Below are 72,089 nucleotides of genomic sequence, written 5' to 3'. Positions count from 1 at the left end.
GTGCCTTTGTCAAAAATCGAGCGGCTACACTTATTTGGTCCAATTTCTGACTCCTGTTCTGTTCCTTTCTAATACCATGTCATCCTGTCATTTTAGCTTGATGGCAAATCTTAAAATCAGGGACTGTGATTCCTTCAACTTTAATCCTGCTTTTAAACTTTGCTCTAAATTTTTTTTTCATCTCATATAAATCAGAATTAACTTGTCTGTATCACCAAAAATGTGGCTGAGATTTTTACTGGATTTGCATTAAATCAATGATTGTATTTGGTTTGAATCAGCATCTTTCCCATGTTGAGTCTTCAAATTCACACAAATATATGCGCATTATTTTGCGGATGTACTTAATTCTAGTGATTTGTATAGTTCAAAATTGTTATGATGGTAAATTTATATGTTATGTGTATTTTACCACAATAGAAATAAACTCAGTCTATCAAGGAAAATGTTAGTTCATCACTGTGGTGTATGCCAATAATAAAATGATTGGTTTTCAAAAAAGCTTATAACAGCATGTACCAAAATTATTGTAATGCGCAAGTATTTCAGACTCTCTCCTCCATCACATGATAAATCTTTGCATAGAGAGACCTGATTCTTAACCCTGTAAACAATATTTGATTGCACAAAAAACTAAAATGAGATTTCATTTATAAGAAGAATCAATTCTGTGTGTACAGAAACAATGAAATCGTAATTATTCATTAGGGAAAAAATCCCAAAAGCTTCTTTCCCTCCAGTTTCACTCTCCTGATGCATCATCACCCTCAGGGTCCCTCCTGAAGGCTCCAGGGGATAAGATGAATGTCTTGGGGCTGTAAGGGTTGTTTGACTCACTGGTCCTTTGAGGTCGGCATATATTCTCATTCTGGAAACACTGTGAGCTGATCTCACTCCTTCTGCTAACAGTTTTCTTAGGAAAAAGCAAGTGCTGCTTCCTAATTTAAACCTCCTGCTTTTAAACTTGAGAATGTGTCCTTCAGACATGCGTTTAAACAGGATCTAGCAGGTGGGCACTGATGACTTGGTGATCGCCAATATTTTTAGTGCTTTCCAAATCCCGTGTCTACTCTCCTACTTTTTAATGCCACATGCATTGCATTCATGGATTGCATCAATCCTTGAAATGAAATGGTGCCCAACATACAACATTTTCCCCTGCCGACAGGGAGATGATGCTGCTAGCTTGCCATCAGTAAGTGACATTCTTGGTTTATTTGTTTTTCGTGGTATTTAAGTAAACTGGGATCCCAGTGTTTCTGGTAATTCCAGTTCAGGTTGATGAGCACTGATCCATTTCAATAATCTGATTTTCACTGTGACAGATTTGGTGAATCGCAGTGTATGAGCAAACCTCTTCCTTTACTGAGAATGTTATTTTGTTCTAAGAATCTGGTTGTCTTGAGTGTAGTACATTTCCTGAGCAGCTCTGGGACTTTGGGTAAATCACTGACCATTTCTAGAAAGAGATCAGACCAACACAAAGGGTTCATTCCCTCAAGAACTCAAGAATTCTACTAAAGTACCACCTCATGTCTGAACTGATGGTTCTCATCTCTTGGTGACGTGCATGTGTTTTCTTCATGTGTGAGTAACACAGTTCCCATCTCTCCACAGAGGGGACACATGTACCCACAGGGGACAATGCAGCTTCCGGTCAGCCTTTCCCTTTTCTACATCCTCATCAGCTCATCTGAGTTGACCCTCAGTGTGGGGCAGTCACTGCAGTGTGTCATGACTCAGTTGCACAGAACTATCCCCGTTCACTTCTCCTCTCCCACAGCCACGTTCTGAACCACCCATGTTCTGTCATCTCTCGATGCTCCCCAATTTGGATACCCAGCATCCATCCCCTGTGCTTTCTCAGAGCATCAGTGCCTTTGTGGTCGGCTACATGCAAATCAGACGACTGTCTCAGCATTCTGGCTCAGTAAAGCCAATACCGGTACAACTTCTGTGCATGAATTTTGTCAAATGTCTGATGCTCTTGGAGCCCCATTCCTACATATGCATAATGGAAACTCTACATGTATTTTAAAACACTGCGAATGTACATGTATTCAAGTTTGTTTTGTCTGATGAACTTCCAGCTGTAGAAACGGGTAAGTTTCACTCCCTGGGATTTTAAAAGGGTTCACAGTTGACTTTATAGCTGCTCTGCTCCTCACCCCTGCATAGACTCTGATTATAATGAATCTATCCTTCCTTTTAAAAGACAGAGAAGAAAAAAATTAATGTTTTTCACAGAAAGGCTCCAGAACTTTTCAGGAACGTCTGAAGCAGACTGAGATTGTGCATTTTCCTCTACGGGAGCTTCTGGCTTCACTCCCGGTCCTGCTGGGTCACAGTTGCTTTCTTCCACCTGTACAGGAGAAGGGGATAGTCTGGTCACCTATGCAGGACTCTGACGGTTCCGAGAGTTCTTTCCTGATGACACACTGCGAGATCGCCCTGCGTGTCCCTCAGAAAGGCCTTCATATTACTCTAGTCCTCACTCCCCCGGGACCACATAACATTATACAAATTTCAGGTGTACATCATTATATTTCCATTCCTCTGTAGATAAATCATGCTCACCACCCAAAGACTAATTACAATCCATCACCACACACATGCGCCTAATCATGCCTTTCACCTCCCCCCTCCCCGCTTCCCCTCTGGGAAGCACCAGTCCAATCTCTGTCTCTATCACAAACTATTCTAATGATCTGTTTCACAATGTGCTCGTTCAATGATATCGATGAAGGACTTTCTGTGTATCCAGCACTGGGCTGGGTGCTGGGGACCAGAGGTGGACAAAGTAGACTGAAGGCCATAGCTCCATGGAACTTCTACTCCAGTGGGTGAGACAGGAAACAGACACGATAAATTAGAACAGCACGTGTGTTCTTTGGAGATAAGTTCTATGAATACCCGTAAAGCTTGGAAAGGGGAGGAGGGAGCTAGAGGGTTCTCAAGATTACATGACACCGTGAGGGAGGGCTCACTGAAAGTTGGCTTTTATAAATGCCCTGAAGGAGGTGGGAAAGTGAGCATGTGCATGTCTTGGGGGAAAGCCCTGCAAGCCTTGTTCCAGGACATAGGGGTGTGGAGCTGTGGAGCAAGATGGTCACATCATGTCTAATGTGACCTGGCTGCTGTGTTGAGAATACCGTGAAGGGATGTAACAGGGATGCAGGGAGACGAGTTAGGATATTAGCTCAATAATTCGGGTGATAGATGATGGTGCCATGGGCCAGGGGGAGGAGCAGAGCTGGTGAGCAGTGATGCGATCTGGACGTATGTAATGAGAAAGTAACAATTTGTGATGACCGTGGGATCTGAGAGAAAGAGGAATACCAAGGTGGTGTTCACGTGGCCATTGACTGAGAGGAAAAGAAGCACAATCTCAATGATGTGCAGTGTTTCATCATATGAAGAGCCATCTTCTACCCAACAAATCCTCAGCACTAAACACCTAGGTTGACTGCAGATGTTGCTCCCAAAGTAATAGTTCAGTAACAATCGATGCCAGGGATTTTGCATGAATGTCCATTTTCCCCAGGCTACGCATGCTCCCTGCCCTTTAGCAACAGTACACATTGGCCTTCAGGAGGTGCTGCAACATCACTCATGAAGCAGCTGGGAGGATGCATTCGAGAACACTGGGCACAAATTCACTTGGAAAATGTGCTAACTCATATAATCACTTGATTCTTCTTATTCTGTGCCCCCACTCACCCATAGGTGGTCTTTTTGTCCCACCCCCGACTGCATATGGTCATGGAAATAGCCAATGCAAGTTCTCCAGAAGTCTTCATACTCCTGGGCTTCTCTTCACAACCCTTGCTAGAACCTATCCTCTTCGTCCTTGTCTTGGGGTTTTATGTGGTGTCTCTCTTGGGCAATGGCACCATCATTCTGGTCTCCTGTGTGGATGTGCACCTCCACACTCCTATGTACTTCTTTCTTGCCAATCTCTCCTTCCTGGACATTGGCTTCACCACAAGCATCATCCCACAACTCCTGGTCAACCTCTGGGGACCACAGAAAACCATAAGCTATGGAGGCTGCATGGTCCAGTTCTATATCTCACACTGGCTGGGGGCTACTGAGTGTGTCCTCCTGGCAGTTATGTCCTATGACCGCTATGCTGCCATCTGCAGGCCACTCCAGTACACCATCATCATGCATCCACAGCTTTGCCTCAGCCTGGCCCTCGCCTCATGGCTCGGGGGTTTGACCACCAGCATGGTGGCCTCCACGCTCACCATGCTCCTGCCGCTGTGTGGGAACAATCGCATTGACCACTTTCTCTGTGAGATGCCCCTCATTATACACCTGGCTTGTGTGGACACCAGCTTCAATGAGATGGAGATGTATGTGGCCTGCTTTATCTTTGCTGTCTTGCCTCTGGGTCTCATCCTGGTCTCATATGGCCATATTGCCTGTGCTGTGTTGAAGATCAAGTCAGCACAAGGGCGGAGAAAGGCCTTCAACACCTGCTCTTCCCACGTGGCAGTCGTGGCTCTGTTTTACGGGAGCATCATCTTCATGTACCTCCAGCCGGCCAAGAGCAACTCTCACGAACGGGGCAAGTTCCTGGCCCTCTTCTACACTGTGGTCACCCCGATGCTGAACCCCCTGATTTACACGCTGAGGAACAAGGACGTGAAGAAGGCATTCAGGCGCCTTGTGTTAGAGAAGAGCTGTGGCTTTGTGGGGACACGGGGGCACATTTAGAGACTGTAGTCACTAGTGAGGAGGAACAAGTTTAAAGTATCAAAATAGATTTTGGGGCAGGATATTGAAATGTTATTTCTGTTCCATATTCCTTGATTTTATGATATGTGACAATCTGAAATGAATGTGCTCTGGCACCATTTTAAGGCCCAGATGATAAGAAAGTATTTGCTGTTTTTATTTTATTAATAATCATAGCCTTGTTTTAGTTGTTTATATTGTTTTATATGTAATATATACGTTGTCATATTGTTAATTGTTTATATAGTTATATATGTAAATTGTTACATAATTTTGCTGACTGTTTGTAGTAATGTCTGTCATTGAAGGTGACTGTGAGAAGTCCTTTACATTTTAGTCCAATATTTGTAATGGCTCAGTGAAGTAGATATTATTAACCTCACAAAGATTAGGTAATTACAAACCTATTAAGGTTTTATGTTGAATTTAAGTCTCAACCTATCTATCCATCCACATGCTTGCTATTTTGCCTTTAACCCCTTGTGATGTAATAAGAAACATATCTTTTACCTTTGTGCCTGCTTCCTGGCACAGAGCTTCTAGGACCCTTGGAGTTTCCTCAGTGACATGGGGGAGAGGAGCTTCTTTTGTCATTCATAACAAGCCCATTTCAACCCTACCTGATTTATGCAATGAGGTGACTCCAGGTGGGGCCCCTGGATGGCTTCAGGATGGGGACCGGTGGCCAGGGGATCCAACCATGTGATCAGAGGGTTGGAACTTTCAGCCCCACCCCAGACCTTCAGGGAGGGAGAGGGGCTGAAGGTTGAGTTCATACACCCATGGCCAGTGATTTAGTTGTTCATGTCTAAGAATGGAACCTCCATAAAACCCCTAAATGATGGGGTTTGGAGAGCCTCCTTATTGGGTGGGTGTCACACCCCAGACCCCACAGGGACAGAAGCTCCTACACTAGGGACCGTTCCAGACCTCGCCTCATGTACCTCTTCATCTGACTGTTCATGTGTATCCTTTACAATAAACCAGTAAACTTAAGTGTTTTCCTGGGTTCTGTGATACATTCTAGCAAATCACGGAAGCTGAGGGAGGGGTCATGGGGACCCCTGATTTAGAGCCAGTTGGTCATAAGTCTGGGTGGCAACCTGGGACTCAGGACTGCCCTCTGAACTGAGGGCTGCTGTGGGATTGAGCCCTTTGACCTGTGGGGTCTGTGCTGACTCTGGGCGTTAGTGTCAGAGGCACAAATGCGTATCTATGGTAGGTCTCCACATCGGCTTTCTTCCTTTATTTGTTCCATCAGCTTTTTTCATTTTTAGCATAGATCCCTTATATTTATTTATTTTATATTCATTTCATTTTTTGGCTAATCTGCCATTTTTTAAAAAGTTTTCATTGCAAACATGTAGAAGTATGATCTATTTTCACGTGTTGACATTGTAGACTTTGGGCTGCTTTAGGTCACTTAATAGTTCTCTGAATTCTTTTTGTAGATTCTTTGGGATTTTCTACGAGGATAATCATGTTGTTTATGAGTAGGTTCAGTTGTATTTTTTTGCTTTCAATTCATGTGCCATTTATTTATTTTTGCCTTATTTGCCCTGGCTAGGACTTCCAGTAAGACGCTGAATTGGATGATAAGAGTGGACATCTTGTCCTCATTTCTGATCACAGAGAGAAACCATTCAGTGTTGAGTACGATGTTAGCTGGTAGCTTTTCCAAGATGCTGTTTATCAAGGTGAGCAAGTTCCTTTCTCTTCCTAGTCTACCGAATGTGCGTGTCATGAAGGGCGCTGGATTGAGTCAAATGCTTTTTCCGCATCTATTGGGTTGACCATGTTGTCATTCATCCCATACTTGGGCATATGGCATTCATTGGTTTTCAGATGTTAAAGGAGCCTTGCTGTCCAGAGGTATGTCCCACTTGGTCATGGTGTGCAATCCTTTCATCTGTTGCTGGGTATGACTTGATCCTATTCTGCTGAGGATTTTGAATCTGTATTAGTGAGGGATATTTGCTTGTCCTTTTCCTTTCTGTTCTGTCTCTGGTTTTTATATCAGGCTAATCCTGATCTCATAATTTGACTTGCAATTGTATTCATTCTTCTACTGCTTTCCACAAAAAACTGTGTGAAATTGGTATTACTTCTTTAAACATTTGGTGGAATTTGTCAGTCAACTCTGCTAGGCTGGCAGGTTTTATTGGAAAGTTTTTAACTAAGAATTGAATTTTGTTAATATTAATAGGAAAATTCAGGTATGTATTTCATCTTGCGTAAGTTTTAATAGTTTGTGGGTTTTGAGAAATTGGCCCATTTATCTGTTAGAATTGATGTGTGTAGTGCAGTTATTTTTAGTAATGTCTTTTTATCTTTTTAAGATATTTGTGATCTGAACTGATACCTTCACTTTTCATTCCTGATAGTGAGAATTTCAGTCTTCTGTCTTCTTTTCATTGTCAATCTTACTAGATGTTTATCAGTTTTACTGACAACCAGCTCTTCTCTATAATTTTCTATAGATTTTCTTCTATTTTTTCTCTAGTCAACTTTACTGATTTCTGCTCTTACATGTCTTATTTTTTTGCTTGCTCCATTGTTTGCAGAACTGCATATTTTTCTGATTTCCTAATGGGGTAGTTTATATTGTTAATTTGGGATTTCTTTTCTATTTTAATAGGTTTTATATATGTATATGTGTATATATATATATATATATACTTTCAAATGTGCATATATATTTCCTCTAAACCCTGCTTTATCTGCATCCCATGAATTTTAACATATTGTATTTTCATTTTTGTTTAATTCAAAATATTTTCTGATTTCTCTTTAAACCTTATTTCTGATCTTTGGATTATTACAAAATGTGATCTTTGCATTATTACAAAATGCGTCGTTTAATTTATAAGTGTTTGAATAATATTTTTTCATTATCTTTCTTTTATTGATTCCTAGTTGGATTCCATCATTCTTGTAGAACATACTTGGTATGATTTCAAGTACTTTAAACTTGTTCCGTTTGTTTACTATCTGTCCTAGGTCTATTATTGTGAATGTTGCACGTGTACCGGAAAGGAATGTGTATTGTGCTTTCATTGGGTGAAATTTCAAAAACAGCAGTTAGATCCAGGTGCTTGACAACGTTCAGTTCTTTTCTACCCTGTCGATTTTCTCTAGACCGCTTACTACAGAGTAAGAGAAGAGAGTTAAATTCTCCAACTGTAACTGTGGAATTGTCTGTTTCTCCTTTCAGTCCCCCAATTTTTGCTTTATGTTTTTTGAAGCTCTGTTGATGGGTGCCTTGTTGTTCTTCCTTCTTTCCTGATATCTCAAGTTTTCTTCTGCTATCAGTTCTGTTCTGTCTGAAGAACTTCCTTTAGCAGTTCTCATACAGCAGGCTTACTGTCAATGAATCATCTTAATTTCCTTCATCTGAGAATGTTTTATTTTACCTCTGCCCCTAAAGGTTATTTCTGCTGGGTTTAGAAATTTGTTTTGAATTTCTTTCTTTCAACGCGCTAAAAATTTTGTGTCACTTTCTTCTGTCCTCTGTGGCTCTAAGGAGAAATCCAGTTACTTGAATGGTTGTTCCCCTGTAGGCACTGTGTCGCTCTTCTTTAGTTGTTTTCCAGTTCTTTCTCTTTGTCTTCAGCTTTCAGCAGTTTGATCTTGATTTGTCTGGGTATGGGTTTCTTTGGGTTTTCCTGTTTCAGTTTCATTAAGCTTCTCGAATCTATATGTCTTTTGTCACGTTGAGTAAGTTTGGGGCCCTTATTTCTTATATATGTTTTTCAGCACTATGCTTTTTCCCTTGTCTTTCTAGGATTCCAGTGGCATGAATGTTAGACTTTCTATATTGTGCCAAAGGTCTTTGAGGCTCTGTTCATATTTCCTTCATTTTTCTCTCCTTTTCAAATAATTTTTAGTGGACACATGTTCATCTTTACTGATGCCTTCCTTTGTCATTTCCCTTCTGCTTTTGAGCCTATGCAGTTCGATATTTCTTTTGGATATTATATATTTTACTTCTAAAATTTACATTTGGTTCCCCTTTAGGTGTCTTTTTTTTAATGGATCTTTCCATGTTTCCATTTATTTCAATTGCTTGTTGGCACATATTTATTATTAGGTGCCTTAAATTCTCATCAGATCATTCCATCATACCATCTTGGCATTGGCATCTATCCAGTGTCTTATACCCATGCAAATCGATATTTCTGTGGTTCTTCAAACATCAAGCAATTCTTGAATGTATCCAGGACATTATGTGTATCATGTCACGAGTCTCTAGGGTTGTAAGTTCCAACCTAGCTCCCATGGGCTGTGCCTCCAACGTCAGTTCAGTTTTCGTAAGCTTTGCAGTGCTATTTGGATCTATCCATGTGTGTGGTACCCAGTGGCCATTCTGGGATCTGGACTGAGTTCTGTCTGGTAGGTCAGTTTTCAAAGTCTGTAGTAAGGTAATTACACCAGATTCACGTATTCACTGGCTGGGAGTGACTCCAAGAGTTATAAACAAGTTTATGGAGCTTTCCTCAGTTCTTCCCTCTCTGTCACCTGCTTTGTACTTTCCACGTTTTGGAGTGGTCCCCATGCATTTTGGTCTTCTGGCCAGAAATCTGTCACTTTAGCTATCACACTTTGCTGTCCACTTCTGTAATTGCACCTACGTCTCAGAAGATTGGAAGGAAAAGGTAACGTGGTAAGCTCATCTCCTGTGTGTTGTTTTTTTTTCATTCTGGTTGTCACCAACCTGCCTGCCACTATTTACATTGTAGAGTCTTCATGAACCTCCTCTGGGCTTTCCATCCTGATTTTATAGTTGCGTTCAGTGAAAACCACAGACTAGAGTGTGCTCACTCCATCTTACCCAGGACCAGAACTTTTCCTTCAGATTCTGAGGTTAAGCATTAATTCAGCCTTGTTGAATGAACAGAACTCATGGACTAGATATAAGCGTGCTTGGTGTCTTATAAAATCATATTTTGCCACTGTTGGCTTCTGGATATGAGTGTGGAACGATTATTTGTTACACACGCTGAGCTCCTTCTATTTCTCCATCTGGTTTAATAAATAGCGGAAAAAAACAGACACTGACATGCCTCCGGACTGTTGTCATTGAGAGAGGGACTGGAAAGTAAAAATGTGGGTTATTGATAACATAAATGTGCCCCAGGGGGGCTTCCATTTTAGCACCAGTAGATGGAGGCCTTTCTCTTTAACAGGATGAGTAAATTTGCTCAGGAAACATCACCTGCTAGACCGTGCTCCAAAGTGGTTGTCCTTCACTAGTTTTAGATCTTCAGGGACATTATGGAACCCACGTCGTCACTCTACAAATGAGCTAGAGGTATAGAAATGTTGAGAGATGTATCCAAGTTCACATTCCTGTTAGAGTCCGGAGTAGAATCCAGACCTCTGGGTGCCTGGTCTTGCTGCCTTTCCAGTGAAGACATTGTTGACTCCCACTGCCCCATGATGCTACTGGTTCAGGCAGTCAGTAGAATGGGTCACACTTGGGATCAAAGAGAAGGACTCATGTGACTCCTGCCATTGAGTGAGTCTGGGTCTTGTGTGGACTTTCTCCTAACTTTTTAAAGTCAGGAATACATGCAGAACCTGTCTCAAAGTTTCGTTCATTGGGTGAGAAAAGGGCTTCAGCTGCATAGCTTCTCTCTAAATTTCAAAGTAATTGCCCCTTTTCACCATAGACTGTTCACATAATTTAAAAATAATTGAATTTAACAATCTGACCAAGTTTTTCTTTATTGTTATTACACTTAATTCTCAGGAGTGACTTTTACCATACTGTTGATTCTCTGATACAAATATTCCTCTGGAATTTTTTGGACATTTTCCCTTATTTGGTAACCTAAGAGCTCTATTAATTCATTTTCATTGAGCAGGGGCCAAATTAGAGCTTTGGTTTAAATAAATGATTTTACATTCTCCAAAGGAATTTGTGAACGAGGAGGGACGCTACAGAGGCCTTATCCGATCCTGGGATTCACTGCAGTTTGAATCCCAAAAGAAGTTGGGAGCAGAGATTGAAGGATGGGACCTGAATATCACAGGAAGCCCAATTTGCCCTTAATCAAGAGCTTGCGAGTGGTAGAGTCTGGAATTGAAGAGATGTAATGCCTGGTCCTTTTCTGTTCTACCACTGGATGAGGATAGAATATGTTCTTTTGATTAAATAGTAAATGAATAGATTAAACAGTGCCTAGGACATGGAAAATGCGGCGCAACTGTTAGTTACATACACAAAACGAATCCTGCATTGTTTTCTCATGAAAGACAGAAAATTAAGTTTGTTTACCTTGCTTGCTAATTAGTGTTTTTTTCTTTTTACAGGCACAACTTTCTCATTCCTATTTAATTACCTTCTTTAAGATCTAAAGATCTTAAAGATCTCATCTTAAGAGGACAAGAGACTATGTCTTCTCATCATTGCTCTATTCAGACTGTGATTATGTTCTCTTTATTATTTCAGCCCCATGGACCAAGTTTATAAACCGTAATTTGCTTCTTTTGACAATCTTTCGTTGTTGATGTCAGTGATTGGGTAATTATGTGTGTGAGTGTTCCAGACAGCATGAATTTTTGTATGCCAAGCGGTAATCAAAGTGTTGATCCTGGGTCGGGATTAAAGCTCGCTAATTTAAAGAGTTTGTCCTTTTCATCTTCCCCCTGTAAATGCCAAGTAACATTCCTAAATACAATGGAAATCTTAGTCAAATTATTTTGTGACTGCAGGGAAATAAGTGCTCAATCAGTCTTTTGTAATTAACCAGTCAACACTTAGGAGGACTTATTTCTCTTCTCTCTCATCTCCAAATTGGAGTCATTTTAACGATTAGTCAGAAGTGAAATTATTGCTTATACCATTGGCCTTCTTCTACACCCTCCACAAAAATCTCTTGAGAGCTGTTCCCCTTGAAGATGTCTTTGTATCTCTAGGGAACAGAAGGAGACCTAAGGACTCAGGCAATTCAACAGCTAAACAGCTTAAGCCTTTACTAAGCTGCCATCCCTTTACCACCAAATATCTTTCTTAATACCTTGCCCTGAACTTCCAGGCCATTAGCCGACAAGATGTCCCAGTTAAATAGTGTGGGCGGCACAACGAAATGCAGCCCCTATTTGTTCCACTCTTGGGACAAAACAATTTACACCATTTTCCACGTGAAAAATAACATACATCTTAACCTCTCTAAACAGGTTTATCAAGCCAAGGGTGATGGAGAGAAGCAATAAGAGCTCTGAAGGAGACTTCGTTCTGCTCTGGTTCTTTGCCCGGCCAAAGCTGGAGACGGCCCTGTTTTTCATCAGCGTTGTTTTTTACCTTCTGGCTGTCATGGACAACTCAACCATTGTCTTCCTCTTCCTGGTGGACCCTCAACTGCACATGCCCATATACTTCTTCCTCAGCAATCTGTCCTTCCCGGATCTCTGCTCCAGGACCAGCAGCATTATCCAGATGCTGGTCGACATCTGGGGCCCATGCAAAACCACCACCCACGTAGGTTAAGTCATCCAACCCTTCCCTCCCTGTCTGTGGGGGGCATCTCTTCTTGGTCATGGCCCACGACCACTTTGTGGCTGTTTGCAAACCGCTTCACTGTATGACCGTCGTGCACCCGTAGCTGTTCCTGCAGCTGGCAGCCCTCACCTGGGTCAGCAAGATTGCCAACTGCCTTCCGGTGTCCCCACTGGTGATGTCCCTGGGGCAGTGTGGTCACCACCACTCCAACCACTTTGTGTGTGAGATGCCAGCCATCATCCACATCTTCTGCTGACAGCATGAAGAGGGCCTGGCTTGCTTCCTGGCCATACCCACTGTCCTTATGCCTCTCACATGATACTCGTCTCCTACAGCTGTATTGTAGCTGCGGTGCTGTGGATCCAGTCTGCAGCCAGGAAGCACAAGGCCTTCAACACTTGCTCCTCCCGTGGCCACGGTGTCCCTTTTGTACAGCATGTACATGCAGCCTAGGAGCATGGGAAGCAGGGCCGGGGTAAGTTCCTCACCCTCTTCTGCGTCCTGGTGACCCCCACTCCGAATCGCTTCATTTACACGCTGAGAAACAGAGACATGAAGGGGGCTGTGTGGGAGGTTCTTGGAAAAGACCACACCCTGTTGGACACAGGAGGGCACTGATGCAGGCAGGCAGTACTCATTCTGAGGTTCTTATGGTCCATGAAGACAGTTCTCTTCTAGGGCAATAACCGTGCACAATGGCATATAAAATGCTAGAATGTGAATGGAGCAGCGTCTTCTCTCTTTCAGGGTCCTGGACTCAAGAGCTTGTATCTCTGCGGGCAGGTAGACGGACCCTCTGTGTCCTTCGAAGTGACAGAGTTAATCACAAAGATAATGTGCTGGTGGAAAGACAGACGCTGCTTCCTCTTTGCTCAGTGGGGTTTTACAGGGAGACGATGATTTCTGTGCAGCTAACTTGTGACTCTGATTCCAGGAAGCTGTAATGTCAATAGTAGGTCAGAACGTGGGAAAGGAGATACCATGGCATAAAAACGTGTGTGTGAGGAGGTGACTGGTATTTTGGGGTACACTTCTTCCATCCCATATACCCTTTTGTTCTGAATTTTTCAGACCCCCATGGAGATGACACTATTACTCGTTCAGGCCGTTCCAGCCTCCTTCTGCCCTGGGCAAGTAACTTGTAACTACTTCTCTCAGAGGAGCGTTTCTTTTAAATTTCAGGTAGTATGCCACTTATTCATCATGATATCAATTTAATGAATGCAACAAGCATTTAAAAGTGAGTTAGGCTAGCGTAAAATGGAATGGAAAATTTCAGAGAGGATCCTACACTGCAGGGTGAGTCAGTTGTGTGAGTGTATGTCTGTGTGTGTGTCAAAATGTGCTTTTTACTGTGAACCGTGGACACAACTGTTTGATAGTGACTGCCTTTGAGAGTCGATGTTGGGACAAGATCCCAAGTAGGCAGTACATCTGCACTGGGAAATAATTTAGGGATTCAATTCTTCATAATTCAAGAACAGAGGGTCATACAAGGAGAGTAGTGCTGTGGCAGCAGGTCGACTGGAGAATGTGAGAGGCCAAGAACTTTCAGCGGAGGGAGTTTCGTATAGAGGAGGGGTTAGCCAGGAAAAATGATAATGACGATGGCAATGAGGCTAATAATGATGGAAATGGAACCGTATTTCATCAACTCATGTCTTTTCACCTTTTGACAATTTTGAAGTAGGAATGATTCAAGATTTAATGGCAAGTCAGAGTTTACTTCACATCACTGTTTTTCTTAGAATTTACAGTGGGAAGTGAAAGCAAGAATCTTTGATTAGGTTGTAAACATGAATGAAATTTCAACTCTTTCCAGGAACTAGTTAGACTCTGTGATGGTGAATTTTATGTCTCAACGTGACTAGGCCACAACACCCGGGTATTTGGTCAAACACCAAGCTCTATGCTGCTGTGAAGGTGTTCTTCAGATGAGACCGGGGTTTAAACCAGTAGACTTTGAGGAAAGCAGGTTGCCCTCCACAGTTGGGTGGGCTCATCCAGTCAACCGAAAGTCCCAAGAGAAACAGGCTGCAGCCCCCCAGGAAGACAGGATTCTGCCTCCAGACTTCTTTAGGGCTCCAGCCGCAGCCCCAACTCTTCCTGGGTGTCCAGGTCGCCCTGCAGATTCAAACTTGCCAGCCCCCAGAATCACATTGGCCAGTTCCTTAAAATCTCTCATTGTCTGCCTGCCTATCATCTGTCTATCAATATCTCTATCTATAGATAAATACCTCCATGTCAATATGTCTCTATCTGTTTTGATGTATCTATATTTATCCTAATAGCTACATTAATATCTCGGCATCTAATTACCTCTATCTCTATCTATCTATATCTACACATCCCTGGTGAATACTACCAAACATCCGAAGAAGATTTAACACCTACCCTTCTCAAACTTTTCCAAACAATTGAAGAGAAGGGGATACTTCCTAACTCATTCTACAAGGCCAAAATTTCCCTGATACCAAAATCAGACAAGGACAACACACACACACACAAATTATAGGCCATTATCACTGATGAGCATAGATGCAAAAATCCTCAACAAAATATTAGCAAATCAAATACGACAATACAATAAAAAGATCATACACCATGATCAAGTGGGGTTTATTCCAGGGATGCAAGGATGGTTCAGCATGCACAAATCCATCAACATGATACACCACGTTAACAAAATGAAGAATAAAAATCACATGATCCTCTCAATAGATGCAGAGAAAGCATTTGACAAGATACAGCATCCATTTATGATAAAAACTCTGAATAAAATGGGTATAGGGGGAAAGTACCTCAGCATAATAAAGCCCATATATGACAAACCTACAGCTAACATCATACTCAATGGTGAAAAACTGAAAGTCACCCCCCTGAGAACAGGAACAAGACAAGGATGCCTGCCTACTTTCACCACTCCTCTGTAACATTGGAAGTCCTAGCCAGAGCAATTAGGCAAGAAAAGGAAACAAAAGGGATCAAAATTGGAAAAGAAAACTGAAAATTGTCACTATTTGCTAGTGACATGATTTTACATAAGAAAACCCTCAAGAACTCACCAAAAAACTATTAAAAATATTAAACAAATACAGTAAAGTTGCAGTGTACCAAATCAACATAAAAATCCGTTGCATTTCTGTATGCTAACAATAAAATAGCAGAAAGAGAAATCAAGAATACAGTCCTATTTACAACTGCAACAAAAACAATAAAATATCTAGTAATAAATTTAACCAAGTACAGAGCCAGCCCTGATGGCCTAGTGGTTAAAATTCAGCGTGCCCACTTCAGTGGCCTGGGTTCAGTTCCCAGCCACAGAACTAGACTGCTCGTCTGTCAGTAGCCATGCTGTGGTGGCAGCTCAAGTAGAAGAGCCAGAAGAACTTACAACTATATACAACTATGTACTGGGCTTTGGGGCAGGGGGAAGGAAGTAAAAGGGAGAAAGATCGGCAGATGTTAGCTTGCGGCAAATCTTACCCTGCCAAAAAACAAACAAACAAAAAAGACGTGGTACTAAATTAGTAGTTCAAAAAAATTAACCAAGGATGTGAAAGGCCCATAGACTGAAAACTATAAAGCATTATCGAAAGAAATGAAAGAAAACACAAAGAAATGGAAAGATTTCCTGTGCTCACTGATTAGAAGAATTAACATAGTTAAAAATGTCCATACTTCTTGCAGCAATCTACTGATTCAATGCAATCCCTATTAAAGTTCCAAAGGCATTTTTCATAGAAATAGAACAAAGCACCCTAAAATCTATATGGAATAACAAAAGACCCTGAATAGCCAAAGGAATCTTGAGAAAATGAACAAAGCTGGAATATTACACTCCCTGGTTTCAAAGTATACTACAAAGCTATAGTAATCAAAACAGCATGGCACTTGTACAAAACAGACAGATCAATGGAACAGAACCGAGAGCCCAGAAATAAATCCACACATCTATGAACTGCTAGTTATCTATGAAGGAGCCAAGAGCATACAATGGAGGAAAGAAAGTCTCTTCAATAAATGGTGATGGGAAAACTGAACAGGCACATGCAAGAGAACGAAAGTACACCATCATCTCACACCATGCACAAAAATTAACCCAAAATGGATCAAAGACTTGAATATAAGACGTGAAATCATAAAAATCTTAGAAGTAAACAGAAGCAGTATGTTCTTTGACATTGGCCTCAGCAGTATCTTTTTGAGTATCATGTCTCCTCGGGCAAGGGAAACAAAGGAAAAAAATAAATAAATGGGACCACACCAAACTTAAAAGCTTCTGCACAGCAAAGCAAGCTATCAACAAAATAAAAAGACAACCTGAAAGTTGAGAAAAGATATTTGCAAATCACATGTCTAATAAGCGGTTAATATCAAAAACATATAAAGAACACATAGCACTCAACAACCCACTAAAAAAATAGGCAGAGGATCTGCATGGGCATTTTTCCAGAGAAGATATAGAGACGGCCAACAAGCACATGAAAGGATGTTCAACATCACTAATTATAAGGGAAGTGCAAATCAAAACTACAATGCGATATCACCCTGTGCCCATCAGAATGGCTGCAATTAAAAAGACAAGAAATAACAGGTGTTGGAGAGGATGCGGAGAAAAAGCAAACCTCGTACACTGCAGGTGGAGATGGAAACTGGTGCAGCCACTAGGGAAAACAGTGTGGAGAGTCCTCAGAATGTTAAGACTAGAACTACCAGACGATCCATCTATTCCACTTCTGTGTATTTATCCAAAGAACACAAAAACATTAATTCAAAGAGATATATGCACCCCGATGTTCATTGCAGCATTACTCACAATAGCCAAGACTTGGAAACAACCTAAATGCCCATCAGTGGGTGAATGGATAATGAACATGTGGTAAAAATACACAATGAAATACTACTCAGCCCCAAACAAAGATGAGATAACATCAATGGACCTGGAGAGAATTATGTCACGTGAAACAAGTCAGATGGAGAAAGCCAAATACCATATGATTTCACTAACATGTGGAAGATAAAAACAACAACAAACAAATGCATAGACACAGAGAATAGACTGGTGGTTACCAGAGGGGAAGGGAGGAGGGGGCAGCATGAAAGGGGTACATGTGTACGGTGATGGATGGTGATTAGACTTTGGGTGGTGAACAGGATGTAGTCTTCACAGAAATCAAAATATATAGATGTACCTTTGAAATTTATATAATGTTATAAACCAATGTTACCTCAATAAAAAATTAACTTAAAAAATCTCTATACCTAACTACCTCTATCTCTATCTTTATTTATCTATCTGTATCTTTACATCCTATTTGTTCTATTTCTTTGGAGAACGCTGACTAATACAGTCGCTATTAACACTTCTCAAAAAGTAATAAAAATGTAAGTATGTCTCCATTAGCTTTTGCGTAAGTTTACTATTTTTTAATCCTAAATTCTTTAGGTTCATACTCAATTTTCATGTCTCGTTTCTTATATTCAAACAGTCATTCTCTCGAACAAGATAAGCTTTACCTTTATTTTCAGTTCAGACCTTCTCATTGCATTATTAGATGTTAAAAAAAATTGTGGATATTGCATAAAATGCAGAGTGCACCTTTCTCAAAAGAAAGGAAATCTCTATGCCAGTCCTTTTCCATCACTAAGTCTTTCATGTCAAGAGTCTTCTCAAGTTCACCATTCAATGTGATTCCACTTTGGAGACGTGGCTCCAAATAAAATTTTAACTAACACATCATCATCACAGTAACAACTTTATTCCCTATAACTGCATCACTCTTTATCTGTTTCCTTTTTCTTAATATCAGGAACCTGACCTAAATAGTGTCTAATTTAGTGTTAATGATAATTATGATAAAGATGCAAAAGAAGATGATGATGTTGATGATGATGAAGATGTGTTGACAGTGTTTAACAGTCTTTCTATATGTAGAGACCACGTTTTCTTCTTTTAGACCAAATCTCATCATATTTTGGTCCTGCAATAAGGAATCCCACAATCAGTGCTAGTGTGAACTCTAGAGTGGATGAGATATTGGGGTGTGTGCTCTGAGCAAGGACCAGGCGATCTCTCCCAGAGACTAAGAGGAAGCTGTTGTTGGTCATGTCTGAGTTGGTATTCAGATAACTGCCAGTCGATGAGCCCACGTCTACTGTCTGTCAGTAGTCCTTGCTCTGCAGTTGGTGGTTGTCAGTCTCCTGCAGCACAGATGCCCCTTCCACCTGTGTGACTTTGTCTCCTTTGAGCCACTGTATGGTTGGTCTCTGCTGCATCAGTGCAGCTGATACTCTCAACAGTAATCAAAGCCAATTTTTCTGAAGAAATAAAAGAACTTCATGCACATACAGAGAGGAATAATCTCTGCTGTGTGTTGAGGTTTTACTGTGTTATGCAGTATGTATTTCCCACTCTCTCACTACTTAATTCTCCACAGCAACTCTGTGAGGCTGCTGCTATTGCCCCACTTTACAGATGAAGAGAGTGGGGATCAGAGAGATGTGTTTATTGAGCAAGGACACATAGTCACTATGGAAGGAGCCAGGCCGCACAGCAAGGACGACCTGACCTAACGCCACACTCCCAAACCCTGTGCTCCATGTCCCTCCCTCATTATCCACACAGAAGTCTTGGTCTTGTAAAAATATGAGTTCTCCTGACCTTAAATACCAATCAAAGTCCGAATAAGACATTGTTTTGGGTCGGTAGGAAGGGAACTTGTTGTGACATTTAATCTGGTAAAGAAAAACAAGGTTACATCCACAAAAAATCTAAATTTGAAAAATACAAAGAATAATGACCAAGGCCTCGTTCTACCAGATGACAAAATATCCTATAAATTAATAGGTTTACAAGTTACTGACAGTGCATTACTCACATAGACATGAATAAATATCCAAGGAACAGAAGGGATATTCCCCAAATAAACATATATACATAGGAAATTTAGCATCTGGCAGAGAGATAATTTCAAGGCAATGGTGAAAATATAGTTAAGGGAAATAAATTGGGAACTAAGTATTGGAAAATATTAAATGTAACTCTGTCACACACACATTCACTCTCACACACATGCACGTTCCTGATGGAATGGACTGGAAAGCTAAGCATAAATAGAAAATCATAAAACAACAAGATAGACATAATCTTGGGGTTAGGAGGCCATTTCTAAGTATAACTTCAGACATCAAGGCATAAAATCATCCCCTCCCGAATGCAAACTGGTGCTGCCACTATGGAAAACAGTATGGAGATTTCTCAAAAAGTTAAAAATAGAAATACCTTATGACCCAGTCATCCCACTACTGGGTATCCATCCTAAGAACTTGAAATCAGCAATTCCAAAAGTCCCATACACCCCTATGTTCATCGCAGCATTATTCACAATAGCCAAGTCATGGAACCAACCTAAGTGCCCAGCAACTGATGATTGGATAAAGAAGATATGGTATATATATATACAATGGAATACTACTCAGCCATAAAAAGGACAAAGTCGTCCCATTCGCAACAACATGGATGGACCTTGAGTGTATTATGTTGAGTGAAATAAGCCAGACAGAGAAAGATGAACTCTGTATGACTCCACTCATAGGTGGTAGTTAACATATAGACAAAGAGAACTGATCGGTGTTTACCAGGGGAAAGGGGGGCTGAGGGGAGGGCACTAGGGGTGAAGTGGTGCACCTACAACATGACTAATAATAATATACAACTGTAATTTCACAAGGTTGTTAACTATCATAATCTTAATTAAAAAAACATCATGCCCTCCCCCCTTCTCAAAATAAACTGAAAACATAAACTCCTCCAGGGTCCCTCACACCCTCATCACCTGGACCTCAGGGATCTCTCAGACCTCACTTCCCACCACCCAGACCTTTCCGCATGTGACGCTCTTCCTCCTCCACAGCTGTTGCCCTGGCTCTTCCTTCCCCTGGGAATGTCCTCCACACTCACATTGTGTGTCTCCCTCCCTCACTCATCAGGGAGAGCTCCAGCATCAGCTCCCATACCTCCTGTTCCTTCTCTAGGCTCACCCCACTGTATTGTTGGTCCCGTCTTTTGTCGACATACATCCTCCATTGGCTTGCTTACTTAGTGAACTTGTACATCTCATGAAAGCAGTGACATCATTTCCCTGTTTTTGCATCCCCTGCTCCAGAACAAGATGCATATAAAATGTATTTAAATAATTCATTTTATTGAATGAAATAAGGAACACAAGAAGGCATAAATATGTGATTGAAGGGGTTTAATATATAAAATTTTAAACTTTGTACCACAGAGGAAACAAAAATTATAGGAAAAAGATAAACATCCACTGGAAAAATGATTCACTGCTTATATGATGACAAAGGGACTAGATTCATAGATAAAATGCTCCTTTAAATCAATAAGCAAAAGCAAAAAAAAGAGAAAAAAAACGACAATGAAAATAAGAGGAAACAAGTAATTTAGTGAAGACACAAATAGCCCTAAAACATTTCAGAAAGTGTTAAACTCACTCTTGATGAAGTAAATTGATAATTTGGTAAGACTGATAAGCAAAGACTAAGATAATCTACAGAATCAATGTTAGTGAAATTGTGAAACCATTCTACATGTTGTTGATAAAAGTATGTTTATAGTTTTTGAAGGAAAATTTAAAGATGTCTATAAAATATAAATATGGGCACGTCATTTGCTTCAGAATCTTAGGATCCATGTTCTAGAAATAGTAGTCAAGTTTGCAAGGATTTCAGTACACATGGATCCAATGTAGCTTTGTTTGTGACAGTGAGAGTGGGACCCTGCCCCGGTCATTAGGTTTGCAGTAAACACGTGCACAGCATATACTGATATGTAAATATATCCATGATGTATTCAGTGAACAGACTTGCCAGGATTCCCAAGCCTGCTCTTCTCAGGGCTGGTTTCTCAATTCTCGCATCCCTCTCTTAGAGTGAGGAGCTTGCCACACTAAGTGTGTTTATAGTTTTTAACCTCCATGTTTTTGATACCATCTGGCTCCTAACGCTTCACCCACTGTTCTGTCTCAAGCTGGAAGAAAACTGGCCTGTGCTGAGCTTAAAGAAATCGCCTGAGTCTGGGACTCCCCTAGGTGGGGGCTGTGCCCAGTGCAGCTGGTTTCTGATCCCAAAGAACAGGAGACCAGCATTAGCAAGGATGGATTTGGCCTTGACCAAGGGTGTAGATCTAAGACTGAGAAATACTTGCAGAAGAGCTTTTGGCCATGCGAGAGCAAATGCTTCTGAAAGTTTTGCCGATTGAGTTTTGATGGTGCCGTTAGTTCTTTCCACTAATCCCGAGGGCTGGGGATGATATGCACTGTGAAAGTGCTGCACAATAGGCTGAATGTCATAGATAGATTTAGTTACTTGTCTGGTGAAATGAGTTCCCTGGTCGCTGTGAACCTCGGCAGGAATTCCTCAGACAGGAATTACCCTTTCCAGTGACAGTCTGCCTACTGGTAAAGTCATTGCTCTTCTGCAGGGAAAGGCCTCAACTCAATGTGAAAACATACGAATCATTACCAAGATGTGTCTGTATCCTGGAGATGGTGGCATCTGAACAAAGTCTAATCGCCATACTTCAAAGGGCCCCTTAGGAAGGGGAAAGTGACCTTGAAAAACATGATGTGTCTTCCTGGGATTACATTTAGGGCATAGAGGACAAAGAGCATGTGCTTTAGGAGCCGCTGTGGGAGAAACTTTCCAAAATTATTGTTTTCCTCATAAAATCATCTTTTCAAATGCCCAGTGACTTACATGATGTACACGTTGGAGTAACGGCAATTGTGCTCCAACAAGTACTATATGTCTTTTGTCAGGTCGAAACCACATTTGTGTGGCCGGGTCAAAAGTTCCCCCTTTTTGTTGCCATGTTTGTTCCTCTCCCTCCGTGGCTATTTCTTGAGCCTGTAGAAGGAAATCTTCCCCTGGGTCAGCAGCGTTAACAGAGAGCAGTGGGCATTCTCAAGGCTGGACAGAATAGGTATTTAAAGCTGCTTGCTCAGCAGTAGCATCAACAAGTTGGTTACCCTTGGCTTCCCTACTATCGGATTTGAAATGCCCTGGTATTTTAATAATTGATGATTATTTGCATAGTTGTATAGCATTTAGCAATTTGCAACATGTTCCATTTTTTACAGGTTTTCCTGAAGAGGTCAAGAACCTCCGTTATTTCCGCAGCATTCCAAAGCTGTGTGCCACTCCAAAGGCACAAGAATTGTCAGTACAAACATTACCTATCTGATCCTTAGGTAGTTGATAACTTTGAGTTAAGGCAGTTAATTCAGCCTGATGTGCTGATTTTACTCCTGGTAAATAAAAGGTTTCCATTATGTCCACTGAGGATGTTATTGCATATCCAGCCTGGTAATATGCCTGCTCATCTTTTGAACAGGATCTATCTGTAAACCAAATTAGATCAGCATTGTTAATGGGATCTCTTGTAGGTCATTCCTAAGAGTAAGAAGGTAATCTGTTAATAATATGCAGTCATGGTCATTTTCCTCCTGTCATGCTGAAGCAAATAGCAGGGTAAATGTCATTGCAGTGAGCCAGGGTAATATTACATGCAGAAAGCACCGGTACTTCCTTAGAGGCTCATTGGCTTACAGAATAATGCAGAGAATTTAGAAGAGACTCAACTGAGCATGGGACATAAACAGTTAAAGGAGATTCCATTACCATTTATTCACTAGCCTCACACAAGAGAGCCGTTGCTGAAATAGCCCTCATACACAGTGGAAGTCTTTTTTGCTACCAAGTCTACTTGCCAACTATTATATCCTATAGGTCAGTGTTGATCACCATGTTTTTGAGTTGATACACCTAAAGCATTTTCTTTATCTTTGTATACAAAGAGGAAAACTGGCAAGCTGAAATTAGTGTGACCTAAAGCCAGGGCCTGAGCCAAGATGGACTTTAAGCTGTTTGTGACTTTTTCTCCTTCTGGTGTCCCTTGAATCAAATCAGATTGGTCAGACTTAAGTAATATATATGAAGGTTGAGCAATGAGTGCCAAGTTAGGCCCCCAATTCCTGCAGTATCCAGTCAGTCCTAGAATCCCCTCAACTGTTCCTGTGTGAGCAGTTTTACAAAGCCACCACTTCCTCCGTTAGAGTTCTGTAGTTTCTTATCCAGTTCAGTTTTAGGATCTGAAAGTTCATCAGAAACCTCTATTCTTGAGTAAATGTCACAGTCCTTGCCACGAATCTCTCTGAAGCTGAAGCATATTTGTAAAAGCATCAGAGAAAAACAATACCTATGTGTAAATGACAAAAGACAACATTATAATGCAGTTAGCTTGGAAATTAGGTTACAACATTTTAAGGTGATGACTAAAGTTATACCAGGACATATTAATAACGTTTACCCACACAATATAACCTAAGAAAGTTTCTCATCATTTATTTGGCATTGCTTCCTGTGCAATTTAACATATCAAATAAACCTAAGTAGTTTAATATCTCCCTCTCTATAGGAAGAGAGAACAAATTCTTCAGAAGTCCCACGGGCCCACTGGAAATTCTCAAAGTTACTTTCAGATCAAAAGAAAGCTTTTATTTAAGTTTTGTATTTTTGGGTAGTTGGTCAAAAAACACTTAGTCAGATAGGATTATAGCTCACTGTGAAGCAATGCTTAGTTATCCATTTAACCAAACAGACAACAGAAGATGTTAAAGGCAATCATAGGGAGTTTAAAAGTTTCAAAAACCCTAGCTCTCTTATTAGAGTGGTTTTAGCTTTTTGAACACAGGAAATTATTTTGATAAAATATAGACTCCTTGTCTTTTAGGTAGACTTGCTTAAAGGTGAAGAAAAATCTTTCATCATCTCTTTATCAAGAGCAGACTAAGAGTCCAAGAAAATTATCCCTGTAAGACAAAGAAAAGCAAATTCTAATTTTTGTACCAGCTTACTTTTGACATTGAAACTTATTTACTTAATTAAATTCATTTTAATCTCAGCCATGCACAAAACTCTTTCCTCAGGGTTCTTCTTCAACAAACCTTCCATTACTTTCTCTTTTACATTCAGAATTTGTCCCATGTCTTCCCTCCTTCCTAGAACTTTAGTGCAAACTTACCCTTTTTTTTTAAGATTGGGACCTGAGCCAACAACTGTTGCCAATCTTCTTTTTTTTTTCCCCCTGCTTTTTCTCCCCCAATTCCCCCAGTACGTAGTTGTATATTTTTAGTTGTGGGTCCCCCTAGTTGTGGCTTGTGGGACACAGCCTCAACGTGGCCTGATGAGTGGTACCATGTCTGCACCGAGGATCCGAACCGGTGAAACCCCTGGCCGCTGAAGGCAGAGCATGCGAACCTAACCACTCAGCCACAGGGCCGGCCCCCAAACTTACCTTTCTTAACAAAACAAATAAAATATCTCCATTCCCTGTACCTTCTTTCCTGAAAATATGCATCTTACTTTCCTTGTATACAAAGATGTTTTCCTTATTCTTTTACATTAGCATCCTGTGGATTGGCAGACCCACAAATACTATCTAGAAACAGGAGTTTTCTCATAGAAAGTTTCTCAATGTGGCACAAAGTATTTAATGTTGAACATTTTCCTAGATTACGTGACCCTGCAATTCATTTGGGTTAATGTTTTAATTATACTTAGAAATAATTTACATAAGTACTTACTTTAAGCCAATTGAATAGAGCTCTCTTATAAACTAGTGTTAAGCATACCACCCAGGGGTAGAAAAATAGTGCATATTTATAATATACATATATAGACACACACATAAACACATAAACAGATGCAAAGATTGAATAGCCTCCGCTTTAAAAATTTTCCTTAGATCTCTGGGCAAGGGTGCTTGCATAGCAGTCTGCATCTCAAAGGCTTCTTTTCTGCTTTTTTCTTCAGTCTTAGGAATCTGGGATTGTCTAGATAATAACCTCAGAGTGGTTGTGAGCTTTTTGAGATAAACAGGGGAAGTTACTTACCTATCAAAGGACTGACACACCCATACAATGATATTATCCTTACTTTGCCTCTTTCCCTCTGGGTACATAGTCTTATCTTGAAAGAAAGTTCTCCTGATGTTTTGAATATCTGCTTCCAATTTGGCCAAATTTCTGATCATAATTTGCTAAATCCTCCCAAATGTCTTGTCAGGTTTCAGCTGGGACAAACAGTAGCTACTCCTGGCAGCATTAAACAACTCCATTAATTGTTAATTTTAGTTTCCCCTTGACTGTTTAAGGGAATAACAGCAGTTTCCTGAAAATCTCAGAGTCTCCTTAACTCTGGAAGGCCCATACTAGGCCCTCCTTTGAAGGTAGATGATGGGGGTGTCTGCAGAGCCATAACTCAATAGACTTTTCTTTTAGGTACCTCTTATAACTTAATTTTTTATTGGCTTTTTGCAACAAAACTTTCATAAGGTTACTTAGGAATTTTGAAGTCTTTCCTTTTAAGTGCACTTCTTAATTGATCTTATCTGATTGGAATGTTCTTTCTAATGGCCAATGTAACTCTCCTGAGGCTGGTGGCAGTTTGGTAAGATCCCAACCACAATTGGAGTGCAACCTGCATTTCTGTCCAACCATATCTGACTATAAATGGGGTGCAACCACATTTTTGTCTGACGGTGTTTTGGGGTCCCCACCTGACAATTATCAAGTGAAGCTCTCAGGAAAAAAACAAGCTTAGAAGATTCTGCTGCTTTTTCTAGGTATTTACAACTTCTGGAACCTTCAGATTTTGAGCAATTGTGCTGGAAGTTGGCGTGCTCCACTCTTTAAGATTAAGATCGCATTTAATCTGTCTGTTCTGTGGTTCTTAAATCTATTGAACAAAAAAGACAAATTCTGGAAGCACGAAGGAACCTCAAAGTGGCCACTGTAATGTTAAATTGTCCCAGGATATCTTGATCCTAAGATCCAGCCGTTTATGGTTATCCCCATTTTGTTAAGCACTTGCAAGTATCAGCTCCATACGTATTGTCTGTGAAGCCAGCTGGAGTTCCAGGGGGAGGCTTGCCTGTTTGGGGGCTGGTTGGCTTTAGAAGCATGATTTCCCATTTTCTTTGACTTTGATTTTAGCATAAAATCTGAACAATTTCTAAGGACAGTGGAGTGGGTCAGAAGTGTGCTGCTTGTGAGTGTCACTTCCTAAAAGGCCGTGAACACTCTCTTATGTGTCCTGGTGTCTCCCACTGGCAGTCGAGATCTGGGGGCTCAGAGGACTAGATGAGAAATCCTTCTGTTCACATCCCTGGATGAGTCGTCAATTGCTTAAATGAATGATCACAAAGGAATTCCCTATGAGACCGCCGCACATCACAAGGACCAACTTCAGACACTCCCACTAGGTTCCCAGTCTCCTGAGAATGCCTTACGGCTGGAAGGAGCTGGTGTCCCTTCTCTTTGAAATTGAATGAGTTCAGTCTCTCATTTTGCTACAAACAACTTGTTCAGAATTTATAGACACAATTCTTTCCAATTTAAAGCCAGATTAAGAAGTCAGTCAGTCCTGTTCACTCCAAAGTTGCCCCTAGGCTCCCCTGGCCTAGGAAATTCCCCCTAGCTTCCTTTACTAGGATATGCACCTGTACCCCCTCAAGATACCTAGCATTAAGACTCGAAAGAGCTCATGTAAAAGTCAGAGCCTATGACTTGACTAAGGAGGTCCAGATTTCAGGAGAACTCACTGAGGCACCCAAGGAGCACAGTGAAGCTGGAAGGGCTCGATGGGCCCATGTTGGTACCAAGCACCTGTTCAAAGTAGATTCCAGGCAGTCTCAGGAACGTTTCTCTGAAATCCCGCTGTCTATGTCAAGAAATGTCAGTGCAAACATCCAATAACCATTCTATAGATAGAAGAGACAAGGCTAATTTTACTAGAGCCAGGCTGAGGGCTACAACCTGGGAAGGCAGGCTCCACAGAGGAAGAAAGTTTTCTGCAGAAGCGTGGTTTTCAGTACAGTTTTATACCTTTAGAACAAAGAACACCCATTAAACATGCCTAAGGTACGTAGTCATCAAAATTTCAAAGATACTCAGTTTCAGATTAGCAGGTGAGCATGACCCTGATGTCCCAGAAAGGGAACTTATCTTCAGGAGTAGTGACATGGGCTTACCAAGGCTGGTGCTCTGGGAGGGAAGTATGCACCCTTATCATCAAAGAGGTCCTTCTTTTACTTTGAGATAATGTTTGGTGCCCCCTTTACTTTAGTGGTTAAAGCAGATGGACAATGTGCATTTGAAAGGCCATGAGTCAGGCTTCTTTAGTTCAGGCTGAATCAGGTTTAAATCAGAATAGCTACCGCATATACCTCAATATGTGAAAACTTCTTGTGACTGTTCATTGGTGTCCTTTAACATCCTTTGGAATAAACCACAATCTAGTGAGTAAACTCTTCTCCTGAGTTCTGTGAGTCACTCAGGCAAATTAATCGCACCCAAGGTGGGAGTCACAGGAACTTCCCATTTAGAACCCGTTGGCCAGAAGCACAGGTGACCACCTGCACTTGTGATTGGCATCTAAAGTGGAGGCAGTCTTGTGGGACTGAGCCCTTAACCTGAGGAATCTGATGCTATCTCCAGGAAAATAGTGTGCCAATTGATTTAAATTGTAACACCGAGCTGGTATAGAGAATTGGTTGTTGTGGGAAAAACACCCACCCAGAAATACATTTCAGACCAACGCTCTAAGGGATGGGGGCAGCGCATCTCACTTGGCTCATGTACCCGTGGTCAGTCTGGCCTCATTTCCAGGCCGTGCATGCTTGAGTTCAGCATGATGCTCACAACAGGCAGCAAGGGAGGAGACCCAGGCAGGAAGTGGTGGGGGGGGGGGGGTGGTTCATGGAGAGTTCTGGAAAGATCCAGGATCTGTTTCCTTCTGTCAGAAGCCATTGAAGACTGTGCAACTAGTTGCCACAAGAGGGACACCAGAGATCAGTAATGGTGGAGCCTAGACAATTCTGGTGTATTGGGTGGAGAAGTGGCCCAATACCCAGAGGTAGGTGGTTTGTTTCCAACGTGACTTGTAAGCATCATTTCTCCTTTCACTGTGACTTTAGGACTTCCATCCAAACAGGATGGGAATTCACTCTGTTCAGGAAGACTCTACTGGAGAGTTCCCAATAATTCTGTTGGACATGGGCCAGGAACAGTGTGGAATCCCTGGTGCGCCTTTCACTTCTCCTTGGACATCAATCTGAGGCACTAATGACACTTCAAGTGTATCTCCTTAGGTTCTGGAGACGATGTCTTCGTTTTCTGTTGAGCATTTTGGTAGCAGTTGGATTAGCAAATGACCCATCAGCCCTCCTTGAGGTCAGGAGGATGCTACATGCTTGGGGAAACTGGGATCCTAGTGGGTCCCCTTGCCCCCTCATTTCTGCTATCTCTAGAGGCTCTAAAAACTCAACTACTAACCTTGGATAAACCGTAAGCAAGCAAAGGGAAATAACAGTGAATCCAAACTCCACAGGAGATGTTTCATTCCTCTTTCCAAGGGGTCAGGGAAAGCTTTTAGCATTCAGATTGAAGTTTTTCTTCAGATCTTAAAAATTTTCATCTAATACTTTTAAAATTATTTTCCTCCACTTGTTCTTTGCTCTTCATTTTGTGGGTGGTAAACTGAGAAACAATGTCAGTGAAGTCCATTTCCTCACTTCCCAACTTGGGGACTAGTGTCATTGTGTCTCCGACTCCCGAGGTACCTGCTGCCCTACTTCTTCGCCTCTCTCTTCCCTGCCCCTACAGTCCCCAAAGTTGTGCCATGTTTAGCCAATTATGAACAGAGTGGAAAAGCATGGGCCAGCTTACAGGTGAACCTACATTATACGCCAGCAGCAGAGGGAGACGGACATCATTACACCACAGTCCCTCTGAGCATCCTAAAACATGGTCGCAAAGGGAAACCTTCCCAGGGGGTGGACTACAGGCAATTAATTAGCTGTTAAGTTTTCAGGAGGGAAATATGCACTCAAGTTTGGACGTGCACTGATTTCGGGGCATTGGCTAACAGGTTGGTCTTTTGTTCAGGGATTTGAGATGAAAGAGACTGGGAAACTGATGACAGGGAGGTTTGGAGAAGAGGATGTAGACAGACTTCTTGAGGGGGCACAGGGCATGAAGATATCTGCATCCTACATAAATGCCCACTAAAGGGCATCCATTACAGAGACAGATCTCAGCAGTGTGGTGGATGAGATGACTCTTCCAGTAGATGTCAATCAACCTCTTTTGTCAGCCAACCTTGCTCCTGGGCCCATGAATAATTGAACATGAGTAAAGGGGTGGAGGCTATGGATTGGCTCAATATCATGAGCTTTCTTTCACCAAGGTTGACCTTGATTTGGCACATTCCCTGGAGTCTCGGGGGACAACTAATGGCATGTTGATTATATTAGACTCCTTTGATGATGGGTAAGTAATGTTTGTCTTTGTAGGGATAGAAAAACATTCTGGGTGCAGTTTATCTTTCCTTCCCCAACCACTTAGAGAATGGACTTTCAGAATACCTTAATCATCACCAGGGCATCCCACACAACATCACTGATGGCCAGGGAACAGATTTTACAGCAAAGGGAGTGTGGCAACAGGACCACCATTGGAATTCATGATTCTTGCTCCCTCCTCACCGTTCATAAGCAGCAGTCTTGATAGACTGAGGGAATGGCCTGCTGGAGGTTCAGCTATGCTGCAAGCAAGTATCCACACAATACTATGTGAGTGAACACCGCTTTCCTACAGCTGTCGTGTATGCCCTACACCCGCAGTCAGCATGTGAGGTTGTCTTCCCTATAACCTGATGCATGGGTCCAGGAACCATCATGCAAGATGAGGGTGTCCTCCCCACTATTATACACAATAGTCCAGTTGAAGAAGTTTGCTTCATGTCACTGCAAGTTTGGGCTTGGAGAACATAATGGTTGAGTACACGTGTCAACTTGGCTAGGCTACAGTACGCAGTTTTTGTTCAAAGGCCTGTGCAGATATTGCTGTGGAAGTATTTTTCAAGATGTGATTAACATCTAAATCAGTAGACTGAGTAAAGCAGATTGTTTTTCATAATGTGATGGATCACATCCTTCCAATGAAGGCCTTAAAAGACAAGACTGAGTTCCCCAAGGAAGAGGGAATTCTGCCTCCAGGCTGCCTTTGGACTCACGCTGCAGCATCGACTCCTGTCAGAATTTCTGGCTTCCTGGCCTGTCCTGCAGATTTTGAACTTGCCAGCCCCCACATCATGTGATTCAACTCCTTAAAATCAATCTCTCTTCTACACACACACACACACACACACACCCTTATTGGTTCTGTTTCTCTGGAGAAGCTTGATAATATAGTGGATTTGAAGATCTGGTACTGAAGGAGAGAATACTCCCACTAGAAAATATACACAGCCATATGATTTCTTTAAATTAGAAGCTACGACTGCCACCTGTTCTATTTGGGCTTCCTATGCCTGTAAATCATCAGACAGAGAATGAAGTCATTCTACCAGCAGGAATGATTAATCCTGATCACTATCAATAACTTGGATTGCCGTTACAGAATGTTACAAGGAGAAAGAATTGGGGGAAACTCCCACTACACCTTTGCTCAGGAGTCCTGGACAATGGAAAGATGCAATAACCCAAAAAGCCAAGACCTCGAGGACTCAAATCCCACATGAAATAACAAGGATGAAGGTATGGTTCACCTCATCTGGTAAAGAATCCCTGTCCAGCCACGATGCTGGAAGAAGGTTAGGGGATCGTGGATTAGGTGATGGAAGAAGCAGCCATGATTAGAAGTCCTATCTCATACTCATCGAGCATAGCGGGGACTGTGCCAGCTACATTTTATGTTAAATTATTACTCTGCTTCTATCCCACTAATTTGTGAAAAACACTGATAGTGACTAATATTTTAGACCTTGCTGAGCTTATCCCTGCATTGACATCACTCCTTAGCATTGTGGTAGCCAGAGGGAGCTCCCATGTTCGTGGAGTTGGAGATGCGAACTTTCACCTAATTCAGGACAAGGATTGAAACTGACGGCAAAGAGGATGGACTCCTTGCCACTCTAGATTCACTCTCCACTTTCTCCAACCTGCTCTGTGCTCCACCTGCATGGACTACACCAGTGGGCCCCTGGCCTTTAGTTGGTGGTTGAGTTTGGCCAGTGGGGTCCTTGCCACGAAGTAGCAGGATAGAGTAGTGTGAAGTCAACATATTGAGTCCCTATCTTTCCCCCAAGAGTGCCACATCTGGGTGTTCCTCTCCCCTGTAGACCATGACTCCTGTTAGGTACCCCTCCCCACAGAGCCCTTCTGTCCTTAGGTCCTGTAACTGATCCTGTCCTTTCCCCTTCTCCCACAAGTAGTAAAGGTTCCCACTGGAACCAGTCCAGGGAGATGTATGTCCCTTGCAGTTTTCCTTGAGTCTCCCACAACTTAGATAATTTTCTTTTTATTAAACTCTACTCAAATGACCTGCTTTGACATCTGATGGGATCCTGATCTATAGTTGATTAAAACCAGGTTCTCTGCCTCCAAATCCAGACACATCTCCATCCTACCTCACGACTCAGTGGTGGGATGGCAGTGGGCGGGCTAGCTGGAGGGAAGGTTTGGTTTACACCATCTTATTAACTCAGAGAGAAGGAGTACATGCCCTTTTTCTCACTTCAGAGGGAAAGTGAGTTCTGTGCTCTGGGTCTGACACCTGGGAACGGTTTGTAGGGAAGTGCAGGGTGATGCAACATGAAACAGAATTGATGAAACAAATACGTATGATGTGACATTTGTATGCAGGTGGATTTCATTTTCAAAGCAGATTGTAAAGCAAATTGAGCTTATCACAATGTGTTTCCCTCTCCAACTCCCAATATGTGGGTAATATTCGTAAAAAAGTTAAAATTATGGTAATATTTGTCCCAGTAATATGTATTCTTGGGAGTATCTTAAGAAAATAATTTAACAGAAGAAAGAAACCTACACCCATCACATAACATAGCAAAAAATAAAATAAAAATAGCCTCAATGTCTACAAATAAAAACAGTTGTAAATTAAGGAATATCCACTTACTGGAATGTTCTGCATTATTTTCAACGACGTCATGAAAGCCATGTGGATGCGAATCATTTTATGCCGTTTAATAAGGAAAGTGCACAAGAAGCAGCAGGGCGCCTTGAAACAGATGGCCTGGGTCACATGTGAGCTTCCCTGCATCCAGGCTCTGCTAGCTTGAGCCTCAGTTTCCTCAGTTATACCATGGGGATGATAACAGTACCAAAGTAATAGCTTTATTGTGAAAACTAAATGAGTGAAATCAGATAAATTTCCTATAAAAATGCCCACCAAGACTAAGCACTTGATATAAGTCCTATTTGATTGCTGTCAGTCTTATTAGTAAAGGAAATAGAAAGTTATGCCTAAACTATGCTAGTCCCCACTTCTGAATGAGAAAACGTGTGGAACTGGGTAGAAGAGAATAATTAAAATAAGGAGTATTTGGGTAGAATGTGGGTAACTTCATGGCTTCGTAAATTTTTAATAATTCTTTTCATTTTTACAGTAAATACATATTCGTATGAATTATCAGTTCTCATTTTCTACAGACATACAGACTCTTAACTTCCAAAAATGAAGCTGTCTAAGGAGCTAATAGTTGATAAGATTGAACCACTGTCAATACCAATACTCTATTTACATTTTATCCAAGAGCCAAATCTCTCAATATCTGCTGTATTAACCAAAAGAGAAGTCTGAGACACAATATGTGACATTTATGGTGTTTAATTCAGAAAAGTGGGGGAAAATTTTCTGGAGGCAGGAATTTGGGAAAAAATGACCATCTAAAGAATAACCATGCAAAACATTGTTGAAGTAGATGATTTTGTGGTTCCCCCCATTTACTGTAAGGCTCAAAACAAATAAAATGCCATCTTTTCTCTCTAATCAGAATTTTCTCTCTGGTCAGATTTTCCAGTCTCTAAAATGTCCACAATTATCAACTTCACAACACTGTTTTAAGCTTTAAATCAACAAAGCCAGCGACCGCTCCGTGAACTTGATTTCTCCATCCCAGGCTGGTGCTGTGAACTCGTTTTCATAACCTCCAGAAATAGGTCTCGCTGTAAGAATGAACGAACACACGCTTGGACATATGAAGAAGGTGAGCAAAGGTACCAGTGAGTGGGTGAAAGCATCCTAACAGTTCCCGGAATCAGATGGTCTCCAGCTGAACAGGAGCGTCGACAGTGCAGGGTCGTAGCTGAATCCATGCAGCACATTACCGACGAAACCGCTAACGGGCTGGAGTCGGACTCAGGGTTCTGCTCTTGAGATGTTTGCGTCTTCAGGTTCCTGCTCCTGAAGGGTACGGACTGTTCTTACTCTCAGCACTTCTGACTCCTAGTGTGGGAGATTTTCCTTCCAGTAACCAACTCCCTGCTCTGCAGAAACCAGACTGTCCACCTCTCCACTCCACCTGACACCAGTGCCCAGAGTCAGCACAGACCCCCCAGGTCCAAGGGCTCAATCCCACAGCAGCCCTCAGTTCAGAGGGCAGTCCCGAGTCCCAGGCTGCCACCCAGACTTATGACCAGCTGGCTCTAAATCAGGGGCCCCCATGACCCCTTCCTCAGCTTCCATGATTTGCTAGAACGTCTCACAGAACCCAGGGAAACGCTTAACTTTACTGGTTTATTGTAAAGGATGCACATGAACAGTCAGATGAAGAGGTACATGAGGTGAGGTCTGGAACGGTCCCTAGTGCAGGAGCTTCTGTCCCTGGGGGGTTTGGGGTGTGATATCCACCCAACCAGGAGGTTCTGCAAACCCCATCATTTAGGGGTTTTATGGAGGTTCCATTCTTAGACATGAACGACTAAATCACTGGCCATGGGTGAATGAACTCAACCTCCAGCCCCTCTCCCCTCCCTGAAGGTCTGGGGTGGGGCTGAAAGTTCCAACACTCTGATCACATGGATCCCCTGGCCACCAGTCCCCATCCTGAAGCCATCCAGAGACCCCACCTGGAGTCACCTCATTGCATAAATCAGGTAGGGTTGAAATGGGCTGTTATGAATAACAAAAGAAGCTCCTCTCCCCCATGTCACTGAGGAAACTCCAAGGGTCCTAGAAACTCTGTGCCATGAAACAGCACAAAGAACCAACATCTATTTCTTATTAAAGGCAAAGTGGAAGCAAGTCGACAGACAGATAGATCTAGGCTTAAATTCAGCATAAAACCTTAATAGCTTTGTAATTACCTAACCTTTATGAGGTTAATAATATCTACTTCACTGAGTCATTATAAGTAACGGATTAAAATGTAAAGGACTTCACAGAGATTAGGCACCTTCAACAGCAGACATTATTTAAACAATTAACACAATAATAGCAATTTGCAAGTATAACCATATAAACAATCAACATGACAATTAGCACCTATATTACATATATAACAATATAAACAACTAAACAAACATAGAAATGTTACAATTTTTAATGAAAAATAGGAACAGCAAATACTTTCTCTACACTTAGGCCTGAAAATGGTGGGTGAGCACATTCATCTCATGTTATCATCTTCCTTGAACTCAAGCAACATTGGAAGAGAAATGACATCTCAAAATATCCTGCCCCTAACATCTATTTTGATACCTTTAAACTTGTTCCTCTTCCCTAGTGACTACCGTCTCTAAATGTGCCCCCGTGTCCCCACAAAGCCACAGCTCTTCTCTAACACAAGGCGCCTCAGAGCCTTCTTCACGTCCCTGTTCCTCAGCGTGTAAATCAGGGGGTTCAGCATCGGGGTGACCACAGTGTAGAAGAGGGCCAGGAACTTGCCCCATTTGTGAGAGTTGCTCTTGGCCGGCTGGAGATACATGAAGATGATGCTCCCGTAAAACAGAGCCACGACTGCCACGTGGGAAGAGCAGGTGTTGAAGGCCTTTCTCCGCCCTTCTGCTGACCTGATCTTCAACACAGCACAGGCAATATGGCCATATGAGACCAGGATGAGGCCCAGAGGCAAGACAACAAAGATAAAGCTGGCCACGTACATCTCCACCTCATTAAGGCTGGTGTCCACACAAGCCAGTTGCATAATGAGGGGCATCTCACAGAGAAAGTGGTCAATGCGATTGTTCCCACACAGCGGCAGGAGCATGGTGAGTGTAGAGCCCACCATGCTGTTGATCAGACCCCCGAGCCACGAGATGAAGGCCAAGCTGAGGCAAAGCCATGGATGCATGATGATGGTGTACTGGAGTGGCCTGCAGATGGCAGCAAAGCGGTCATAGGACATGACTGCCAGGAGGACACATTCAGTAACCCCCAGCCAGTGTGAGATATAGAACTGGACCATACACCCTCCATAGCTTATGGTTTTCTGTGGTCCCCAGAGGTTGACCAGGAGTTGTGGGACGATGCTAGTTGTGAAGCTAATGTCCAGGAAGGAGAGATTGGCAAGAAAGAAGTACATCGGAGTGTGGAGGTGCACATCCACACAGGAGACCAGAATGATGGTGCCATTGCCCAAGAGAGACACCACATAAAACCCCAAGGCAAGGACGAAGAGGATAGTTTCTAGCGAGGGTCGTGAAGAGAAGCCCAGGAGTACGAAGACTTCTGGAGAACTTGCATTGGCTATTTCCATGACCACATGCAGCTGGGGGTGGGACAAAAAGGCCACCTGTGGGTGAATGGAGGCACAGGATGTGAGGCATGAAGAGATTATATCAGTTAGCACATTTTCCACATGAATTTATCCCCAGTGTTCTCGAATGCATCCTCCCAGCTGCTCCACGGATGATGTTGCATCACCTCCTCAAGGCCAATGTGTACTGTTGCTAAAGGGCAGGGAGCATGCGTAGCCTGGGGAAATAGACATTCATGCAAAATCCCTGGCATTGATTGCTACTGAAGTATTACTTTGGGAGCAACATCTGCAGTCAACCTAGGTGTTTAGTGCTGAGGATTTGTAGGGTAGAGGATGGCGTTTCATGTGATGAAACACTGCACAGCATTGAGATTGTGCTTCTTCTCCTCTCAGTCAATGGCCACATGGAGTCCACCTTGATATTCCTCTTTCTCTCAGATCCCACGCTCATCACAAAATGTTGCTTTCTCATTAAATACATCCAGATCGCATCACTGCTCACCAGCTCTGCTCCTCCCCCTGGCCCATGGCGCCATCATCTATCACCCGAATTATGGAGCTAATATCCTGACTCGTCTCCCCACATCCCTGTCACGTCCCTTCACAGTATTCTCAGCACAGTAGCCAGAAGGTCACATTAGACATGATGTGACCATCTTGCTCCACAGCTCCACACCCCCATGTCCTGGAACAAGGCTTGCAGGGCTTTCCCCGAAGACATGCACACGCTCATTTTCCCACCTCCTTCGGGGTGTTTCTAAAAGCCACCTTCAGTGAGCCCTCCCTCACGGTGTTATATAATGTTGAGAACCCTCCAGCTCTCTTCTCCTCTTTCCCTGCTTTACATTTATTCACAGGACTTATCACCATAGAACATGTGTTGTTCTAATTTATCATGTCTGTTTCCTGTCTCTCTCACTGGAGTAGAAGTTCCATGGAGCCATGGCCTTCAGTCTAACTTGTCGACTTCTGCTTCCCAGTGCTGGGCCCAGTGTCTGATACAGAAGTCCCTTCATCAACAGTCATTGAACAGGCACATTGTGAAACAGGTTGTTAGAATGGTATGTGGTCCTGGTGGATGCAGGACTGGAGAAATGTGAAGCCATTGTTAGGGACACGCAGGGCAATCTCGCAGTGTGTCATCAGGAAAGAACTCTTGGAACCGTCGGAGTCCTGCATAGGTGACCAGACTATCCCTTTGTCCAATACAGGAGGAAAAAAGCAAATCGTGACCCAGCAGGACAAATAGTCAAGCCAGAAGCCCCCGTAGAGGAAAATGCACAATCTCAGTCTGCTTCAGATGCTCCTGAAAAGTTCTGGAGCCTTTCTGCGAAAAACATTAATTTTTTTGTTCTATATCTTTTGAAAAGAAGGATGAATTCATTATAATTAGTCTATGCAGAGGTGAGGAACAGAGCAGCTATAAAGTCAACTGTTAACCCTTTTAAAATCCCAGGGAGTGAAACTCATCCATCTCTATACCTGAAAGTTGCCCAAGCAAAATGAGCTTGCACACATGTACATTGTCAGTGTTGTAAGATACTTGCACAGTTTCCATTGTGCATATGTAGGAATGGGGCTCCGAGAGCATCAGACATTTGCCAAAATCCGTGCATAGAAGTTGTACCGGTATGGACTTTACGGAGCCAGAATGCTGAGACAGTCTTCTGATTTGCATGTAGCCGACCACGAAGGCACTGATGCTCTGAGAAAGCACAGGGGATGGATGCTGGGTATCCAAATTGGACAGCACGGAGAGATGACAGAACATGGGTGGTTCAGAATGTGGCTGTGGGAGAGGAGAAGTGAACGGGGATAGTTCTGTGCAACTGAGTCATGGCACAATAAAGTGACTGCCCCGCACTGAGGGTCACCTCAGATGAGCTGATGAGCACATAGAAAAGGAAAAGGCTGATCTGAAGCTGTGTCATCCCCTGTGGGTGCACGTGTCCCCTCTGTGGAGATACGGGAAGTGTGTTACTCACACATGAAGAGGACGCATGAACGTCACCAAGAGATGGGGACCTCCAGTTTTGCCATGAGGTAGTACTTTAGTAGAATTCTTGAGCAAATGAGCCCTTTGTAATGATCTGATCTCTTTCTAAAAATGTTTAATGGCTTACCCAGAGCTGCTCAGGAAATGTACTGGAGCTACACCCGAGACAGCCAGATTCTTAGAACAAAAATAATATTCTCAGCAAAGGAAGAGGTTTGCTCATCCACAGAGATTCACCAAAACTGTCACAGTGCAAATCCTTCTTCAAGATGTGACCCCATCTCTAGTCCTGGGACATTACGATAAAGAATGAGAGCCTAGTGACAGTTGGGGAAATGTCTTGAGTTCAACTTTCACAAGTCAATTATGCAGTCACAAACTCTACCCCTGAATGCAGGCGACCAGCTAGAATGCCAAAGATCCCAAGAAGAACAAATCAGATTATTCAAATAGATCAGTGCTCCTCAACCTGAATTGGGATTATCAGAAATTCTGGGGTCCCAGTGTGTCTTAAATACCACGAAAAACAAATAAACAAACCAAGAACATCACTTACTGATGGCGAGCTAGCAGCAGTATCTCCCTGTCTGCAGGGGGGAATGTTGTACATTGGGCACCATTTCATTTCAGGGATTGATACGATCAACAAATGCAGTACACGTGGCATTAAAAAGTAGGAGAGTAGCCATGGGATTCAGGAAGCCCTAAAAATATTGGCGATCACCAAGTCATCAGTGCCCACCGGCTAGATCCTGTTCAAATGCATGTCTGAAGGACACATTCTCAAGTTTAAAATCAGAATAGGCTTAAATTAGGAAGAAGCACTTATTTTTCCCTGAGGAAACTGTTAGCAGAGGAGTGAGGGCAGCTCACAGTGTTTCCAGCATAAGAATATATGCCAACCTCAAAGGACCAGTGTGTCATACAACCCTTACAGCCACAAGACATTCATCTTATCCCCTGGAGCCTTCAGGAGGGACACTGAGGGTGATGATGTATCAGGAGAGTGAAATTGGAGGGAAAGAAGCTTTGGGGATTTTTTTTCCCAATTGAATAATTACAATTTCATTGTAGTTTCTGTACACACAGAATTGATCCTTCTTATGAATAAAACTTTACTTTTGGTTCTTATAGTGCCAAAGTTGTTTACAAAACTTAAGAATCAGGTCTCTCTATGCAAAGATTTATCATGTGATGAGGGAGAGAGCCTCAAATATTTGCTCACTGACAGTAATTTTGGCACATGCCGTTATAGGTTTTTAAAAAAATCCAATCATTTTATTATTGGTGTACACCACAGTGATGAACTAACATTTTCCTTAAGAGTGATATGGATCCTGATATCAGTTTCCCCACATTAAACCCAGCATATATGGGATCAAAACCAAGGCACTCTTTCCCTGCTTACTCCCTGGCTTCCTGGCTCCAGAATCCACTGTCCTCCATGGAGACAAGTAGCCAAGGACAAGCACCTGGATTCATTATCTCCTCCCCACAGAGAGATACAGGCTGGTGGGAAAGCTGCTGACCAGCAAGGTCAAGGGCTCCCTCCTCTCTGCAAGTAGTCTCAAGGCCAAACACAGGCTGGTGGGAAAGCTGCAACCAGGAAGGCCATATGCTGCCCTTCCCCTACCTAAAATCCCAAATAAAAACCCTCCCTTTTAGCTTTTCCGGGAGTTTGGGATTTAAGCGTTAGCTGCCCTTTCTCCTTGCTCAGCACTGTGCAATAATAAAGTCCTGCTTTCTTCCACTGCACCCGGTGTCAGAGATTGACTTGCTGCTTAACAGGTGAGCGAACTCACTTCAGGTTCGATATCAACAGAATGAGTTTATTTTTACACATAACATGTAAATTTACCATCATAACCATTTTGAAATGTGCAAGTCAGTGAGATTAAGAGCATTCACGAAATAGTGCAGCCATCACCACTACCCAGCTCCAGAACTTTCCATCCCCCCGAAAGCACCCTTAAGCTGTCACTTGCATTTGCCGTCTTCTCCGGCCCCAGATTTCTGGTTTCTGTCTCTATGGATTGGCCTACTTTGATATTCCACATAAATGACATCATACAGTTCGTGGCCTTTTGTGTTTGGCTTCTTTTATTATGATAATGTGTTCTAGGCTCCTCTGTGTTGTGGTGAGTGTCAGAGCTTCATTCCTTTTGTATAATGTTCCACTGCATGACCATGATATTTTGTTTCTCTTGATGGACATTTGGCTTATTCATGGACATTCGGGTTGCTTCCACATTTTGGCTACTGTGAGTAGAGCTGCTATGAACATTTGTCTACAAATTTTGCTTGAACACCTGTTTTCAGATATTTTAGGTATACACCTAGGAGTGGAATTGCTGGGTCATATGATAATTCTATGTTAACTTATTGTGGAACTAATAAACTTTTCCAAACTTTTTCACAGTGAATGCACCATTTTATATTCTTGTTTTATTTTGGGATTTTTTTTTTTTTTTTTTGAGGAAGATTAGCCCTACGCTAACATCTGCTGCCAATCTTCCTCTTTTTTACTGAGGAAGACTGGCCCTGGGCTAACATCCGTGCCCATCTTCCACTACTTTATATGTGGGACGCCTGTCACAGCGTGACCTGACGAGTAGTGGGTAGGTCTGGCCCAGGATCCGAACTTGTGAGCCCCGGGCCGCCCAAGCGGAATGTGTGAATTTAACCGCTGTGCCACTAGGCTAGCCCTCCATTTTACATTCTTGCAAGGACTGTATGTTCCAACTTCTCCAAATCCTCACCAAGACTTGTTGTTTTCTACTTTTTAAGAAAAAATATGGCCATCCTAGTAGGTGTTGAGTGGTATCTCATCACAGTTTTGGTTTGTATTTTCCTGAAAACGATTGATGTTGTGCATTTTTTAAAACATTTTTCTATTTATTTATTTTCCATACATTATGATTTTATTTATTTATTTTGTTTGAGGAAGATTAGCCCTGAGCTAACATCTGCCAATCCTCCTCTTTTTGATGAGGAAGCCTGGCCCTGAGCTAACATCCATGCCCATCTTCCCCTACTTTATATGTGGGATGCCTACCACAGCATGGCTTTTTGCCAAGTGGTGCCATGTCCACACCCAGGATCCGAACTGGAGAACCCGGGGCCGCCAAGAAGAGGAACGTGCAAACTTAACCGCTGTGCCACCGGGCCGGCCCCTCGTTGTGCATAGTTTTATGTGCTTTTTGTCACATTTATATCGTCCTTGGAGAAATGCTTATTCTTTGTCCACTTTTAATTGTTTTGTGTCTTTTTTTGTTGTTGAGATACAAAGTCTTTATATATTCTAATTACTAGACCCTTTTCACATAAATGATTTGCAAATATTTCCCCAATCTGTGTTGTCTTTTCACTCTTCTGATAGTGTTCTTAGATGAAAAGAAAGCTTTATTTTAAAATTTTGACGAAGTTCAATTTATCTATTTTTCTTTTGAATGTCATATTTAGGGAACCATTTCAAATCAGAGGTCACTAAGTTTTTCCTCTGTGTTTTTTCTGAGTTTCATAGTTTAGCTCTTCTATTTAGGTCCTTTTAGAGTTATTTTTTTAATATGGCCTAAGATAGGGGTTCCACTGCATCGTTTAGCAGATGCATACCCACTGCCCCAGCACCATTTGTTGAAGACACTGCTCTTTCCCCACTGCAGGGCTCTGGCACTCTCCTCTAGCATCAGTTGACCACAGAATATGAGTTTACTTCTGTGCTTCCCGTTCTGTTCCACTGAGATACACATCTATTGTTATCACACTTTGGTTACTGCTGCTCTGGAGCAAATTGTGAAATCGGGAAGTGTGAGTCCTCCAGCTCAGTTGCTCTTTGTCAATATCGTTTTGCTATTCAGGGTCCCTTGCAATTCCATATGAATCTGAAAATTGGGTTTTCCAATTTCAATAAAAGAAGAAGCCAGTGGGATTTTGATAGGCATTGCATTGACTGCACAGACCACTGGGGCAGCACCGCCATCTCAACCTTCCCATTAGTCTTTCCCACTCGTGGACGCGGGATATCTTTCTATTTGTGGAGGTCTTCCTTAATTTCTCTCAGCAATATTTTGTGTTTTCACTGTGCAAGTTCTGAGCTTTCTTGGTCAAGTTTATTCTTAAGTGTTTTGTTTCTTCAGTGTTAATGTAAATGGAATTCCTTTGTTACCTTTTCAGATTGTTTATTGCTAGATACAGAAATACGACTGAAGTTTGTGTTTGCTCTAGTGTCCTGTAACCTTGATGAATTCATTTATTAGCTTTAACAGCTTTGCGGATATTCAGGATTGCATATGTGAAGACCATGTCGTCTGTGAACTGAGAGAGTTTTCCTTCTCCCTGTGCATTTCGGAAGTCTTTTGCTTTGGAAGAATTTGCTTGCCTCATTGCTTTGGCTGGAACATACCGCACAATGTTGAGTAGAAGTGGTGAAAGTGGGCATCACTGTCATGCTCCTGACTTTAGAGGATAAGCTTGTAGTCTTTCACAACGGAGTATGACATTAGCTGTGGATTTTTCATATATGGCCTTTACCATGTTTAGGAATTTCCCCTGTTGAATTAAATCAATTGCTTTTTGTATGTTGAGCCAGCCTTGCATTTCTGGGATAAATCTCACTTGGTCATGGTATGTAATCCTTTTAATATGCTGCTGGATTTCGTTTGCTAGAATTTTGCTGGATTTTATGTGTATATTCATAAACTATATTGATCTGTAAGTTTCCTTAATGTCTCTATCAGACAGCAATGTACTTTCATGTGTCCTGTGGAATAACTACTACTTTGCTGGATGATATTTCTTATTCTTCTAGCAAGAGCCCCTAACTGCACCATGATTAACTCACTCTTCAATGTGTACAGTAGAAAGAGCCTTGAGCGGCATCTTTACTAAGAATTTGACCTTTGAAATCAGTCAGGGCTGGGTTTGTACATTGCGCTGGCGCTAACTTGTTTAGGCTGTTAGTTAAGCCTCTTAGATTTACTTGCTTTCAGTTTTTTCATATATATTTTAAAGGGTTTCCAGATTTTGTTCTACTCCTTAAGCTCTGTGAAGCTAAGACCTGTGTCTGTCATAGTTACTATTATATTCCCTATTGTCCCAGTACATGCCTTGATGCTTGGCATGTTGACAACATCCAATACTTATTTATTATTACTATAAATTTCAGGTGTGATATGATTATATTCCGATTTCTGTGTAGATTCCATCATGTTCACGACCAGAAGACTAATTACGATCCATCACCACACACATGTGCCTAATCACCCCTTTATTATTATTACTATTAATCAGTGAGTGAATGACTGTGGACCCTGTCTATTAATCAGTAGAAAACGGCTGTTTTCCAGGTTTATGGAGACGTAATAGGCTTACAACATTGCACAAGTTTAAGGGGTTTCAGCACGTGTTTTATCCCAACACCACCATGCAATTCTCCACCCCAGCTGGGTACGTGTCCTACGACTCAAGTAAATTCTGACACTTCCCCTGGCTGTGGGCTGCGGACCCACCCTTTCTCCATTCCCACTCTGCTTCTCTCCAGACCACTGCCCACTAACTGGCATTCTATGTGCTGCTTTCCTTCTCTTTACATACGTGCCCCCTTCTTTCAGGATGTCAGCGCATGAAGGTAGTAGTTTCTTGTTCACTTTGCTCCCTCCTGCATCCCCAGCTCCCAGAACGTGCATTAAGCAGCATCTATAAATGTACTGAATGCACTGAAGAGTGCAGGACAGTGGCCACTAGGGGGATGCCAACAGCCCACGGAAGCAGGAATTCCCACCCTGCTGCAAACAGGCAGCCTTTTCCACAGCTTGTCCACCCCAGAGCCGAACAAGCCTGCTGGAAAAGACAATCAGCTTGACCGTGGTGACCATTTCACAACATATGCATCTATCAAAACATCACGCTGCACACCTTAAATATATGCAATCTTTTTGTTAATCGTATCTCAATAAAGCTGGAAAAATAAAAAAAGAGAGATAAGATCTAACTCTGGGTTCTGCACTTTGTTGTTTTCTCTTCACCTATAACCCTTCACAATCACCCTGCTCCCAAATGCTTGTCATTCACATGTCTTCTGTCACCAGCTATAGAAAAAAAAATCAAGAACCTTGAGAACTTGTAATGACTTGCATAAGGTCATTCTTATACATCCTCCAATTCTGCATAGAAGTCATTGAGTTACGGAACATTAACACTGTAAGAGAAACTGATTCCTTCAGAGGAGAATTTGTTTTTCCCTAAAGACACTGACATTACTTTAAGTGATAATTATATTATCTGATTTTTTTCATTCATACATTCCTCGAAGAGCTATGAGATGGGGCTGGCCCAGTGGCATAGTGGTTAATTTTGCGTGCTCTGCTTCGGTGGCCCCTGGTTCCTGGGTTTGGATCCCGGGTGCGGACCTATACACCACTTGTCAAGCCATGCTGTGGCAATGTCCCACATACAAAGAAGAGGAAGATGGGCTTGGATGTTAGCTCAGGGCTAATCTTCCTCGCCAAAACAAAACACACACAAAAAACGGTGTAGTCATGGTTTTATCTTACAATATATTGTTTTATAATTAAAATACTACGATTTTTTGGTAGAAGTCTTTAATTCATAAATTTGTTTCCTATTAAAGCTATTAAAACCAAAAAAGTGCACTTTGTAAGTTAGAGCAATGCATCTCGTATTTCTAGCCACAGAGCTACTCAGAATCTGAGTTTCTGTGTGCATCACTGAGCAAAGCAGTAACTGTGGCCGCCCCTGTGCTGTGGGTCGCATTAGCTGTGGTAGAACACTGAGGACCATGTCAGCTGTTCATTGTTTGTTGGTGTATTTCAGAGTCTCGTCATGCCCCATGTGGGGCAGGCACTCAACGCCCAGGATGGCTAACGCTAAGGTAGGCATCCCAAACAGAGGGGCTCAAGTGGAAAAGGAGGTCTCTTGCATTAGGACGCCGTGCATGCAGAAAATAAACGGTGGCTTCCCATCGGACCCACTAATTAGAAACACACAGACACACACTCCAAATCTGCCTGCAGATTTGAAACCTGGCTGCTTCATAAAATGGGAAATCCTTAGGTAAATAGTGGCAGGGATTTCTATTTTTAAGGATGGTGATGGACTCTTAGAAAAGAGGGAAAGACAAACTAATATCCAGTAAATATGCTGGTTGTTTTCCATAGTGTATGTAATTCAATATAATTTAGAAGAAAATGCATGCTAGTGTCGTATTTTCACGTGAAGTAACTCCTGTGGAACAGTGCTGGCCCAGGGAACAGCACGTGGGGGCTGGCTTACGTCCTCTCCCCGTGGGAGGAAAGGGCGCAGAAACCTCCAAGTGGCTCGTTAGTTCTGGCACGTACATTTGGTTCCAGACCTTCCATTTTTTATCATTTGCACTTTGAGAATCCATCACACCTGAGAGAGAAAAGCGAATTGCTCTGTAAGTCTGAGGTTTATGCAAACCGGAAACTTTCAGCATCCATAAAATCCTCTAGTTTTACCTGTTGCATACTCCAGAAGGGAGCAGATTGTTTAGCATTTCAAATTATTCGAGACTACAGCCTGAAACGAGCTGTTACCTCAGCCTCTTGTCACCCTGGGACGTCAAAGCCTCCAGTGGATGAGGAATGCATCAATTTGGCAAACGAAGACTTTTAATTCAACAACTATTGGCCTAAATTTATTAAAACACTCCACATATTCAAAAGAAAATCACAGAGAAGGATACGTAGAGTATGCGGGGAATTTACAGATAGAAATCTCCTCAGATAATCAGAGGAGGAGTGCTTGTCCCTCATCAGCGGGGGGCGAGCGGCACTGGAGCTGAGAGGAGACACAGCTTCGCACCCGCTGCTCCGTCTGCAGCCGGAGCCGCCCCCTCTCCCAGCAGGGGACGCGCTGCCACCCAGAACATCAGAACACAAGTGCCAGGAGGTGACTCCTGCTGCCTTCCATCCATTGTCCCCTACAGATCGAAGAAGCACACTGTTAACTTTTCTTTCTTTGTGTTTGTGCTGAGTGACTGGGAGTGACAAGCAGTGACGGAAACTGTGGGCATTGACTTGCTAGGACTTCTGGAACAAAGTACCTCGGACTGGGTGTTTAAGCAACAGAAATTCATTTCTCCCAGTTCCGGAGGGCAGAAGTCCTAGAGCAAGGTGCCCTCAGGGTGGGTGTCTCCTTGTCCTGTGGACAGGAGCCCTCTGTCTGTGTCCACGAATGCTCTCCTCTGTGGGTGCATGTCTCAAATGTCGCCCTGTCAGTCAAAATCTCCTCTTTTTATAAGGACATCAGTCGCATTGGCTTAGGACCCACCCCAAGGCCTCATTGTAACTCAATCACCTCTTTAAAGATCTATTTCCAAATACGGTCACGTTATAAGGTACCAGGGTTAAGGCTTCAACATATGTATCTTTGGGGGGACACAATTCAGCTCCATGACACTGTGATTCCATGTTCAATGTCTTAAGAGGAAAACAAGTTAGTTAAGTTAGTTCTTTTTTTCTTTATTGAAGAATGATTGACAAATAAACATAGTATATGTTTAACACATACAACGTTACGTTTTGAGACAAACGCATTGTGAAATGATGCCCCCAGTCAAGCTGATTCACCCATCCTTCACCTCACACATCTGCCTTTGGTGTGTGTGTGAGAACATTTAAGATCTACTCTCTTAGCAGATTTCAAGCACACAGCACTGTATCATTAACTAGAGTCGCCATGCTGTGGGTTTTCCCCAGAACCTCCTCATCTTACAACTGAAAGCTTGTCCCCTTATTCTTCAGTTAGCTCTGATGAGAACTAAGCCTCCTATTTATGCAGGCAACACAGAAACGGTGATGTCCCAGAGGCCACCTCTCAGCCCAGCACGTCACCTCTTACATTCCTTCCAGACACCCAGCCATTCTGGGTACCAGAGGAAATGAACTTCACGCAGACAGATGCGTGGTGTGTGTGTGCACAGGTGCAGACACTCACACACAAACACACCTGTAATGTTCACCTGGCACCTTTGCTGAAATGCAGACTCAGCATCTGCCCATGATTCTGTCCGTCTGCAGAACCCCCAAAATACTCTGATGCAAAAACCCCAGCAGAGCACCTCGGTGCTTTGGGAAAAGTAAAAGCAGGACACCACTTGGCTCAGTTAATCATTTGATTGCTTTGCTAAACTGACAAGGTTCTTGCTGAATTAACTGAGGTTCAATGTGGGGATGCGGAGGAACCTCCACACCGTTTCCCACGGCGGCTGCACCTGCCTACACTCCCATCAGCCGTGCACAGTGCTCCCTTCTCTCCACATCCTCGCCACCACTCGTTGTCTCTCGTCTTTTGGTAACAGGCGTTCTAGCAGGGGTGAGGTGCCGTCTCCTTCTGGTCTTGCTTTGCATTTCCCTGATGATCGTGATGCTGACACCTGTTCCTGTCCCTGTTGGCCAACGCCCGCACTTTCACATCCACTGCAGCAACCACCACAATATTCATGAAAACCAAATGTGGAAACAACCTAAGTGCTTGTTGACAAATGGATGGATACAGAAAATGTGGTGTATATATACAACGGAATATTACTCAGCTACAAAGAAGGAAATCCTGCCGTTGCTGACAACACGGGTGCAACTAGAGAACATCGTGCTTTCCAGAGGAAAATAAATATTACACGATCTCACTTACATGTGGAATCTAAAAAATATCCCCACAAGCTCCAGAGGAGAATCAATTAAGCTAATTATAAAATTCCTTAGCATGAAATAATAATAACAATAGTAAATATAATGATTATCATCAACCAAGCAATTTGGGGGAGAAAAAAACTTTTCTTCCATCCTCTTAAGTTCAGTAACCGGCAGCCTGTGAATTAAACTGGCAACAGACAGATCAACAGAAGAAAAGGCATATAAATTTACTAACTTTTAGTTTCACATGCACGAGGGCAGCACAGAAAGAAAGTGACTATCCAAAGGAGTAGTGAGATATTAGAGCTTATCTACCATCTTAGCAGGAGGAAGGGAGGGGACAGAGGCCACTTATGAGAGAGCAAGTGATTTTTAGCAAAGATAAATGGGCCCTTAGGAGAACAGAAGGGAGATATGATAGCAGGTGACAATGTCTGTCTGGGTGTGGTGCTGACTTCTCCTCTCCTCTCCTGTGATGGGTCCCTTGTGGATGAAACTCCCAGGGAGGGGATTTATGATAAATTAGGGGTGTTTTTTTTAACGCTTTTTTTTTTTTGGTGAGGAAGATTGGCCCTGAGCTAACATCTGTTGCCAATCTTCCTCTTTTTCTTTTTTTTCTCCCTAAAGCCCCAGTACACAGTTGTATGTCCTGGTTGTAGGTCATTCTAGTTCTTTTATGTGGGATGCCCCCACAGCATGGCTTGAAGAGCAGTGTGTAGGTCTACGCCCAGGGTCCAAACCAGCGAACCCTGGGCTGCCTAAGAGGAATGTGTGAACTTAACCACACAGCCACGGGACCAGACCCCAACAGTCAAGTTCTTTTGGTTAGCCATCAGTAGTGGAATTAAAGTCTTGCCCTTTTCCAGTCCGTTCATGCTTGTGTGGGCTGAGGGGGCGTCAAAGAGGCTGAGAAAACCGGAACTGTGGTGATGCCACATCTCCATTGTTGAGCGTCTGGGGCCCAGTGGGGACCCACTTAGTTAGGCGTTTGGGGATGGATGAGTTCATTTGTGAGAAGTCAGAAAAGAGAAAGAACGGTTTATTGCGGTGGTTCTCCAATTTAGCAACAGGAGGACGCCACCCCAGAGTCTCTGATGCAGCAGGTGTGAGCGGGGACCTGAGAATCTGCATTCCTAACAGTCCTCAGGTGGCGCGCATGCCTTTGGTCTGGGACCCCCGCCTAGTGCCTTGCTGCTCAAGGGACCAGCGGGAGCGACAGCACCTGGAAGCTTGTTAGAAAGCGGAGGGCTGAGCCCAGTCTGACGAAATCGGGCTGTGCATTTAGTGGGTCCGCGGAGGGTGGGTACCGACGCGAAAGGTTAGGAAGCGGGGCTTTGGGGCACAGCCCTCAGCCGTGAATTCGGTGAACCACAAACCCAGCAAGGGGCGAGCGCTCCTCTGCCTCAAACACATCTCCTCGGGCTTAAGACGGAAACAAAACAGTCACACAAGATTGAGAACTGATCGTAAGGCGCTCGAGACCCCGAGCTCCGCGGACGGCTGGCAGTAACTTAAGCTCCTCAGCCTTGGGATCCTCACTGGGGGGAAAGGAGCTGGAGGCAGGAGCCTGCGGGGTCTGAACTCAGCGAGCGCCTTCCCCCTCGGAGGGAGGAGGAGGAGGAGGAGCAGCGCCGCCCGCGGGCCGGGCCGTCGCAGGAGACCGGGGACCACCCTGCGCCCCGCCCCGCTCCGGAGCACCCGCCGTCCCTGCCAGAGGCAGCCCCGCGGGAGGAGGTGGGAAGGTCGGGCAGCCGGGTCTGCGGGCCTCCCTGCCCTGCCCTTTCCTTCCCTGCCTCCCCCCTCCCCCGCCCTCCCCTCCCCTCCTCCCCCCTCCCCCGCCCTCCCCTCCCCTCCTCCCCCCTCCCCTCCCCTCCCCCTCCCCTCCCCTCCCCGCCCCCCTCCCCCCTCCCCTCCCTTCCCACTCCCCCCTCCCCTCCCCTCCCCCTCCCCCCTACCCCCTCCCCTCCCCTCCCCCCTCCCCCCTCCCCTCCCCTCTCCCCCCTCCCCTCCCCGTGTGGCGTCTGAACAGCTGCGCCCTCCGCCCCTGCGCTGACGCCGCTGTCCCTCTGTCGTCCTGCGCCGCTGCTCCTTCTTTCCCGTCTTGTTTCTGAGGCCTCGGACCTGCGAGGAAGCACATTTACATTTGACGTCGGTTTTACAACCAGAGGAACAAATAATCATTTCATTTCCAACCTTGCGTTTTCTTTTTCTCACAATAGGCTTCCTCTTTGCGTGTTTGGAAGAGGACAAAATATTGGGAGTCTTGAAATCCCAGGCTTCCGGGGAATGGGAGAAGCCCTGCCGTCTGGTCCTGCAATCCGGGGATTTCCTTGGAAGCCAAGTGGACCTGAGAGTTCGATTTACTCTCTCACGTTGCAGCCTGATTTTTCCCCGCAGTATGCACGCACACGCATGCACACGCACATACACACATGTGCACACGCAGGCGCACACACACAGCTTTCTTCCCCTCCCACTCAGAAGGGTTCCTGCCGTCTCTACCGCGCCCGGCCCCTCGCAGCTTGTGGTTGGCGACACACAGGCCAGAGGTCAGATGCAACTCAGATGCAGTGTCCTGCCTCCTTCCTGCCCCTCGTTGCTCTGGTCAGGACTGCCCGGCGTGGGGGAAACTCAGGAGCGGAGAAACCGAGTCACAGAGAGAGGATGGGAAATTGTCTCCCGAGAGAACTCAGGTGCGTCCTGGTGCTGGGCACTGCCCTTCTTGGGAGAAAGGGGACAGGGAGCAGGGGCTGGGCGTGTGCGTTTGTGTTGGGGGGTCGGGAGGGTGACGATTGTGAATTAGGAAGGTTGAACCTGCTGACCGCATCCTCTAAGGACTCACGGCGACCCCCACGTCACGCCTTCTCTTGCCTTACTTTGGAACCATGTTAGGTTGCCAGATTTAGAAAATAGACAGAATGCCAAATCAGATTTGAATTTCAGATAAACAAATGCTTTTTTTTGAGTACAAGTTTGCCCCATGCAATATTTAGTGCATTATACAAAAAAAATTCGTCATTTATCTGAAATTCAAATGTAACCGTGCATCCTGGATTTTATCCACAACCATCATGTGTGGCCACTGGAGTCTGTCTGAGTCTCCCTTCCCTCCTCTGGGTACAGGGCTGACCTCTCCATCCATCAGCTTCATGGGGTTGGTGTGAGAATAAGCAGGTCCCTGACAATCATGCATGTAAAATAATGTACTCAAGTGTTTTTTATTTAAGCGGTGCCTTTTCTCGGTGATTTTTATCCTTATCCTCTTCAAGTGTTTTTGAAGTTGTAGGACAGATATAAACAACAGGCATTTTCATCTCACATCTTGCTTAATCTTAAAGGATTGTCTCTATAGCCCCCCACTCCCCCATCTGCCCTCCCCAACTGCTTCCAGACGGCCTATTATATCATATTATATTATCTTATATTATATTATATATTATATTACTAGATTTTTAAAGTTGAGACATAGTTGACACGTAGCATTGTGTGAGTTTAAGGTGTACAAGGTGTTGACTTGACACATTGATACGTTGCAAGGTGATTACCACTGTGGCATTAGCTACGTCCTGCATCACATTACATGATCATCATTTCTTTTCTGCGGTGGGAAAAATTAAGATCTAGCTTTTAGCAACTTTGGAGTTTATACTACAGTATTGTTGACTGTAAACACTATGCTGTGCATTCGCTCTCCAGGACTTATTTATCTACTAGGTGCAAGTGTGTAACCTTAAACAAATCTGTCCTGTACCCACACCTCCTGGTAACCAGCATTTACTCTCTGTTTGGCTTTTTCAGACTCCACATATAAGTGAGATTATACAGGACTTGTCTTTCTCTGTCTGACTTATCTCACTCAGCATAATGAGTTCAAGGTCCATCCATGCTGTTGCAAATGGCAGGATGCCCTTCTTTCTCATGGCTGAATAATACTCCATGGTGTGTATGTATGTGTCTATATACAATATCTATTGTTTCCATATCTTGGCTGTTGTGAATAATGCTGCAATGAACATGGGAGTGCAGGCATCTCTGTGAGATCCTGATTTTGATTCTTTGGAATAAATACCCAGAAGTGGGATTTCTGGGTCAGATGATTGCTCTGTTTTTAATTTTTTGAGGAACTCTCATCCTCTTTTCCATAGTGCCTGCGCCTTATGCATTCCTACCAACAGTGCGCAAAGTTCCAATTTCTCCACACCCTCCTCAACATTTCTTATCATTTATTATTTTGGTAACAGCCATCCTAAAAGGTGTTAGATAATATTTCACTGTGATTTTGACTTCATTTCCCTGATGATTAGTGATGCTGAGCATCTTTTCATGTACCTGCTGGGCATTTGTATGTCTTCTTTGGAGATGGAGAGAAAATGACACCATTGTACCCAAAGAGTTGAATTTAAACATGTGCCCTGATGAGAAATGTTTTCATCTCCTTAAGGTTAATTAATATTAATGGAAAGTCTATATGAAACAGCACTCTTGGCCTCAAGAACAAAATTAAACAGAGAAGAGACTGCAGAGGATGCTGACTTTAGAAATGCACAAGGCTTTTCAAGAAACACTAGTGTGTAGCTTTAAAAAAAATTAGATGTATTGCTGAGGAAGGATAAGAGCTTGTCAAGCTCACTTTTGCTATCAAGTGATGAAACCACAGTGTAATTTCTTTCTTTTTTTAGGCTGTGCAATGTGATGATTTAATGTATGTAAACATTGTGAAATGAGGACCAGGGTATACTTTCCGATGTCAAGTCATCGCCACTCCCCCACAATCTCCTCTTCTTCAGATAGGGCAAACGTTTATGTGCTCTGGGAGGAAGCACAAACAATGTGCTGTAGAAACAAGAGGAAGGAGGGGATGGAATTCTGATTTGCAACGGCTGGAAGGAAGGGCATTCTGAGGGGCTGCTGTTTGGATGGCGCTGCACACGTTAGGCAGGCTTACCAAGGTCTGAAAAGACTTCCACACTGAAGGGACGACATGTGAACTGTAAGAGTTTGAAGCGAGCGGTGGCTCAGGAATGACTCTTAGTTGTCAGTAACTGGGGCATATTGTTCAAGGACAGAGCCAATGGGAGACGTTGAGAATGCGGTTTGGCACTGGTGATGGGGACTCTTCAAAGGCAGAGAGGAAGTGGTACAGCGTGGACATTGATGAGCTGGAGAAAGAAGTAGGTGGCTTATGTGTTAGGGAGAAATGTCCGTCCTCGGTGGGTAAGGAGGAATGACAGGGAAAAATGGACAAAAAGTTAAGAAACTCTTAAAATTTACCTAAAAGGGGTGGTGCAGAGCTAAAATTCAGCACGAAAAAAACCAAAGTGAAAAAGAGGTTTAGTGAAAGTAAAGGCATTTCCAGTGGTTCCTCTTGGTGTTTGTCAGTCATTTAGATCACAGATGTGGTGTGAGAGAAGGCTAAAATCATTCCCCCAGATGAGAGAAAGCTAAAATCATTCCCCGAGATGAAGTTTCAGTTTACTCCTGGCCTCTCCTGGGGACCTGCCCATCATTAGAGAATCTGGGAATATGCCCGACATGTCTGGAGACGGAGGAGACACAGAAGCTGGGAGAGAAGCGATGGACCTTAGGCAGGTAGTCCTGGGAATTCCTGACTTCCTCCTGCAGCTGTCAAACAAATCCCCATCAAATCTACCAGCTGGAGGAAACAGAAATGATAAGAAACAGAAACTCAACCCAACCGTGAGTCACTTTCCTTTCTCTGTAATAACAGGTTTCGCTCTCTCCAGACCCATCCATTACCCCATGACTCTGTGGGCTCATTCATCCCACAGAAGAGCCACGAGACTTGGACTAGAGGCTTTCCAGGTTTTATCCTTAGTCACGCAGGTCCACTGGTGTTGACGGGAAAGGGAAACAACATTTGTCAAGCACCTGAAGGGTGCCTAGCACGTTGCACAGTTGGGCTTAATCCTCACAGTGACGCTATGAAGGAGGCATTCTTATCCTCAGTTTCATGAGTTTCGGAATTTAGGTTACAAGGGCTTCAGTCTCACAGTAGAAGAGGTGATTTAGGTCACTAGTCATGAACCAGCGAGACTCCGAATCCCACAGGCCTCCTCTGCTCATGCAAGAGAGGCCTTTCCTAGGGTTCCTTCCACGGGGAGGATGAGCCGTACTATGCCCAGGGTCTGTTGGAACACGGAGGGACAAAGCCTGCTGGTGTTTCTCAGAGGGGATGAGGAGACGCGGTGCAGCCTTCTGCCTCTTGCTCACCTCACCTATAGGTTCAACATTAAATGGACAGCAGGGAACGCTTCCTTCTTCTGGAAGCTCAGCTGGCACACACATGACACCTAGCATACGTGAATTCTCTCCATGTATCCATCAGCTTATCCATCTGCAGTGTGTGCACACGCTCACCATACAAATAAGCCCGAATCAACTAAAAATAATGGGACAATTTCTTAATACTGGCACAGAAACTTCTAAATTTATATTTCTTAAACATCTCAAATATCTTGTCATCTCTATATGACGCAGGCTTTCAAAACTGATCCTTTAAAGGAAGATTCAATAATAGAAAATTTATATTGCCCCCGGTGGAATTCGACTCAGCCCAAATTCCCACAGGCAACATGGATTTAGAACTTCTTTTTCGGAGAAACCTTCATAATTGAACCTCCATAATTGTCCGTAGGGAAGCCATCCAGTCCTGCTCTGGGGCAAAGTAACCAAAGTAAAAGCCTGGATGTTCCCCAGAGGATAAAGTTCTCGTGTGCCTCTGTCTTCAGAAAGAAAGAGAGATCTTAAACCAAATAAAGAAAAGGAAAATGGGCCTGAAGAAGAAGTTCACTCACCATCTTGTCGCTCTGCCATCACTTTGAAGATTGTGCTCAGGGCCACATGCTGGGGCAGGACCAGGGACAAGAGCGTCGGAGGGGTTGTCCCGGAGTCAGGCGGGTGAACGGAGTCAGATGGCGTGTAGACCATCAGGTAGCCTCCTCCACTTTATGACCTAATGATGAGGCCAGAGGGGGCCTTGAGGACCGTCAGGGACGCTTTCTGCCTTACAAGACACGGAAAGAAAGGATGGGTTAGAAGTTTTCAAAATAAGCTACTTTTTTGTGTCCGTTGAAAAACATTTTGCATTGCTATTTTGATCCAATTTCTAATAAAGTTGTGAGTGTTTTAAAAGTGGAGAGAGGAACAAGAAAATCACCATTAAGAGGGGACTTGAGGGATGGTGCAGAGTGCACAGCCAGCAGGGGAGGGTCTGAGCTGGACCGCTGTGTTGAGAGTCCTGCACCTATTTTTAAATTTCAGACCTTTGAATTACTCATACTCGCCAGTTGGTTTGTTTATTGAGATATAATTGACATCTAACATTGTATAAGTTTAAAGTGTACAACATAATGATTTGAAATGTGTATCTATTGTGAAATGGTCACCACAATAAGTCTAGCTAACATCCATCACCTCACATAGTTACGATTTTTTTTCCTTGTGAAAACATTTAAGATCTACTTTCTTAGCAACTTTCAAATATGCAACACAGTATTGATAACGACAGTCGGCGTGCTGTGCATCACACCCCCAGGACTTATTTAGCTTATAACTGAATGTTCATACTTTGACCACTTTCGTCCATTTCTCTTCCCCCCGCCCACCCCTAGAAACCACAGTCTGACCTCTGGTTCTACAATTTTGTTTCTTTAGACTCCACCTATGAGAGAGATCCTGCAGTGTTTGTCCTTCTCTGTCTGACTTATTCCATTTAGCACGATGCCCTCAAGGTCCACCCATACTCCCCAGTTCTTAACTTACAGTCGGGCTTGACCTGTGCAAGACCATTCTCATCCATTTTATTTTCCCTTCCTCCCCTCTTCTTAGTCTTTTCCCTCCTCCCCTCAGGACCAATTTAGCATATTTCACCTGGAGCCTTGGTGTGTGTGGGTCTTTGGGTTTGAAATGTTAACAGGCACAAACGATAATATGATGTCAACTGAGTCTATTTTCTGCTTTCCTTACTCATCAATATCTTTGAGATTTATAGTTGTTACAGTAAATGCATCTGCTTTGTAGCTTCTTCTGCATATTTGCTCATTATCTGCGCTCACTTCAGAGCAGTCATCCATTGCCACCCTCCCCTCAGCTCTGCAGTGGATGTCCTGAACACGCCCTGGGCCCCTTTGGAAGGGGGTGCCCTGGGATAGACCCCATTTCTTTTCCAGGAGGCTGCACCCTCCGCTCCCACTCTCTGGAGGGCTTCTGAATCCTCACAAGGTTCCTACATTTGGCAATATAGTGTTTCCTAATTTTGCCGTGTATTTGAATGTCAATTAGGATCCCATCGTTATTTTCATTTTCATTTCTCTGGTTGCTGGTGATTTTGTGGATCTATTCATATGCTTGTTAGGCACTGAATGTTTTAAATGTTTACTATTCAAATAATTCAAATTTGCTCATTTTTTTTTCTGTCTGGTTTCTTGCATTCTTATTGATTAGCAAGCACCCTTTGAATATTATAGACCTACCCCTTGAGTGTTAGCCATCTTAAAGAAAAAAATGGTCAATGACACTTGTTAGAGAAGGGGATGCAGACTTTATTCAGGACCACCATGATAGGTATAAGGATCTCTGCAGTGGGATTCTACAGTGGGGGTGAGAGGTTGGGCTCAGCTCCAAATACAGCATGGGAAGTGGGAGCAGTTGGGGGTCAGTGGAAGGAAAATTACTAAGAGGAAACCTCAAGGGTCAGAGAAGATTCTGGCTAAAATGACCTAATAAGATTCTTGCTGAAGTCAGGCCAGGGTGATAAGACATCACCTGAGGGGCGGTGGAGGATGAGGAACCCAGTCAGATATTGAAGGTGATCAGACATTGAGGTTGGGAGTTCTGGTTAAACTGTCTCCTTAGAAAAACCATGTCTTCCTCCTGTGGGTCTCCTTTACTCCCACACCGCTACCCCAGTCACAACACTTCTGACACCAGATGTGTGGAGGGTTTCTCCCCACACCAAGCAATTCTGCAGCTCCAGCTGGGTGTCCTACAGTTCAACTCGATTCTGACACCGTCCTCCTGGAGACAGCGTCAGACCCCACAGGTTAAGGGCTCAGTCGCACAAGACTGCTCCCACCCCTCCTTCAGACGCCAATCACAAGTCCCGGTTGTTACCTGTGCTTCTGACCAATTGGCTCTAAATCTGAGGTTCCCACAACCCCATCCTCAGGTTCGATTAATTTGCTAGAGCAGCTCACAGAACTCAGAGAAACACTTACTTACGTTTGCCAGCTTCTTCAAGGATATGATAAGGACACAGATGAACAGCCAGATGAAGAGATGCACAGGGCGAGGTCTGGGAGGGTCCCGAGCACAGGAGCTTCTGTCCCAGTGGAGTTGGGGTGCGACACCCTCCAGCACGAATATGTTCACCTGCGTGGCAGCTGTGACTCCTCTCCTCCCGGGATTTTGTGGAGGCTTCCTCACGCAGGCATGCTCGATTGTTAACTCCATTTCCAGCCCCTCTCCCGTCTCTGGAGGATGGGGGGTGGGGCTGAAAATTCTAAACTTCTAATCAAGGCCTGGTCTTTCTTGTGACCAACCCCCATCCAGGAGCCACCCAGGAGCCCACCAGAGTCTCCTCATTAGAACAAAAGACGCTCCTAATGCTCTTATCACTTGGGAATTGACAAGGGTTTTAGGAACTCTGTGCCAGAAACAGGGAGGAAGACCAAATATATATTTCTTATTATAAATCACAATATCACACTGTCTCAGCAGGATTCTTGCAAAAACTGAACTTTACAAAGAAGTGCACTGAGGGGCCTAGGAGAAGGTTCATGAGCCTGACTAAAGTCTGCCCAAGCAAAGAATATTCATCAGCCGTTGCAAATAGCTGTTCTCACCAGGCATCTATGTACTTGATTCATTTTTATTGACCAGAAATCCTAAATGTTGATGTAATCAAATTTGTCAAGCTTTTGCCTCATGGTTTGTGCTTTTAGGTCTTTTAAAATAATTAAATTTCCTTTAATTCATTTCTACATTAAAGTAAAATTTGCATATAGTAAGGTGAGCAAATTTTAATAATAACACTTGTTGACGAACGTGTGTACCCAGGTAACTAGCCTCCCGATCGTGATATGTAACTCTTCCATCATCCCTGCAGGTTCCCACATGTCCCTTCTCAATCACCTCCACTGTCCTGATTTCTAGCTCCCTGTTTGTCTTTTTGTAAATGGACCCAGACAACATGTACTCTTCTGTGTCTGTCTTTCACTCAACACTAAGGTTGGAGAGGTTGATCCACATTGTTGCTTGTACTAATCATTCGTTCTTCGTTTATTGCTGAACATCCCAGAGTCTGTGTTTGTGCAAATACACAAGTCTGATTACACGTGCTTCCATTGATGGCATTTGAGTGGCTTCCAGGTTTTGGTTATTATGAATAAAGCTACTATAAATATTCACATACAAATGTTTTTGTGGATATGTGTTTTCTTTTCTCTTGGGTAATTTCCTAAGACAGGAATGGCTGGGTTCCTCTTTTGGGTCTTTATGAAGAAGTTTTTCCCCACTCTTAGATGACAAAGCCATTATTCTGAATTTCCTTCGATGGCCTCCTTATTTAGGTCTCTAACCCCTATCAGTATACAGCATAAAGGAGGAATTTTTCTGTTTCTTTTCTCTTTCTCTCCAAATAGTGAGTCAGATTTTTGCAACTTTATCTGTTAAAAGATCCATTCTTTTCTCACTGAATTGTGGTTCCTTCTTTATTATGTATCAAGTTTCTACATATAGATGGATCTGTTTCTTTATGTTGGTCTATTTCTTATATTCCTTTACTAGCAGCATACTGTTTTTATTATTGTGACTTTGTAGTATGACTTGATGTCTGGTGTGATGTCATTCTCTATGACATCAGAGAGGTTTGCCACAGGAAATATAAGTCGTGGCAGATTTTTTTTTTCAGTACAGTGGGTTTCAATATAGAGAATTGTGCGCTTACAAAATCATTGGAATGGCTGAAGTTGTGGGTTTGAGGCTGGGCCTCTTGTAAAGACACCTCCACGTTACAGAATTGACCCAGGGGAGCTCCTCCTGCCCAGGAGTGATTCCACATTCGAGAATTCCCCACCAGTGCTGTCTGGGAGGCTGGAGAATGGACACTAGAACATTGGTACAGAAAAGGCTTCCTGTCTCTGAGCCTGACTGTCAGAGGAGGAGCCACGCAAGGCCTCTTGGCACTTCAGACGGCACCTAGTTTGCAGCCCAAATACTGGCTATGAATGAGTCTAAGCCGGGTAGTCATTGCTTTCCTCTCGGACCATAAAGAAGGTGGAATGGACATTGGTATTGCCTGTTAACAGTGTCCACCACACGCCTCTTTGTTCTTCATTTCAAAATCGATTTAGCTCTTTGAAGACTTTATCCTCCCATATTCATTTAAAACTGAATTTGTTGATTTTATCAAAAGTGTCAGCCTGAATTGTGATTGAGATAACACTGACTATATAGATTAATTTGTGGGCAAAATGCTATATTTATGCAGAAACACTATTCCAGCCAAAACAATTGTTTATACTGCATTTATCCAAATCTTCCTTAATGCATTTTGTAGAGCTTTAATTTTTGTTTTTCTTGCATTCTTTGCTGGGTTGATTTCTAGATGCCACTTTCAACAATAAATCTATGAAGTATGCTATTTTCTAGTCTGCTATTATTGGAATGCTACTGAATTTTGTAAGATCATTTTGTATCTAGCAGCCTTGCCGACTTTCTCATTTCTTTTAATGGTTTATTAATTCTCCTGGGTTTTCTACACAGTTAAAATCATTTATGAAGTTAAAGATTTTTCTCTCCTTTTTCATTTCTTACAACTCTTATTCCTTTTGTTTTATATCATTATTATGTTTAATAATATCAGTGGTCTTGGGCGTCCTTGTAACAGATCTTAGATTTAGTTTCCTTATGTTTTTGGTATGTTGCCTTTACAAAATAAGGAAGTTCCATCTTATAATAAGTTTTATGGAATTTTTATTGTTAATGGAGCTAGATATTATCAAATGCATTTTTTGAGACTATTGAGCTAACCTTGTATTTTTTATCTCAGACTTCTAAGGTGGTAAATTATGTTATAGATTTTGGGCAGATGACCCACCTTGAATTTCTGAGATTAAACCCACCTGATTGTCACGTGTATCATTTTTACTGCACTTTTAGATTTAATTAACTCATATTTTATTAAGGATTATTGCCTCTATTTTCTTGAGTGAATTGGGCCTGTGATTTTTTCTCCTATTTATTTAATTTTGGAATGAAGAGTATACTAATCTCATTAAGTGGATTTGACATCATTTTTTTATTTTTCCACTTTCTGGAACCTCTTGTAGAAGAGAGGATGTGTTTGTCACATGAAGTTTGGTGAAATGTTATGTGGAATTGTGTGGGCTAGAATTTCTTGAGGTGTGGGGGCTATTCAAGGGCCAATTTCTGCATTTTGTTTTTCCAAGATAGTATCCATTTCAAGTCATCATTTTTGTTTTGTATCATTGTGCATCGTGTGTTTTCTTTCTGTAGAACTTGTTCTGAAGTCTCCACTTTTGTTTTATTTTTGATCCCTGCTTTGTTACTTAATTGGTCTTCCAAACTTTTGCCCATCTTACTGGTACTACTTTTTTCTAATATTTGGTTCTCTATCACATTTGTTTCTGCCCATAGCTTTTCTTGTTTCCTCTCTCTTTTTCCAACTTCTGAGATAACTGCTTTGTCATTTCAATCATTTATGTTTTCTTATGAATATATGTTGGCAACCCATTTTCTTTACATTTCCCCTTATATCCTGCAAATAGTCTTGTATAGCTTTCACTATTGTTATAAGTGTTTTAAGGAGGTTCCTTTATGATTCCATTTTTAAAATAAAGATTACTTAGTATATTACTTACTGTCTATACATATGTGCATTTTTAGTTATCGTTTTATTGTTGATCTTTGATTTTATTGCTTTATGGAGAAATAGTGTGCACTTTGTTGATTTGGGGGTATTTTTTTAGATTTCCTTTTTGGAGTTATGATGTCTTAAATTAATGTCAAACATTTGGAAAGTTAAAAAAAAAAAAGGAAAATAAACAGAAAGCATGGAAAAATCACCCATGATCTTAATTCTTTGGCCAAGATACATCTTTAACCTCAATTGAATATTTATTATTTTAATGATAGAATATTAGTAGATTCATTAATTCAGTTAGCATATCTTTGTGCATCACCTACAACCTGACATCTGAATTCCGCTTGACTAAAAAAACAAACTTTTACTTTGTGTATGGCAGAATTTAGCATCCATGTGTGTTCAGTAATATGAATGATGTAGAATTCCACTTGGGTTCTTGTTAATGTTAAGGACTCTCTGCTCCTGTTTTTAACTTTAAAATGCAAACGTCCTCTTAGCAGGTAAGTCGGTGGATCACTAATAACCTCAGGGAGAATTATTTCAGCAGATTCTTTCTTCACTGACCAGTTTAGGAAAATGGAATCATGAGAAAACCAGACTCCAGGGAAACAGAAAAAGAAGACAAGACAGAGGACACTGGAATTAAATTTTGCCTGATTTACCGTCTGCACTATTAAGTAATCACAACACATGAAGTTGACCATTTGTGAATATCATCCAGAAATCGCTACATCAGAACTCATCCTATGCGAGAAAACGGCCCCTTCTTCTGCAAGTCGGACTTACTGTATTTAATAAATTCTATTCTTTGCTTGGAATTTGTATTTAATAAATTCTATTCATATGTCAATATCTGACAATGTTTCTTGAGCTTTTAAATACCAACACTGAGAACACGCCTTTTCTGAACACTGCTGGTAAGCGGGAGCAAGGCTCATACATCAAAACCTTTCCTGTGCAGTCCTACATAGAAGCCAGAGAAGAGACAAGAGGGGACGAAGACCATTCACAGAAATGCTGTGTTTGCTCAACTGGTCTGGTGGGAAGTCGGTTAACGGAGTCACCGGCGTGGGTGTGTGGCTAACTGTTGTGTGAGCCTCCACTCCGCTCCTTCCTCTGGCCTCAACTTCATCATTCAGTGCTAGCTTGACTCTCCTAAGGATGATGATGACTGATGGGAAAGTTCAAAGAGTGAGAGCACAACATACACTTCCCTGAATGTAGGTGAAGACCACAGCGCCCAGGGATGGCCAAACAGCAGGGCTGGGATAAGCTTGCCTGGCTCAGAGGGCCGAGATCGACAGTCCTGGGACTCCATGGGGCTGGCTCCCTGGAGAAGCTGCACCTCCCTGTTGTTGGGGTCTTTCTACCTTCTTGGCACCCGCCCACCTCTTCTGGAGACTCTGGAAATTTTCATGCCTGGTCATGACCAATTCCAGCCCTGGAACTTTCCTGATTCTTCAATACAACACTGAGGGAAACAAAGGCCAGACTATAGACATTTTGTCCCATCAGAAGCCTGGCCTCTATGGTTAATTTCTGAGTTGCATTCTGTATCTGTGACAGTCTGTCAATTCCAAAGGAGAGAGAAGTTTGGTAAAAGGAAGGCAGGCTTGGTTTCATGGTGTGGAAAAATACAGAGCGGGCAAGAACTTTCAGAGGGAGGTAACGGTCTCTTCTTTTCTGTGTTTCCATCTAGTTGCCTGAGAGACAATCAGAAGAAGGTCAGGAATAACGTGGGAAGGAGAGGGTAAGAATACGGCATATCAGAGCATTTTTCTCCGAGATTGACTTCCAGAACCTCTGTCCCATGAGGGTGAACATCATAGGCCTCTTAGAGCCACCGTGAGAGAGTTCTCTGGTGATTGCCTCCAAGACTTGGCAGAAGGTTAGATGGAGACCATATCTAAATAAGAGAGATGGGGTCTCAGCACACAAGTTTTGTTTCTTAATGGTCATAAAAGCAAATGCACAAACGCATAGCTGAAATAACGGAGGTTTGTTTTTGGTTGGCTATTGCAATGGCCATACTTCCAACCTACTCCTCACATTTATCCAGAATAATCTTTGGAAAGTGCAAGTCTAATCATGCCTTTCCCTTAGGACCCTTCAGTGGTTCTCCACTGCATCCAGAATAAAACCCGTACCCTTCACCGGGGCCTACAGTCCTACAAGGACTGACCCCTGCGGACCTCTGCAATTTCATTCCCCGCCCTCCGCCCTCACCCACTGTCCTCCAGGGGTTCTGCTCTCATTTCATGTTCTTCAGCCACCAAGCTCAGCCCCATCTTAGGGCCCTGCCCCATGCTGCTCTCTTGGTGCACAAGGTCCTCATCTTGTGTCCTGTGCTTGACAGCGCCTCTGCCTGGAGATGCTGGCTCTCACGCTCTCCCTGGCCACGCTCTGTAGGAACGTGGCTTCCACCCCCGTGGGTTCCTGTGCTGCCGCCTACTCAGATTTGCCTTGTCTTTCTTTCAACCTTTTAACTTTGTGTTTGCTACTTTAGCTTCCTGGAGTCCATCTCCCTCTGTGGACCGCGTGCTCTTCAGGGCAGTAACCACTGCCTGACTTGCTGTGCCTCTCTGCTGCCCAACCTTACAAGACGTTCAATGGAAAAAAGAAAAAAACAGTGGAAAAACAGCAGCTATCTGGACGCTGACATCTTGCCTGGTTTAGATTAACAGGAACATCTGTCTTGTTTGTTAATCGTGGGCTTCTCCTATCTCTGCTCTCAACGTCTTTCCTAATCATCTCATCTCAAGGTCTGGGTTTCTCTCTCTGACTCAGCCCCTTCTTCTCTTACAAAGTGTGAGTGGATGGATGGGCGTCAGGGGAAGGCTTGGCTTTGTTGGTGGTGTGAAATGGTGTTTGCAGGAATCAGCCACTCCCGAGGTTTCACCTAGCCTTTCTCTGCACACAGGGAAGATGGGACAGTGGGAGGCTGTGCCTTGCAGCTGGAGAGGAGACAGCAAGCACCTGGGGATGTTCTCCAGCGAAAGTTCCTCTCAGGCTGCCGTGAGTCCGTTCTGGACAGCGTCAGGCCATTGAAACAAGGCTTTTGCTTGATTGTGTGTAAAATGATGTTTCTCTCGTTCTTCACTGTTAAAGGAGCTGAAGTCTTAACGTTTTCAAATGCAAGCAAGTCTTTATGACAAACAGACAGTAACTAATGAAAAGGAATCAAATGTCTCTAGAGTTTCCCCATCCAGGTAAATTTTACGGGCAGGACTCATGGAGCTTGGTCAGCTCGGCAAGGGAGTGCCCAGCTGGCTGACTGTCCCAGTCAACTGCAGAAATATGTACGGGTCTTACGTGGGCCAGAGCTGAAGTCAGGGATTTTTCGTTTTGGGGGGTGTTTGGCTAATTTAACAGGATGATGCTCTTTGGATAAAGTTACATTCTCTACATCTTCCTGAGTCAATTCTGCTTATTTTCTTTCTACTGGAATATCACTCATTTAACCCATGACTTTAAATGTACTTACAAAAAGAACAGTATGAACTTTTCAAGTCATTTAACTTTAAATTTAGGTTTATGAGGTATGATTCAATAAAATTCATCCTTTTCAGGTAAACAGTTGATAAGTTTAGAAAAACATATACAGTCATGTAACCATCACTGCAGTCGAGATTCAGAATATCTGCACCCCACCCCCACCAATAACCCCTGGCAATTGGGGGTCTGATTGCTGCTTTGCTTTTTTCCAGGATGTCATAGTACTGTCGCTTTTATCTTTATTGAATTCTTGTTTCTGCTTTTCTTAGTTTTTAAAATCGTTGCTATTCTAATCTTTTTGCCTTCCATTTGTCTTGTTACTTTACTTTTTATTTTTTCTTGGATCTGAGTAGTTTTTCCCTTCAAGCATTGTTTTATATTTTTAATACTAAGTTTTAATTGATTGCATTAGTATCAGTATCTGTGTTATTTCTGCTTTGTGGATTTTATCAAAGTTCTTTGTCGTATATTATGTACCAACTTTCAAACAAGTTACTTATATTCTTTAAATTTTCATTTCTTCGTACAGAAAATAGTCTTAAAATTTGAAAATACTACAACTTTAGACTGTAACTAAAATGACATTTTAAAAATTAGTCTATTTGTTAGTATGATGCCTGGCTGGACCAGCTCTCAGCAAAGACAAGCCAGCACTGTCTTCATTGTGCCCCGTGTAACCCTATGGAGTTCATCTCTGTTTCTGTCCTCAGCAGCCCGCTCTATCATCTGTCCCTGTAAGTTTGTGGGTAGGATTTCGAGGATCTTCTCATTTACCTTGACAGATATCTACCCCTCATCAAGAACAGCAGAGAAATCAATTGACTTTCAATATGTCCTTTGAATCCCTCCCAGTCACTATATCGCACACGTGTTCTCCGTAGGTGTGAGAAGATCCAGGGTCTGAAGATCTAGTAACTCCTTCAGTTTCATCAAATACGGAGTTTTATTCTCCACGTTTCTTTCTTTTCCTAAATGTTTGTGGTGTTCCTGTTTTTCAGCTTTATTGAAGTATAATTGATCAATAAAATTGTAAGATATTAAAGTGTGCATGATATATATGTACACTGTGAAACCGAGTGTATGTGTGTACACCGAGTTAATTAACACACCCATCACCCCACATATTTACCCCTTTTTTGGTGAGAGCATTTAAACTCTACTTTCTTAGCCAATTTCAATTAAACAATACAGTGTTATCAACTATACTTCACGGTTTTTCAGAAAGGACTAGAGTACGAGGGGGTTTAGCTGTACTTAATACTGGAATTGTCCATCTAGCAATGACCATAGGTGAAGAGCAGTGAAACGTGTCTTTCAAGCACATTTTCACTTCAGAGAACTGGAGTGTCTCATGTGATTATCTCTTTCTTTGTAGGCAGGAAATGACTACATCGGAGGGAGAAAATCAAGATGGAGATAAGAAAAGTGAGTCATTGCTTCATAAGATTTTTCCTACTAGGGAAGTTGTCAAATTATACACCCAAACCAGCTGACACCTGGACTGGAAGGAGCCCTACTCGGAGTCCCTGAAGAGATGGCACAGTCCTTCGGTTTTTTTTTGACTCACAAACCCCATCTCATTTTCTTTCTATTGCACTAATATCTGTATATGATTTATTTCAACTGACACTCTGTTAATTTCTGTGGGAAGCAATTACCAAAATCCTACTGATTTTAATTCATATATTGGTGTTTTAAAATAGGGCCACTTTGAAGATTAGCTGGTGATCCGGGTATTTTTTTTGCTCAAGTGCGTGCTCTGTTTGACCTGGTGTCCAGATGTAGTGATCGTGCTGTTAACTCACAATGGACGATGATAATAACAGTGCTCAGTCCCTGGGAACAAGCATGTCCAAGGGAAACTAACTTTATCTTACTGCTGTTGTTTCCGCTGTCTTCTCACCTCACAGTCAAGCTTCTTGAAAGAACTGTGGAGCCTCGTTGTTTGAAAGTTTGCACGTCCCCGTCACCTCTCAGCTCATGGAGCTTCTAGTACCACCCTCCACTGAGCATGTGACACAGGCTATGAAATGCATGTATTCCAAGAGACATCGTCATGACCATGAATAGAATAACACTGACAAAAAGCATCACAGTGCTTCACATATGAAATTGTTCTATGTTCGTATATACGGTTGTACTAAACTATGGGATGAAATCTATTTCTAACAGTGGGTCATGTTCAAAGAAAGTTGAGTGCCTCTGCCCAAACGTAACTACTAGGACTCTAAAGCACAGTTCCCATCTTAATCTCAGTGCCCTCTCTCCAGCACTTAGGAGCAGTCTCAACCTCTCCCTCCTGAAATTCTTCCCTCCTCCATTCGTTTGGCCCCACGCTCAACTGTCTGGATGCTTGTCGCAGCCACGTCTCTACCATCTGACACCCCCCTTTCTCGGGTGTACCTAAATTGCCAGTCTCCTCAGTGACCCTGCCTTAGAATTTTTCTACCCTCTTGAAGAGTTTATGTGTGATTAATCTTATTTCTTCTTCAAATCTTTGGTAGAATTTTCTGGGGAAGCCATCTAGGGGAATTATATTTATTGTGAAGAACTTTTCATACATATGAATGCAAATGCTTCTGTAGTTACGGACCATTCACATTTTCTGTTTCATTTTGTCAGCTTTGCAAGTTACATTTCTTGTCAAGTTTGTCCTTTTCAATTAAAATTTCAAAGTCCTAAGCTTAAAACTATTCTTCATACCCTTGTGTGTATTTAACGTTTGTTGGATCTGTAGTGATGCCCTTATGCTCATTCTTAACATCGTGCTTGTGTGTGTGTGTGTGTAAGCAGGCATGCTTTCCAACTATTATTTGATTCATTAGTTTTACTAGAGTTCATTCATTTCCTTAATATTTTTATGGAACCAAATGTTGTATTTTATTAATCCTCTATCGCAGGAGAGTCTTTCTCTGGGCCCCCCTCTGATTGGTATACGGCTCACCCAGATTCTCAGAGACTGACCAAATGCTGTGCCACTTTTGCAGGAAGAGGAGATACAGCTGGTTTGGCTGGGGGCATCCTGAAATAACTCACACTACTAAACCCCAAGAAACTCCACTGAGGTGCGGGCCCCTTTGTTTTCCTTTGATGTGCTGTGTGTTTAGAGTCACCTGGGCTACCTGCTCCTTCCTGTTCACGAGGACATTCCAGCCTTATGTTCTCCATGGAGTACACCATTACCGTGTCCTGTGGATATATGAAACGATCAGTGTTCCCGCAAGGCAGATTTTGACAGACAGAAACTGATAAACCCTGAGATAGACCAGTGAAGCTGTGCTGGTATCCCTCCACGTGTGTTAGATGTCTGCGTTGTATTGCTTTAGTCAACCGAACAGACCCCATTTGCAGCAGTAAATGCAACTGAAGTTGCCATCTAATTAAGTTTGTGACAATGTCCGAGACCCTCCTTTACACAGGTCGAAAGGGGAAATTAAATGAGGCAGTGATCAAAATCACAACCTCTGCATCATCTCAATGTGCAGATCATTGATTTCCTGATTTCCTTGGGGAAGTTGTGTTGCTGTTAGTGAATTTGTTGTTTACTCTCCATTTGGACCACACCACCAGAGCAGGCCAGGAGAACCAATCTGATGGTGCCACTACTTGATCAACACATCTGTTTCACCCAGGTTTTCAAGTCATGATGAAATTCACAAGATGTATTTATGTACCCTTCAACGCATTGTGAAACAGACACGGGGGAAAACTTTTCTCACCCCAGTTGGTGGGCTAAGGTACATAAAAGATCTTTTCAGGGCAGTTTCCTTGGTCCTTTGATCAGCTCTTGAGCCGCAAACTTAAAGCCACGATGTATCATGTTTTCTGTTTCTGTGCTCCAGAAGCCATTAGATCAGGTCTTCGTTATATTGTATTCCTCATTCTTTCCAAAAGGGTCTGTTGGAGCCATCCTTTAGGCTGGCCTCCTCCACTCAAGTGACCACAGGGCAGCTCGAGGAGCTGGAAGAGGCAAAGAAATGGAGGCTCCCTTAGAGTTTCCAGAACAGAATGCAGCCCTGTCCACACCTTGACTTAGCCCAGGGAGACTCAGTTCAGAATTCTGATCTGCAGAACTGTCAGGCAATGAGTGCGTTGTTTTAAGCCCTCAGGTTTGTGACTGTTGGTTACAGCAGCAATAGGAGACTAGTACAACCTGAAACGCTACAGCCATTTCAGACGGCCCCTCCTGAGATCGGTTTCTGGGCGGCCACTCTAGTCAACAATTGGAAGTGCCCTCAGCTCTGTGAGCTGCAGTATCGAGCCCAGACTTTCTGGTAGGTGCACCAATATCTAGACATTCATTCAGGCCCATACCGTCCGTGGGCTTTCCTTCATAGTCTAGGACTCACAGAATCAACTCAGTAACAACCCCAAGTGGCTGAATTCACATTTTTGTTTGTTTGATTTTAGCAGATGGTGAACAAATATTGAATAAAAATAGATCAATAAAAAGGTCGACATACCCTTTCTGTTATCATCCACTCCATTTTGAGGGCACACTTGGGTCTGATTTTCATTTTCAGTCTGAATAGGTTGATGTGTTCTTGCTGAGGGACACTGCTTGGCTTTCCTTTGCACGATGACTTCCCCAGGCTTTCAGTCAAGGAAGGAAGCGCTTCACAATCCAGGACCCAAGGGAGCACCTCATCTGACAAGAGACAGACGGTTGGCGGTTGGGTTTCAGGTTAATTGTCGTCATCAGAAATTCATTCAGATATTCCTGTTCTGATTCTAAGCTCACATTCTTTTCCAATCAATGCACTAACTTCAAGTAAGAAGTCTTTGCAGGGTGTCAGTATTCAACTGACCTTTAGCATAGTGATGGCATGTTCCACATTTTTCATCTGAAACTAAATATGCTGATTCATAAACATTTTAACATCTTCAGCACCTCTAGCAGCAAGCACTTCACCCACTAGTCTTTTGTTTCTTCACGCGCTTCATACTGACACTTGCTTCTCCAGACTGCTATCTCTAAGCCTATAATTGAATTGTATTCAGGCTACATAATTCCCTCAGTTTATGGTTATGAAACAATATTAAAGTCGAAACATATTTGTTTAAGCAAATCATTACATATGACTACATTCATAAGGATATGTAATTATGCAGATATACATAGCATTTTCATATTTGAAATCAGTGCTTTGAACATAACTTTTTATTTGTAAAGAATGGTTGGCTATTACAAATTATTAGCATACTGTTGTTTTACAGAATCTGTTTAATTTATTCTAAGATTTTGCTAGGAATTACTTTCAAGCTTATTAGGTTATAGATTTCAGAATCAGTCAATGTTCCTCTTATAAACTGGGATTTTTGCTGTATTTAGTATTCTATGACCTCCCTAATTCTAGCTTGTTTATTAAAAATATTAGTAATGGATCTCAGATTACCATGTTTATAAATTGCTTCAGTATTCACAGATATAATCCACCTGAGTCTGTATGTGTGGATTTAACTGGAAATAGTTACTCTTGTCGTTTCAGTGCCTAGCTCAATAACAATGGTTCATTGTGAAGAATAACATGATTTTCCTGTGATACTTTTATAGTATTTATATCCTAAATTCATAGCTATAATCATTCTTTCTTCATACTTGCCATGCTCTGTTGTCACAGCGTGTTTGTGGACAAAATTTTATTACTCAATTCCAAAATCCAGTTTCATTTGGCAGCGTTGGTACCATTTACGGAGAAATACATGATCGACGCTGCGCCTGAGTGTGCGTTCTCCCTCAGTCTTGTCATAGAGGCTCGAGACCCCCGACAGTGACGGGAGATAACACCAGAGTCTGGATGGTGGGCCTCTGCACTCTTGTCCCGCATTCTGCCCTTCCGCCTTCCCCACCCCCACCTGTGATGGTCAAAACTCTTAGGTTGCTTTCCTTTCCTTTTTATCCTCCAGGTAAAGAAGCTCCATCCACTTCTGATCAGGTAATAAAAAAATTATTACATTCTTCTGATAAATGTCAAGATGCAGATGACTTCATCTAAGCGTAGCCGTAGATCTTCCTTTGCTTGAGATTTCTGAGTGGATTTACCAAAGTCTTTCTTATTTTAATATCCTCGGAAATTTTAATGAAGAAAGGGAAAGATTTTTTAAAATTTTAAATCTTTTAACTGATTTAGGTGATTGGCAAGTTCTTATTGTTGTCCCAGTACTACTGAAGTCTACCATTTTAATTTTCAAAACTATTATAACAAAATAAGTGAAATCAAATAAATTTACTCTTATAATCTGAACACCATAAAACATTAGTTCTTTTTTAGCTTTCCACATTCCCTTCCAATCATTAAGTCCAGGAATTAGCATTTATATTTATAAACATGCTGGATATCAATAAATATATGAAAAAATATTTATTCCTTTTATTGCTACATCACAAGCATTTTATCAATTTAATTAGTATGTGGCATCTTAATGTTTTAATTTTTCTTTCACAGTCTACACAGTTGAAAATGTATTTAAACTCTAACTTTTATTAGTTGTATTTTATCTTATGAAAATTTATTGTTATGTAACTTGACTAATTACTTATTGAGGTCTGATTGTTGCACATATTGTGTCTCGGTATGTGTGACCTGAGGCACAGAACTGCTTGCCTCTGGATGTTCAGAAGGATGATGGTGTCCTTCCTTCCTCTTTTATTGTTTGAGGTAAAGTGGAAGCAGAATGAGAAGTAGCTTGGAGCACAGTATGTGTTGCTAAAATGAGGTCTCTAAGACATCAGGGATGAAAAAGTGCTTTGGATGCCTGAGGGGTGTGATGGCCGTCAGACAAGAGAGGAGTAGGGGGCACTGGGTTCAGATCTGAGGGATGATCCTGCACCCTTGTCTTGTCTTTCTTTTGTGCTGGGCAGGGCAACGAGACTAGCTGTGGTTCTGAAGAAGTGTCTTACTCCGTCATTAACCACAGGAGGCCGTCTCTGAGCTCCAACGACGATGGTTATGAGAACGTTGATCCCACCACAGAGAGAGTCAGACCCCTGAGAGAAGGGTCAGAAACAGAATACACCCTTCTCAGGCTGACATGCCTTACCAGGCCTTCCTCCTGCACCCCCGAGAATGATTACGAAGTCGTGCTTCCTCGCCAGCACCCTCATACCTCATCTTCTTCCAGCAACAGACACGACACAGAATAGCTGCCTCCGGGGGAGTCTTTCTCTCCCAGCATTCACAAAACATTCATTTCTGGCCAGAGTTTAGAAATAATATCCTTCTACTATATTGCCTTGGGAAACTCTGAAACGTGGTGTCTCTGTGGTATCAGTTGAAATAGTGACAAAGTATTCTACATCATTTTGTTTGTAAAATTTGAGGACATGGAGATGGTGTGGAAAGCTTCCTAGGACAATAAGCATCCAGAGATATGTAACCTAGACTATCCAGTTCCAATCCTGCTCTCCAAATTTCAAACGCCAGCATCCCCACTCCTAATTGTCTATTTCATTGTCAAGGTGTAAGCTACTCAATAAAGATGAATGGATAAAGAAGTTGTGGTGGATATATATACACACACACACAATGGAATATTACTCAGCTATTTAAAAAAAGAATGAAATCTTTCCATTTGCAGCAACATGGATGGACTTAAGGGCCTTCTGCTAAGTGAAAAAAGTCAAAGACAAATACGGTATGATCTCACTTATATGTGGAATCTAAAAAAAAAAAATGAACTCATAGATTCGGAGAACAGACTGGTGGTTGCCAGAGGAGGGGGTGGGGAGTGGCAGAAATGCATGACAGGATCAAAATCTACAAACTTCCAGTTGTAAAATCAATAAGTCGAGGAGATGTAACGCGTTGCCTGGTGACTATAGTTAATGATACTGCATTGCATATTTGAAAGTTGGTAAGATAGTAAATCTTAAAACTTCTCATCACAAGAAAAAGAAATTTTTGTAAATACGTAAGGTGACGGAAAAAAAGCCAACCCAGGGCTCCCAGTGTGTGCACAAGCTCCTTTCTGGGAGTTACCAGCAGTTGGAGTGAGGCGGGGGCAGAGCACAGAGACAGTGCTCCCCTCAGGTCTCTGGAGAGGATTACGGCGGCCATTGGCTGTGTGGTTAATCAGAAGTCTGCCCCTCCGGCCACAGCTGTGAGATCCTTGTGACCTGGAGGAGGCCAG

General features: G+C 42.7%; 3 protein-coding genes across 3 annotated transcripts in view; 2 read left to right on the top strand and 1 right to left on the bottom strand.

Moving 5' to 3' along the window:
* The window catches only part of OR2C3C (olfactory receptor family 2 subfamily C member 3C), a 9,458-nt gene extending 4,736 nt beyond the window's left edge, over positions 1 to 4,722 (top strand). Inside the window, exon 2 of the mRNA XM_001918276.2 lies at positions 3,773 to 4,722. Within this exon, the coding sequence (XP_001918311.2) occupies positions 3,773 to 4,722 (950 nt within the window). The remainder of the gene's footprint in view (positions 1 to 3,772) is intronic.
* A 30,202-nt stretch (positions 4,723 to 34,924) lies between these two features.
* OR2C3D (olfactory receptor family 2 subfamily C member 3D) lies at positions 34,925 to 35,884 on the bottom strand. The gene has a single exon (XM_001495787.5). The coding sequence runs from the start codon at positions 35,882 to 35,884 to the stop codon at positions 34,925 to 34,927; it is 960 nt and encodes a 319-aa protein (XP_001495837.5).
* Positions 35,885 to 50,164: 14,280 nt separating this feature from the next.
* GCSAML (germinal center associated signaling and motility like) lies at positions 50,165 to 71,557 on the top strand. The gene is made up of 5 exons (NM_001433648.1): positions 50,165 to 50,250; positions 62,164 to 62,214; positions 65,335 to 65,384; positions 69,867 to 69,895; positions 70,822 to 71,557. The coding sequence occupies exons 1-5, from the start codon at positions 50,222 to 50,224 to the stop codon at positions 71,101 to 71,103; spliced, it is 441 nt and encodes a 146-aa protein (NP_001420577.1). The 5' UTR covers positions 50,165 to 50,221; the 3' UTR covers positions 71,104 to 71,557.
* The last annotated feature ends 532 nt before the right edge of the window (positions 71,558 to 72,089 follow it).

Source organism: Equus caballus, chromosome 14 (assembly GCF_041296265.1).
Source record: "Equus caballus isolate H_3958 breed thoroughbred chromosome 14, TB-T2T, whole genome shotgun sequence".
Lineage (NCBI taxonomy): Eukaryota > Metazoa > Chordata > Mammalia > Perissodactyla > Equidae > Equus > Equus caballus.
The sequence above is the reverse complement of the archived record's forward strand: the minus strand, read 5'-3'. Positions and strand labels throughout refer to the sequence as shown.

Coding starts and splice junctions, on each gene's coding strand:
- OR2C3D (XM_001495787.5), bottom strand. CDS start 35,884: ATGGAAATAGCCAATGCAAGTTCTCCAGAAGTCTTCGTACTCCTGGGC.
- GCSAML (NM_001433648.1), top strand. CDS start 50,222: ATGGGAAATTGTCTCCCGAGAGAACTCAG. Junction 50,251..62,163: donor TGTCTCCCGAGAGAACTCAG/GTGCGTCCTGGT, acceptor GTTTCCATCTAG/TTGCCTGAGAGACAATCAGA. Junction 65,385..69,866: donor TCAAGATGGAGATAAGAAAA/GTGAGTCATTGC, acceptor TTTATCCTCCAG/GTAAAGAAGCTCCATCCACT.